Source organism: Tiliqua scincoides, chromosome 4 (assembly GCF_035046505.1).
Source record: "Tiliqua scincoides isolate rTilSci1 chromosome 4, rTilSci1.hap2, whole genome shotgun sequence".
Lineage (NCBI taxonomy): Eukaryota > Metazoa > Chordata > Lepidosauria > Squamata > Scincidae > Tiliqua > Tiliqua scincoides.
Genome location: NC_089824.1, coordinates 1,846,990 through 1,917,427, shown reverse-complemented (window position 1 = coordinate 1,917,427; position 70,438 = coordinate 1,846,990). Strand labels below are relative to the sequence as shown.

Sequence of the window (70,438 nt, the reverse complement as noted above, 5' to 3'; positions counted from 1 at the left end):
CTGGATTCCTTAGCAGTTCAAAGGAGATTCTGACCTCCTGTCCAAGAATGGGCTTGTGAGATCAGACCAAGAGCTGCCTGATCCTGCAATCGGCAGACCCCGGATGGCCCACAAACAACCCCTGCCCAACTTAGAGCCAGGGGAGAAGTCACTTCAGGCTCATTTAAAGAGGCAGTACAGGACCCATCATGCTATCAGTGGAGAGCGGGGCAACAACTGTGGCTGGTCCTGGCAAGCTGAGCAGCTGTGTTCATTCTTGGGGATGTAGACAGACAGTTGCAAAATACCCCTTGAGTAATGAACGCCAGGGAGGACTGCAGGGAAGGAATTCACCATTGCACAGGTGGGCTGTGGTAATGTAGGGCATGTTTGTGTCCATCCAGTGGCGTAACTAAGGGGGACAGGGGGGTACATTACCTGGGTACCAGGACATGAGGGGGTGTCAAAGGAGCTTGATACTAGTGGACAAAATTGTGGAAACTTTTATATTTATGAATAATACCATTATGATGCATTCATTTGATAGGTAATTTAATGCAGAATGAAACAAATCAAACAAACCACATTGACTTATTTGCGTTCTATCCAAAGGTATAGCTGAATAACCAGAAAAGGAAGGTACAACTGTCTTGTGTAATTAAAAGTGGATTTCCTCAATTCAAAACTGACCAATGAGACAGATTGTTCTGAGAGCCAATGAGGTGTTATTGTGATACAACATGAAACCAATAAAGTGTTAGTGTGAGTCAGCTCTCATGCCCATGTATAGTTACCCCTGCTAACTGCATAGAGGCATTAACCGTCCCTCTTCATCTCACACAGTGTCTTTTCTAGTGGCTCTTTGCTGGTAAGGGAAATTTTGTTCCCTTACTTTGGAGTAAACTTCAGTTTCCCCAACAGGTCTCCTTGGATCTATGTCAGTTATTTGCTGGTATAAGTCTGAGGAGAACAAGGGAGAGAGGATGGGTATAGGATCCTGGTGCTAGTCACTACTGCCCAGCCTCCCCTGATCCACCTCCCACCATCTCCCCCTCCCTGCCCTTTTCCTCCCACCCCAAATGCCACCCTGTCGTGAATATGTACATGTTAGGCCTTGGTTAGCATGTGGAGCCTGAACCAAACTAAGTCAGTAATGGAGAAGTGGCTCGCAGTTCCTAGCTGCAAGAATGTGAGTAAACAAACACAAAGATTGCTGTCTCTCCTCTGCTGGCCAGAAAGAACAGATAACAAGAATTACAACCCATTGGAATGTAGCACCTTTGCAGACAGACCTGCGCCTTATCAAGCTGATGAAATGCAGCTGTGGATCTCCAGTTGGGAGGGGTAAGAACTAGGAGGGCTGGCAACCAGGCCCACTCCGAGAAGGTTCTGTCCTCAGAAGTTTCTGATTGGACAGTCTAAATAAGCATGAAGTCACCTCAGTACTATTAGCATAAGAAGTATAATAATGAAGCCCAAAGGGTGGGTCCTGGTACTTCTTTGGACAGAGGTTTTGGGTGCAACATCTTGGTGAGCAACATTTTGGTGAGCTCCATTGTCCAACATGGGCATCTGGCCTCACAGGTAGCCTGGAGCTAAAAGATCTACAAGAAGCTGACCCAGGTGAGAGATAGGGATTAATAGAGATAGCCAGCTAGCTTTGTTATTTTATTGCTGATATGTTTCCTAGACGTTTATGCCTCTAGCATTTGCTGCCTTATGTACTTAATAAACTAAAATCTCTTTTACCAAGTTGTTTCCTTGTCTGTGGGGGACAAAGGTTCAGCATCCTGCCTAGCCATTCAGCAAGTGCTCATTGAGGTCTAGTAACTTGAGGACTGAAGCTTTAATTGGAGAAAGTGCTCAGTGCCTGCAAGGGATAGAATTAAGCCTAGAGGGTCTCAGTGTCCCTGGATTGAGACACTGGCACATACAGGGTGGTGGCAGTACTACTGAACAGGGGGCCTTGAGGGCTTTAGGGTTTGAGAACCAAGAACTCTGAGCACCCTGACACGCCCCCTTACCTGATGATGCTCCAGCCTCTGTCCCTCACATTCTCCATTGTTGCAGCCCAGCACTCTCCTTCCCTGCACATTTCCTTTTTCTCTCTACCCTCCCCTTCTTATTTTTCTAATTCAGAGAGTGGAAGAAGAAGAAAGAGCAGTGGAGACAAGCAGCAGACAGGCATCCTCGCCAATCTGCTGCCTGAGGCAAATGCTTCAGTTGACCTCATGAATGGGCCAGCCCTAGAGAGGGAAGAGTTCAATCTCTTATTCTGCATCTATGTTCTTTCTGAGCCTCACCCAGCAGAGATCACACAAGCCTCATTCAGAAGGGTTGGCATCTGCCCCAGCCATTGCAGTGTAAATACAGGAGAGAGAATTATTCTAGCAAGGGTCCAGGGAGCCCCTAATAGAGTGATTCTCAAACTTTTTTGACTGGCAGCTCCCTTGACCTACTGGGCCATTGGCCACAGCTCCCCATTAGTACTACAGTCCTATACATTGTATCGGGTAGTGTGTTTTTTTGTGAGGATTCCATGGCTCCCCTGGCTGGTTTCTGCAGCTGCTCAGGGAGCCATGGCTCATAGTTTGGGAACCACTGCCCTAATAGATATGACATCAGCCTCCAGAGCTGGGGATTATGTGTTCAGCCTGGTTCCTTGGCACTTTCCTTGCACAAGTTCTCCATAGAGGAGATCCTTTGGGATCCAGCCATCATCCATTCTCACGACATGACCAAGCCAACGCAGGCGTCTCTGTTTCAGCAGTGCATACATGCTAGGGATTCCAGCACGTTCCAGGACTGTGTTGTTAGGAACTTTGTCCTGCCAGGTGATGCCGAGAATGCGCCGGAAGCAGCACATGTGGAAAGCGTTCAGTTTCCTCTCCTGCGATACATCTGCAAGAGAGATCTGAAGGCCTTAGGGATGGACCTCAACAAGTGGGAAACCCTGGCCTCTGAGCGGTCCACTTGGAGGCAGGTTGTGCAGCATGGCCTTTCCCAGTTTGAAGAGACACTTTGCCAGCAGTCTGAGGCAAAGAGGCAAAGAAGGAAGGCCCATAGACAGGGAGACAGACCAGGGACAGACTGCACTTGCTCCCGGTGTGGAAGGGATTGTCACTCCTGGATTGGCCTTTTCAGCCACACTAGACGCTGTGCCAGAACCACCTTTCAGAGCACGATACCATAGTCTTTTGAGACTGAAGGTTGCCAATACAATACTGGTTCCTTGGGAGTCCTGTGTGCTTTGTTTGTTGACTCAGAGAAGTGTGAACTTGAAGCCACCAGATCAGCAAAGTGGATGTTCCCTACACTTAAGTGGCAGAGGCAGGCTTTTTGCCAAAGGTCAGTTTCACGCAAAAGAAGAATTCCACGGGGGGTGTGTGTGTGTGGTTTCCCCACACCCCCACAGTGCTTGATGGCAGAACCTGTGGTTGCAAGTGAGCCACGCAGCCATTTCTATGATCAACAGTGATCCTTGGGGCTACTGTTGTGATTGACTGGTTAGGACTTTTTTTTCTTTGCTTTTTCACATGCTTGTCCCTGGTCTTTTGACAGCCAAATCATCTCTTAACACTGGATCAGTCATTCTCAGCAGTTACACAACACTTGGCAAGTGTTCAGGGCACATCAAATATGTTGCCTGGGAGGGACGTGCCATGCTTAAAAGAGTTCAGGGCGCTTAAAGGCAAATACATTATGGGCAAGGACAAGGGTGGCTGGACCCTGGACAGCAAAGAGAGAAGGTGCAGCTGGCACAGCTGCAGGGAGGTCACTTCCTGCCAGAAAAGCACACTCTGCAACACCTGGCAGGTGGGTGAAACTGAGCCACCTTGTCCTCCAAGGAAAACCGTTCCCAGGTTGAAGCCAAGTCACCTTTCAGCAGAGCATGGCTGCCAGGTCTCCTGGTCCTTTGATGGGCTGGGGTGGGCTCCAGAGTTGAGGTCTATGAGACTTGTGCCAATTGGGGGGGGGGGGGCACACCCATGCCAGGCTGGCCCACCAAGAACTCACTCCTGCTGCTGCCCAATAAGCTGCAGGACACTAACCACACACACACAGAGAGAGAGAGAGAGAGAGAGAGAGAGAGAGAGAGAGAGAGAGCGCGCACATGGGACAATCCAGTTCAGAAGGAAGTCCCATTGGGTTCAGTGAGGCTTGTTCCCCCAGAAGTGAGTGTGAATACAGTGTAAAGAACTTGGGCTGCAATCCTAGTCACTTTCCTAGGAGTAAAATCCAATGAAGACAATGGGATTTACATCCAAGTAGACTGCATAGACTTGCCCTTTGAAGTCTTATAGAGAGACAGCATATAGTAGGTTCTCCAGAGGCAGCCAGTTAAGGTTATGGAACACCTCCCCAGGGCCAGCTGTGTTCTAGACAACAGCTTTTGTTAGCTGTGACTGGGCTGTGATCAGAATACTAGGTCAGACTAGGGCTAGATATGCTCAGGCTCAGCTTCCCATTCACCAGTGATGCTCACTGGATGCCTCTGGGACAGTAACCATCTCTCAGCTACACCGCATAGGGTCACTGGGAAACGAAGGGAAGAAACTGAGTGCCCCACCTGGATCACCTTGGAAGAAGTGTGGGATACTGGGATAACTGCAGAGAATCCATCATTTCTTTATTACAGAACAGGCTTTCTATCCTGATACTGTTCTGTTGAGAACATAAGAACAGCCCCACTAGATCAGGCCATCGACCCATCTAGTCCAGTTTCCTGTATCTCACAGTGTCCCACCAAATGCCCCACGGAGCACACCAGACAACAAGAGACCTGCATCCTGGTGCCTTCCCTTGCATCTGACATAGCCCATTTCTAAAATCAGGAGGTTGCACATACACAACATGGCTTGTAATCCATGATGGATTTTTCCTACAGAAATCTGTCCAATCCCCTTTTGAAAAGAGACAACCCTGTCTCTTTTTGACACCTCCCTGATTTGTTTTCTCATTTCAAGTTTCATTTGGGGTTTTGGTTTTGGACGATAGCATGCCCCCATTATAGCATTTGCTCCTTGGGCCTGATAATTCAACCAACAGTAATTCTGTGGTGGAGAACCGGACCTGCCCACAATCTCTGCTCTGCTGGATTCTACCTCTTCTTTGACATAGATGGCCCCCTTGCCGCCAACATGCCCCTCCCTCCTATGGAGTTTATAGCCTGGGACTGTGTTATCCCACTGGTTCTATACATTCCACCAGGTTTCCATTATGCCCACTATATCAATGTTTTCCCTAGTCACCAAACATCCAGTTCTCCCATCTTGGCTCTGAGACTTTGGGCACTTCCATAAAGCAGCTATATATGGGGTCTCCTGAGAAGGGCTGCCTATTTTCCCTTTATCCCCACAGCCTCTCTTTCTGCTGGACCAGCTGTCACATCCTATCATGCTTTCACTCCCAATTCCTACTCTGTCACTGCCTTGTTATCTTGTCTCTAACCTCTCCACCCTCATTCCATAAGAATGAAGTCCTGAACTGGATGCTCCTTGGCTCCTGTCCGTATTCCCCCAGGGGTCAGTTTAAAAATTGCTCTGCCACCTTTTTAATGTTATGCACCAGCAGTATGGTTCTATCTCACTTCAAGTGAACCAGTTGGTTGATTGGATTCTGCCATCACTTAGCACTGGAGCGGTGGCTACAAGCTACAGTGTAGGCCAGTGGTTCTCACACATTTAGCACTAGGACCCACTTTTTAGAATAAGAATCTGTCAGGACCCACCAGAAGTGACATCATCAAGCATGAAAATTTTTTAACAATTCTAGGCTGCAATCCTACTCACACTTACCCAGGAGTAAGTTCCATTTACTATCATTGTTAAAAGAATATACATAGTAGCTTGTTAAAAGTACAGGTCTGTAACATTACCCCAAATGCAGTCACATGCCATGGTAGCATCGTCTAATATATTAAAAATAAAACATTGAAAGGGGACCCACCTGAAATTGGCTTGCGACCCACCTAGTGGATCCCGACCCTCAGTTTGAGAAACACTGACATAGCCTATATGCCCACACTGCAACTCTCTGTGCAACAAGGAGGGAGGCTTCCAAGGATGGTCTCTCTCTGCCTGTCTTTGTCCTTCTGGTGGCAGCAGTCTACCATTTTTGGTGCTGTGGGGAAAGGGGTGGCAGTAGCACCACTTCCTCTCTGAATGCCACCCCTACTTATATTGGTTGTGCTAGACTTGAATACACAACTGCACCTTGTAGTGGGGCAGCAGTCACAGAGGCCTCCTTAAGGTATGGGAACATTTGTTCCCTTACCATGGGGCTGCATTGTAGTTGCACCAGGGCTGGAAAATTGGATAGGATTGGGTCCTCAGACCTTAAACAGATAGAGAGCAATCCGTGTCTTCACCACCCCCAGTGTTGTAGCCTGCCCCTTCCTGAATGCTAGGCCTGCAATGAGTCTGTCACTCCAAGGACTTCTGGTGGATCCTCTCATGTGCTGCATTAGCTGACCTGTCGCCCTTTGCCTGTGGGAGCCAGGGCAGCTTCCAAAATTACCAATAATAAATAAATAGAGTAGAGTAGTTGGCAACCTTCAGTCTCGAAAGACTATGGTATCGCGCTCTGAAAGGTGGTTCTGGAACAGCGTCTAGCGTGGCTGAAAAGGCCGATTCGGGAGTGACAATCCCTTCCGCACTGGGAGCAAGTGCAGTCTGTCCCTGGTCTGTCTCCCTGGCTATGGGCCTTCCTTCTTTGCTTCTTAGCCTCAGACTGTTGGTCAAGTGTCTCTTCAAACTGGGAAAGGCCATGCTGCACAGCCTGCCTCCAAGCGGGCCGCTCAGAGGCCAGGGTTTCCCACTTGTTGAGGTCCATCCCTAAGGCCTTCAGATCCTTCTTGCAGATGTCCTTGTATCGCAGCTGTGGTCTACCTGTAGGGCGCTTTCCTTGCACAAGTTCTCCATAGAGGAGATCCTTTGGGATCCGGCCATCATCCATTCTCACGACATGACCGAGCCAACGCAGGCGTCTCTGTTTCAGTAGTGCATACATGCTAGGGATTCCAGCACGTTCCAGGACTGTGTTGTTTGAAACTTTGTCCTGCCAGGTGATGCCGAGAATACGTCGGAGGCAGCGCATGTGGAAAGCATTCAGTTTCCTCTCCTGTTGTGAGTGAAGAGTCCATGACTCGCTGCAGTACAGAAGTGTACTCAGGACACAAGCTCTGTAGACCTGGATCTTGGTATGTTCTGTCAGCTTCTTGTTGGACCAGACTCTCTTTGTGAGTCTGGAAAACGTGGTAGCTGCTTTACCGATGCGTTTGTTTAGCTCGGTATCGAGAGAAAGAGTGTCGGAGATCGTTGAGCCAAGGTACACAAAGTCATGGACAACCTCCAGTTCATGCGCAGAGATTGTAATGCAGGGAGGTAAGTCCACATCCTGAACCATGACCTGTGTTTTCTTCAGGCTGATTGTCAGTCCAAAATCTTGGCAGGCCTTGCTAAAACGATCCATGAGCTGCTGGAGATCTTTGGCAGAGTGGGTAGTGATAGCTGCATCGTCGGCAAAGAGGAAGTCACGCAGACATTTCAGCTGGACTTTGGACTTTGCTCTCAGTCTGGAGAGGTTGAAGAGCTTTCCGTCTGATCTGGTCCGGAGATAGATGCCTTCTGTTGTAGTTCCAAAGGCCTGCTTCAGCAGGACAGCGAACAAGGTTGGTGCAAGAACACAGCCCTGCTTCACGCCGCTTCGGATGTCAAAGGGGTGTGATGTGGAGCCACCAAAGACAACAGTGCCCTTCATGTCCTTGTGGAAGGATCTGATGATGCTGAGGAGCCTGGGTGGACATCCAATCTTGGGGAGAATCTTGAAGAGGCCATCCCTGCTGACCAGGTCGAAAGCCTTCGTGAGATCTATGAAGGCTATAAAGAGTGGCTGTCGTTGTTCCCTGCATTTCTCCTGCAGTTGTCTAAGGGAGAATACCATATCAGTGGTGGACCTGTTGGCTCGGAATCCATAAATAAATAAATCATCATAAATAATCAGAACACTCAAGCAGCAACAAATAAAAAAAATTAAGTAGAACAAAATCAGATGGGAACATTGAGTCTGAGAGTCCCGTTGTCAGCCGGCAACAAAATGCTTCTCAAGGGACATTTTTAGCAAGTTGCTGAAAGGCTTACTGTGTTGGTGCCCAAGTGTTTGCAGAACAGTCCAAAGGATCAGCACCACCTAAAAGGCTCTCAAGCATCTAATAATATGGGAATGCAAAACGGGCCCAGACCATGATCCCCACACATGGGAAGGCTCATATGGGAGGTGGGCCTTCAAGGCGATTAGTGCTTTCAACAATAAAAGCAGCATCTTGAAGCAGAAGCCCAGAAGCAGACAAGGAGCTGGCACAACCTACCCAGTAGCTGTGTTACTTACTTCTGGTGATATGTCCCAGAAGGATACCATGATTGAAGGCAGCAAAGAGGTCCAGGAGGAACAACGGGGTCATACTTCCCCTCTCCTTCTCCTGGTTCAAGTCACCCACTAGGGCAACCAAAGAGGGTTCTGTCCCAAGACCAAGTTGGAAACCAAATGGGAAAAGATCCAGATAATCAGTCTCATCAAGGAACAACTGGAGCAGAGACACTTGAACAAATCAAGAATGATGGACTCTACTGGCAATAGAATTTGCACTGGTGGGGCTAAAACACCACCATGTTTCTTCCCAAACAAAACAAGTCCACAGTTAACAAGAGCAGAAATTCCTCTGTTTGCTAGCACTTTTTGATTCTTTGCAAACACATTGCTGCTGCCCAACCACAGCAATGCTAAAATCCTGGATTCCTTCATTCCTTTCTTTGAGTAGCTCTCCTGCCCAGGGAGATTTGAAAATCACTCCAGGGTCCAGTGTCAACACGGAAATTCCTTTTCCAGATAAGGAGGCCAGAGGGTCACTCTGTTATCTGGTGACCTCTCCCTGTACAAGCTTCACTGCACTTTCATGGAACCTAAATACACAGCCTTGAGAAAGGGGGTTTCAGTGAACCGGAACTCACTCTGAACCAAAAACTTCCTAGTTGCCTTGAACCAGAACTAAACTCCTAATCACACAGTGGCAATTGGTTCAAAATTAGTAGTTGAGTCATCACTAACCAAGTACTGTATTCAGTGTCCAAATGTAAGATTAATGGCTCATTTTCTCTTCCCTGTCCTGTAGGATGTATTTTGTTTACAACCCTTTTAAAATTTCAAAAATAAATGGCGTAAAAATAGGAGTTGTTTTAATTATTTCAGTTAAATAGCAAGCAAATGAATGTGACAATCACAGTCTTAACAGAATGTTCTGATGGCAGAGTGAAGGGGTGCGGAGGAGGAAAGATTTATTTCTTTTACAGAACAGCCAGGCTTTCAAATGATTCCAAAATGATTCCAAAAAGCTTACAGTGAGCTGAAAAACGAGAGAATAAGATATAAAACAATTTAAAATCATTTAAATTTAAAATAAATTAAGAATCAGCATGTGGATGCAGGAGAACCCATGGACATTATGTATCTGGACTTTCAGAAGATGTTTGACATGGTCCCTCACCAAAGACTTGACTTGACATAAGAGCATAAGAAGAGCCCCACAGGATCAGGTCATAGGCCCATCTAGTCCAGCTTCCTGTATCTCACAGTGGCCCACCAAATGCTTCAGGGAGCACACAGGACAACAGACACAACCTGCATCCTGGTGTCCTCCCCTGCATCTGGCAATCAGAGGCAGCCTGCCTCTAAAACTAAGAGCTTGCACATACCTACGATGACTTGTAACCCCTAATGAACTTTTCTAAAATCAGGAGGTTGCACATACACCTCATGGCTTGTAACCCATAATGGATTTTTCCTCCAGAAACTTGTCCAATCCCCTTTTAAAGGCGTCCAGGCCAGATGCCATCACCACATCCTGTGGCAAGGAGTTTCACAGACTGACCACACATCGAGTAAAGAAATATTTTCTTTTGTCTGTCCTAACCCGCCCAACACTCAATTTTAGTGGCTGTCCCCTGGTTCTGGTGTTATGTGAGAGTGTAAAGAGCATCTCTTATCCACTTTATCCTTCCTGTGCATGATTTTGTATGTCTCCATCAGGTCCCCCCTCAGGCGCCTCTTTTCTAGGCTGAGGGGCCCAAAGGCCAGTCATCTTGGGCCCAATCCTGTCCAGTTCCGCAGTGCTGGTGCAGCTGTGGCAGTGGGGCTGCGCTGCGTCCTGTGGAGGGAGGCAGTCCCCTGGAGGATTTGTTCCCTCATCCTGGGCCGCCTTGTGGCTGCAGCGGGGCCCTGAGCGCTCTCTGCTGCACCTTTTCTGCTCGCACTGTGCCCAGAACCGGCCTTCCGTCGCTCGGTGGTGCTGCTGGCTGAGCCCCCCGTTCCCTCCCCTGCGGAGGCTGTGAGGAGGCGAAGCGGGTGCTCCGGGGGGAAGAGGGCGCCCCCCTGCCCCTGCAGCGTGGGGGGCCGTGGGACAGAAGCCTTGTGACTCAGCAGCGTCCGTCTCCCGCTCGAGGCGGCAGGGAGAGCCTCTCCTCTCCTCTCCTCTCCACAGGCCCAGCAGTCCAAGAGCAGCAGCGGAGCCTCCGTGTGGCGCTGGGACGGTCTCGGCCTGCAGAGGGCGCAGCACTCAAGCGACCCAGAGGCCTCCACGTGCCAGCACACTCACGAGCCCCGCGGGGCCTAGCCCGGCCTCGCAGCCTCCACACCCCGCTTGGGCGCTCAACTGGACGAGCCACACGGTCAGCGCTGCGCAGGCGCCCTCTTAAGGCACTCTGTCTCCGCCAGGCGCTCAGCTCCGGGCTGGGCCGGGCAGCTCTTCCTGCGCATGCGCAAGCGGCACGGCTCCCTTGCGCCCCCGCCTGCCGGCAACCTGCGCTCCTCTCAACTGCCGCTCCCTGAAGAGTCTGCGCGAGAAAACTACCTCCCCCAGAATGCCCCGCGCGTCCCGTGTCAGGCAAGATGGCGGTGCCTGCCGGGAAGAAGGTGAGGCTGCAGGGGCCCGGCGGGGCAGGAGTTCGTCCCGGGGACCTGGCCGTGACACCTCCGAGTGCGCCCGGCCTGGAGGGAGGGAGGGAGGGAGACCGTGCGCGGAGGGTCCTGGCAGCAGCAGCAGCGCCGCATCTGGAGGGATTCTGCTGTGGAGGCCGCGGAGGCAGAGCCTCCCCTGGAGCGCTTCGAACAGCGTCACCGCCATGCGAGCTGAGGCGGGACCGGGCCTGGGGAGCTGGCGCCGGCTGAGGCAGAGCCCCCCCACCGGGGCCCCTCACGGTGGCGTAGCTGGAGGGGGGCGGAGCACTCAGCCTGCCGGGGAGCTGGGCGAGCGGCCCCTCCCTTCGGAGCCATTCAGAGCCGTACGGCTCGATTTTTCCTCCCCCCCCCGCCGGGAATGGCTCCGAAGGGAGGGGCCGGTCGCCCCCCTTCCAGCTACGCCACCTGCCCCTCAAGAAGCACCCTGTGGGGTGAGGCAGAGCCTCCCCTTCAGAGTCCTCTCAAGTGCCACCACTGCTGTGTGAGGCGCTCAGGCACACTCTGCCCTCCTGCAAGGCGTGTGGGTCGAGCAGTGCTGATTGAAGGACTCTGGTGGGGGCTCTGCTTCCCCCCACCGCACCTCCCTGGGCAGGCGTGTCCAGGGCAGGAGAGTGTTTGGGACTCTGTCAGGTGCTGAGAACAGCCTTCCTGTGTCCTGATTGGCACATGAGTGCGACTCGCCATGCAAGGGGGAGGGAGCCACATCTCCTGAGCTTCCCTCTTCTGCAGGCATGACAGGTGAAGGACTGCTCTCCATCTGCATCGCCCCATCACAAAGCTTTCCCAGAGAAGAGAAGCCAGGTGTTACCACACCCCTGCACGCAACTGTGACCTGATATTTTCACAACTGTCAGGCCTGTCCCCGCCTGCCTCTTCAGTCTGTGGAGGCCGCATACTCCTCCAGCTCAGCAAGTCACATTCACCACCCCCTTCACTTTTGATCATGCCTGGAGCTCCCGTTCAGAACTCCCCTTCCTCATCCCCATCCCTCCTAAACACCCACATTTCCGTAGCACCTTTGACCTCCCACCTGCTCAGACCCCAAACTGAAAATGTGTTCAGCTTCCACCTGCGCATAGTCTTCCTCCCTTGATTGTCTCCTCTGTCAGAATACAGCTGTGTGAGCTTCACAGAGCAGAGACCTGTCTTTGGTTTATGGCGCCCAGTACTTGCACATTAGTAGTGCTATTGAAATGAAAAGGTGCAACCGTTATCATGTGGGACAGGATACTGTGAAGTTAAGTACAGAGCTGAAATTGGCACCATTCTGAGAAGGAATCCTAGTACCTTCTGTATGAAAATGACATTCTGAGGGTTCTGTTGCATACAACCCATCCTTTCCCGTCCTCACAAACACTGATGTCGGGAAGCTGTTAAGCACTGTAGTATCAAGGTGTTGCTTTGTGCTGTAATGAACCATTCCAAAGGACTGGAGCCTCTGGAGCATTTGGTGCTTCTCCAGGCCAGTGTTATTGTTGATGGTCAAAGTTTGCCAGAAGTGTAGAAACAGTTCCTTGCTGTGAATAGACATTTTGTACACAAATGTTAACATAAAGTAGTCCCTGCATTCTTTTCTTCTTTCTAAAACAGTGTTTCTCAAACTGGGTCGGAACCCACTAGGTGGGTCACAAATCAATTTCAGGTGGGTCCCCATTCATTTCAATATTTTATTTTTAATATATTAGATTCGATGCTACCCTGGTAAATGACTGCATTTGGGAAATGTCACAGATCCGTACATCTAATGGGCTGCTATGAAGATGTTTTTAACAATGGTAGTCAATGGGACTTACTTCTGGGTAAGTGTGAGTAGGACCGCAGCCAAGGATTGTTAAAAATTTTCCTGCTTGATGATGTCACTTTCAGTCATGACATCACTCCTGGTGGGTCTCATTCTAAAAAGTGGGTTCCAGGGCTAAATGAGCGAGAACCACTGCTCTAAAATATTTACATTTGGCACTTGAATCTCAGTTGCCCTCATGGGCATTATGTACCTCAGCTTGAGGTCTGTAAAGTCACAGGTGTCTGATTGCTGGAGCCCTTCAGAATTTGATATGGATGCTTTGGCATTTGAAATTTTGAGTACTGAGTAGTGGAAACTTTTTAGAATAAAGTTTTTTCTGGCTGTGCCATGACTTGTCTCTCCCCCCCCCCCCACACACACACACACTGTCCAACCAGTACAACTTAAGTTGCAAAATGCTCTGAGGCTCGCAGAATGTTGGCACTATCATCACATGAAGGCAAATCAACAACTTTGTCGTATTTGGAGTTGGAGATTATTCCTGTTTGTAGGTCTCTGTTTTTGACAGCTAAATGCTATGTCTTCCCTTCTTGCTGAGGAATGACACTCTAAGAGTCAAGGCTGTTGTATCTGAGTCCAAAGCAATCTTGGGTGCTGTCAGAGTAGGTGGTTTTGTGTATTGACTTCCCAGCCGGTACACATGCATTTATAAAAACACATGATGATCCAAGACAGCAGGGCTGTGGGGTTAGAAGCAATGCTGGGTAGGGTCAGAAGTTTTGTGTCCTGAAATCACAGTTCTGGCGAGAGCTGGCATGTTGGAGCAAGATGGCTCTGTGTTTGTCGCATTGAAATCACCTTGAAGTGCAGAGGCTACATGCTTGCCAGGATCTGTGACCTCTCTGCAGTGTGCTTGTCAGAACTGCAGTGGGTGATGTTGCAGATGCTGCAACCTTTGCATGGCTTTGAGTGATGATTCTAGATAATGCAGCGAGACAAGCAGACTGTAGAATGACCACTTTTCTGACTTTAATGTTGGAAATTCGTCACAGAAGATCCGTTTTACCTTTGAAAAAGGCTGTGCGAGGCCTGAGGGCTGTGCACACATCTCCTTTAAAACATTGTGCTAAATCATAGTCAAAAATTGGCACTTCGGAACTTAACTTTGAAAAACTGTCCGCTGTTAATACTTTGTCCCTTTCCTGTGGATTTGCTCTGTAACAGCGGCCATTATGCATGCTGTAAAAAGTGGGTTCCAGTGCTGAAATGTTTGAGAACCACTGGCTATAGCCCAGTGGCGTAGCTAAAGGGGTGCAGGGAGTCACAAATGCACTGGGCTACAGGGTGGGGGAGCTACAATGCCTGAATGTGAATGTCAGGCTGCTGCAGGCGCACAGAGGAGAGGAGCTTCAGAGGGGGGCGACAGTTGACTCCTGCCCTCCTTGCTGCTGCACCTTACACATGCCGTCCCCAACTGCTGCTGCTGCTGCCACCTCAGCTGCCAGGCCATGTGCTGCTGCTGCTTGTTGCGGTTCCAGCGCTGTGTGTTGCTTTGCTAGTGCTGGGGCTGGTGACTGAGCTGCAGGCCCTGCGGAGCAGAGGAGCAACAAGAAGCAGTCGCCGTGTGTCTCTCTCTTACTGCAACCGAACCTGAGTCTCTCCTCTCTGCTATGTGCACGGCAAGGGGCTGCAGGAGAGAGAGGCACATGGCAACGGGACTGCTTCTTGTTGCTCCTCTGTTCTGTGAAAATTTTCACAATTTTGCCCACTATTGTCAAGTTTAACTTGTTGCCCTTCTAAAATTTGTTGCCTGGTGTAATTGCTACCTTCTGCACCCCCTTAGCTATGCCACTGGCTACAACGTTTGGGGCTTTTCAGGCTAGAACAGTGGTACCCAACCTTTAGGAGTCCGTGTGGACCACTGAGGCAAAAATTTGAATAGTCATGGACCACATGCAATGCCAGCTCCGCCCTCTCTAGTGCTCTGTGGGGAAATATCTCACAGTGAGCACTCCCCCTTGGATACAGAATGGATTGCTCACAGCCGCTGCCTTCAGTGTCTCCACCCTCTCTGTGGAGAAGCATCTCCCAAGTGAGCACTCCCCCACGCACTACCAAAGAGGGCAGAGAATGGATCACCTGTGGCACTTCAGTGCAGGCTACAAACAGTCTTTTCTCTGCCCTCTCTGGTGGTCCGTGAGGGAGCCCTTCCTTGGCAGGACACTAGAAGTGATAAGAGATTATTGTTTTTCTTGAGACATTGTGGATCGATTCTCAGTCTTGCGAATCATCTGTGGTCTGAGGACCACAGGTTGGCAACCAGTGGTCTAGAGCAGGGTGTGCAAACTTTTTGGGAGGAAGGCTACATCATCTCTCTGACACTGTGTCGGGGGCTGGGAAAAATTAATTGACATTTCAAATTTGAATAAATTTACATAAATTTACACAAATGAATATATTAGATATGGAACTTATATGAATGAAGGTCTTGCAATAGCTCAAGGCCTGTAAAAGACCTTGCACAAAGCAAGGCTGGCCTTTCCCGCTTCCTGTATCTCATCTAGTCCAGCTTCCTGTATCTCACAGTGGCCCACCAAATGCCCCAGGGAGCACACAAGACAACAGACACAACCTGTATCCCGGTGCCCTCTCCTGCATCTGGCAATCAGAGACAGCCTGCCTCTAAAACCAATAGTTTGCACATACCTACTATCACTTGTAACCCGTAATGAGGTTTTCCTCCAGCCTCTTCATGGATTCTTTCAGGCTTATCTCTGTAAGTGCTTGGCAGGAGCAGATCCCAGCTTTGCTGAGGGTTCACTGTGCCACCCTGGGTAATTTGCTGTTGAGATCAGTGCCCATTCTGTGAACAGGGCAATGCTGGTGCTGTAGTTCTGCAAGGGTGTTGTGAGGGTGAACATCATAGGATGCTAGAGCAATTTTAGAATAACAGTCTGAATGTAGGTAAGAGGGAAAGTACCTCAATAAGCAGCATTGAAATTGCTGAAGGAAAGAAGCAGGGAGCAAGGACAAAGGGATGGAGAAGGGCAGTTTAGAGAGCAGTGGCATTGCTTGCATTGGGCTTCCCTCTTTCAGTTTAACAGCAAGAGGGATGCATCAGCTGAGTCCTGGATCTCTGTCTTTAGGCAAGGAACTCCTTGAAGGTTCTGGTCCAGCTCATTTTGCTACATCATTTATTCTGGACACGATTTCCTGGGGCAATTGTATTAAAGCAGTGATTTTTCAACCAGTGTGCTATGGCACATTGACATGCTGCGAATGGTCTGTAGGTGTGCTGTGGAAGTTTGGGGGAGGGTTATTTATTAGTATGAACATTGGGGAATGTGAGCCACCCCCCAACAGCATGGTGTGCCTTGTCAATTGTAAAAAAACTGATGCTGTTCCCTGACAATTTTAGCACTTTGTCAGTGTGCTGTGAGATGAAAAAGGTTGAAAATTGCTGTATTAAACAATGCCATGCAAGTCTTGTGAGCAAGGACAGTGTGAGTGGACTAGGTAGCTCCACAGTATTGTCTTTTAATGGGATTTTCCTTTTTCTCCACAGAGAATGCGGTAAAAGTTCATCATCACACAGTGAAAAGTAGATGCCAAAGTACTGATTAACAATGCCTGGTAGTAAGTATGGCAGCATTTTTATAATGTGGTGGGAAATACAAGGAACTTGCATTATGAATTCAGGATGCAATCCTGGGAAAGAAATCCTCTTCCCCCAAACCCAAAGATAGTGTTGCAAGGGCTGTGCATCTTTGAAGGTGGAGCTTTAGCTTTGATTCTTTCCAGATTGTGACAGTCACACTCATTTTTATCCAGAAACATATCAGAAGTTGGACTTGGATGCTAGCTGCCGCTGCAGCAGTTGAGCCGTTTTTGCCTGGCCTACAAAATGGGTTTTGTGTACATGTGTACAAAATGGGACCAAAAAGTGTACATGTTTGGTCCCTGTTGGGTATGTGCAACATTGGGCAGAAATGGCTTTAAACTCTATGAAGTTTACTTCTAGTACATATGCATAGGATTGCATTGTTAGGCCATTCCACATGTGATACTGAAATCACTACAGGTAGACCACAGCTGCGATACAAGGACATCTGCAAGAGGGATCTGAAGGCCTTAGGAGTAGACCTCAACAAGTGGGAAACCCTGGCCTCTGAGCGGCCCGCTTGGAGGCAGGCTGTGCAGCATGGCCTTTCCCAGTTTGAAGAGACACTTGGCCAACAGTCTGAGGCAAAGAGGCAAAGAAGGAAGGCCCATAGCCAGGGAGACAGACCAGGGACAGACTGCACTTGCTCCTGGTGTGGAAGGGATTGTCACTCCCGAATCGGCCTTTTCAGCCACACTAGACGCTGTTTGAGAACGACCATCCAGAGCGCGATACCATAGTCTTTCGAGACTGAAGGTTGCCAACATCAACAACTGAAATCAGTAAATAATTACATTAGAGTGTGTTCTTCTGCCTCTTTTCTTATTTGCCCAAATAGATGTTCTGTTTTTTTGTTTTGTTTTTTTCCTGATTCAGTCTTATTTTCTTTCATTAACAATACTGTTGAATTTTGCCCCAGGACTGTCCAGAAGGTTTGGTGCAGAGAAAAGGTTGTCTTTAATAATATAATAATATATAATATACAGTATTTATATACCGCCTTTCTTGGTCTTTATTCAAGACTTTATTCAAGGCGGTTTACACAGGCAGGCTTATTAAATCCACGCAGGGATTTTTACAAATTGAAAGAAGGTTCTCTCTTTCAAGAACCACCACATTCAAGGTGTCACACTCCGATCTGGTTTAACATTCTGGCCTCCATCCTCCCACGCTCCGAGCAGATGGAACAGCTCAGCTGCAGCTTGCCAGCTGCTTCAAGGTCGCACGGTGCCGGTGGCCTTGAACTGGCGACCTTGTGGATGTTAATCTTCAGGCAAATGGAGGCTCTACCCTCTAGACCAGACCTCCTGCCCTCTTTAAAAAAGAGACAACGATTTGAAGTGGCCAGCAGCTCTTTTTTTTACTCCTTCTCTAAGTGCATGGAATGACTTTGAAACGCAAGTGCTTTTCTGTCTAGATCTTTCTGAGATGCTTTATCTGCAGGAAGCCTGAATCTTGCCTGAAACCTCACAGATACAATGGGATTCCCATCCAATATTAAGCACGCTTTTTTGGTGGTGGTTATTTTTTGTTCAAGTACCTGTAACTTTTCCAGTGTAGAAAACATGCATTTTGCCCATTCTTAACTATTGACCACAGAGAGGTCTCTTTTTAGAAGTACAACTTTCGCAAGTGAACAATTCATTCCTTTTATTGAGTGCAGAAGGTAATCAGTGCCACTCCTGCTTGAAGGTGAATGAAATCTTTCAGTGAAACAAATAACAATCTGAGACAGACTACATAGCAAGCATGTGAAAGGCAGGAGTGTTACAAAAGAGTAATGTTCAGTTATGGTTTGATGCCATTGGAAGTTGATTACTTGGATGCTATCAATTCTTTTTCATGATTGATGAATCTCCCCTTGCCATGGGAGTCAAGGGGCCCTTAGTTCTTTGGCTAATGACAGATGTTGGAATTATTAGTTATTGAAAGGCAAACATATTTGAGAGGTGAATTCAAAAGTTTATTTTACTCCACAGTGTCTGTATGAGTTCGCTTGCACAGCTCGAAGTCTCACACTTCACTCAGAGCTATCCCAACATGTTTTGGTGTCCAAGATGGAAAATGTAATTGGGATCCCCTACTCTCCACTAATTAATAGGAAAGACAATCCCCCAGGAAGTTGTTTAACACAAGGCTCATTAAAATGAATGGGAGCCTTGTGTGAACATGTTACAACTCCTTTTCATTTCTGTGGAGCTTGTGTAGGAGCGTGGCCCAGGGATCAGCTGTGCAGCTCCACTGCACTAAGTGGCTGCCTCAGTTTTTAGTTTCAGCAATCAGGAGCATCACTTATCCCTCAATAACTAATGATCCATTAAAGAATAAAATGCTTTGCTATGGGGAAATGGTCCCACTACCTGCACTGTATGGGGTAAAAAGAGTTCAGCTCTTCTTATGAGTAGGAATATTTGCTTGTCGTTGTGCGGGAAATTGAACTCCAAGAATTGGAAACTTCCCTTGGTGATTACAGATCCAGGGAGGTTATTGCTTTATAAATGCTGCTTTTTCTGCCCCCAGAGCCGCACTCTGAAGAAAAGCGAAGAAGTATAGAAGTGTATTTGGCATTTTTTTAAGCAACTTTGGGACAGTCTCATTGCCAACACTGCTCACACACCTACCACTGCACATGTAAACACACTGTCCAGATGCTTCAGCCACTGGGCAGTTAAGCTTATTATTCAGGCAGACATGTGCTTGCAAGTGAGCTTATGCCAAAGTGGGAAGCCTGAATTTGCAAGTCTCCACAATGTTGCAGCCATCTCTTCTGATCAATGGCCCTTGTTTACCATGATCTTGATTAGGAGGAACAGTGCCTCACCCTCTCCAGGATGAAGTCCTGGCTGAACTTCTGGAATCTCTGCTAAGGACCAAGATGAAGCTAGGAGGGACTGTGCTCTTTTGGAAAAGGAGGCCATTGGCCACAGTCTGCAGGCTTGTGCAAAGGTTAATGATGATGAATTTTTGTAATGGATAACATTTTGAGAATTGTTTTACCTCTTACTTGGCTGCATGTAAATTAACCAAAGTAAGCATAAACTGTAGGTTTTTCTTTGGAACAATACTGGTTGTCCAGTTAGTTGTATGTCTTACAACAGAGTGGCTGGACTAAGTTACATTGATGTCAGATGTAAGGACCCAGGCTGGATAGGGCTACACAGCCTCTGTTCTGTCCAGTACTTGGCATTGTTCATGGAACCTGATATGTGGCGTTTCATTTATCAAGTACTCCGACTTCAATGTCACGTAGCTGGATGTCTGTTGCCTGCACTTGAATTGGCATTGCAAAGCTTAGGCTGGAAGGAGGTGGCAAGTTGACCAGGGACAGCTAAAGCAACGCAGAGTTGAAGTCGTAGGGAAGGTGGAACAGAATGAAGGCATATATTGCAGTTCCAGTAGCTGAGCAAGATAAGTCCTATGACTACAATCCTGCTTGGGAGCCAGGCCCGTGTGTGTGTTGTGGTAGGTGAATTCTTCTGCTTTCTCCCTATCCTATTATTTTGCTGAAACGGAGGTTTTCTTGGTTTGATGAAAACAGAAAGCATGCATACATGCGAAAGCATAAAATACAACATAAAAATGCGGCAGTAACAAATAATAAAATATGGTACAGTATAGAACCTGCAGACTGGAGGCGTGTGTGAGAGAGTATGTGTGTGAGTGAGTGTGAGAGAGAGACAGAGAGACTTTAAACCAGAGGTGTCAAACATAAGGCCCGGGGGCCGGATGCAGCCCGAGGAAGCTTTTTATCTGGCCCTTAGGCTCTCAGCTGCTGAGCAGTGCCTAAGTGTTACTGCTGAAAGGGCAACCCCCATGAAAATTGGGCTCTCCTATATCTTGAAAGATTATCAAGATTTGTGTATTTTCTCTTCTGTCATTTGCAACTAATGAGTTCCTAAGTGAGAAAAAGTGGTGCATATTTTTGGTTATGACCAGTTTAATGACATAACTTCTTGCCTAATGACATCACTTCCAGCCCTCAGAAGGCATCATGAATGCTATTTGGCCCTCTGTATGAAACGAGTTTGACACCCCTTGACAATGGCAAAACCGATGCCATTGTGTAGCCTTTGGTCCATCCTCTGATCGTCTTTTTTTCTCTTTCACTTCTAGTGATACCAAAGTGTGTTCATGTGATGTGCTGATAGTTTTAGATCAGACATGCACATTTTGTTGCTCTTATCAATAGAAAGGCCTTCTACATGCTGTACAATCCGTTCAGTGGAGAGCGAAATAGAGTTTGACTCTACAGTCCAAATGTTTGCAAGACTTTGAATGTGGTTTCCAGGGGGGAAATACCTTACATTCCGGTTTTTTCTGCTAGTGGATAGGATATGCCTTGCATAGCTTCTGGCCTTTTCCAGGATGTCCAGTGTGAATATGCACTCTGGGAGCCTGTGAAACCCCTTCCTTTATTGCCATTGATATTTCTGCCTTCCTACATGTTGGCTTCAGGTAACTGTAGGTACCTGTGCAGTGGTTTGCATCTCTCTGCAGATCTAGATAACTGGTATGTAGATGTGCTGTGAAATAATATTGTTGTTTTTTTAAAGCAGTGACTAGATGCGCAAGCAGTACAAGAACACATGGGAGTCCTGTCCTCCAATGGGAATATGTCTCTAAATAATATGAGGTCCATTGTGAGACACGAATACATCTTGTGATCTGAAACTGGTTAAAGATGTACCATTGTGTCAAGACTTGGGAGAGATCCAGTTTCTACAGTTTCCTCTGGTTGCACCTGAGCTTGTGTATTCAGTTGTTGATTGCTGTCTCTCCTCCCCCCCCCCCATTAAAAATACTGATAATACTCTCAAGCTTGTTATGTACAGTATCTGGGAAACTTTCCCACAAAAGTGGATATGCAGTATTTGCATCGGAAAATGCAGATTGCTGGTATAGCTTCACTTTCATTACCATTGTTTTCACAGGAGTCTGCTGCTGCTGTGCTGCCCTGCGTCCTCGTTACAAGCGCCTCGTGGATAACATATTTCCTGAAGATCCCAAAGTAAGCAAGGACTTCCATTGTCAGCAACCTGTTAAATGCATCTTCTTGTGCATGGGAGGCCAGTCAGCTCCCCTGCCATTGTGAAGTTGTGGCTTGGCTTCCCAGGTTGTGTCACTGTTGCTGGGCAGGGATGCATTCACACACTTTGATAGAAGAGGTGCATATTTGCTTTGCTTCATTTAAATTCAATTTATTTAAAAATTTGTGCCCTGATTAAACAGGCTCCATTTGACTTTCAAATCAGCTTACAACAAATATAATATATAATAATAATATACAGTATTTATATACCGCCTTTCTTGGTCTTTATTCAAGACTTTATTCAAGGCGGTTTACACAGGCAGGCTTATTAAATCCACGCAGGGATTTTTACAAATTGAAAGAAGGTTCTCTCTTTCAAGAACCACCACATTCAAGGTGTTACACTCCGATCTGGTTTAACATTCTGGCCTCCATCCTCCCACGCTCCGAACAGATGGAACAGCTCAGCTGCAGCTTGCCAGCTGCTTCAAGGTCGCACGGTGCCGGTGGCCTCGAACTGGCGACCTTGTGGATGTTAATCTTCAGGCAAATGGAGGCTCTACCCTCTAGACCAGACCTCCTGCCCTAGTTTTGACCTAGAACAAAAATCACTAGTGTAATACAAACCATTTTAAAACAAATATATTAAGGCTTACATCGCTGGATGAGTTTAAAACATAATTCAGTATGTTGCTCAAGTCTTTAAGCCATGGATTAAAACACATTATAGGATCTAGTTCCAATGTTTCACTTTCAACAGTGGAAAGCATCTTCAGGGGTGGTGGAAGTTGAAAGTGAAACGTTAGGACTTGATCCTGTAATGTTTTAATCCATGGCTTAAAGACTTAAGCAACATATTAAAGTACAGGTCCAGCCTATTTATAAATGGATTTTTTATACACGGATTTGACTCAACACGAATGGCCCCTGCAAATGAGAAGGAATGTGCTGATCCCTGGAGAAGGGGAATGCATCTCTTTAAAATCAGTTTAAAAAACTGAACAAGTCTAAAAAGGTCCTTTAACAATTGTCTCCTTAATGAGAGAGAGGGAAGGCAGCTGGCTGACAATCCATCAATCCTTCTCTTCCCAGTGTACCCCTCCCTTCCACCTGAGCAAGTGAAAGAAAGGTGATCCCTTTGCATTGGTGAAGGGAGGGGCTGAGTGTAAGCTCTCAGCTCTTTGTAAGCTCTTGGAGGAGGACTGATTGATGGATTGTCTTATTAATGACTCTTATCTTACATCTCAAAGGTCAGCAAGGCTGTTTCTAAATTACCAGAGCAAAGAAACTTTAAATTGATTTGCTTTATGGAACTCAGTAATGGGAGGAATGCTTGGAAAGGAACTGAATAATTAGTCTCAACCTGTATGTTTTAAATACATATTTTAAAACTGTTTGAAAGCCCACCTGACACATAGAAACCCATTAAGTGAACAGCCCACCTACAAGCAGCACTACAGTCTAAAGCCATCTTGCCAACTTCCGGAATTCCTGAGGTGTTTCTGCACAGGAACATCCTCCCAAAGTTTTATGATGATTAGAAGGGAGTTGGCCAAGTTAGCAGGCCTGCTCGGGAGGGAATTCTGGAAACAGAGCCTCAACAGAGAAGGCTCTTGATCTTCTCTGTCAAGAGAGATCTGTCTTGACTATCAGCAGAACACAGCAGGGCCATTTGTTGGTGAGAAAGGTGGCTTTCTCTGAGGGGAATCCCTAGCATGTATGCACTGCTGAAACAGAGACGCCTGCGTTGGCTCAGTCATGTTGTGAGAATGGATGATGGCTGGATCCCAAAGGATCTCCTCTATGGAGAACTCGTGCAAGGAAAGCACCCTACAGATAGACCACAGCTGCGATACAAGGACATCTGCAAGAGGGATCTGAAGGCCTTAGGAGTGGACCTCAACAGGTGGGAAACCCTGGCCTCTGAGCGGCCCACTTGGAGGCAGCCTGTGCAGCATGGCCTTTCCCAGTTTGAAGAGACACTTGGCCAACAGTCTGAGGCAAAGAGGCAAAGAAGGAAGGCTCATAGCCAGAGAGACAGACCAGGGACAGACTGCACTTGCTCCCGTTGTGGAAGGGATTGTCACTCCCGAATCGGCCTTTTCAGCCACACTAGACGCTGTTCCAGAACCACCATTCAGAGCGCGATACCATAGTCTTTCGAGACTGAAGGTTGCCAACATACTAACCTTTCTGTTAAGGGCTAGTCAGCCAGCAGCACTTTGTCAGTGGAAAAATGCATTTTTCCTTCCTGCTTGTGTTTCAGTTGCAGCTGTTAACACTGGAATGTGGCTGCACAAGTGCCTTTGGCACCAGTAACAATGACCAACATGTCCTCCCTCAACCATGCCAGTCAGTTTTTCAAGAGTAAGTTTTATTTTGACAACTTAGAAACGGGGTGTTCGTTCTGCTCTACTACTTAAGTGCAGAAGCACCCTTGTTGCCTTTTCAAAAAACATGTGACAAGACTGCCTCCACCTGTTGCAACAATGACCTACCGTATTGTGAACTTCTCCCCCCCCCCTCATTTTAGAAATGGTTGTTTATGTGGAAAGGCCATGTCAGTGTTTGACTCCTGAAGACCGTTCCATTCCTTGCTGCTTCTTGGGTGCTTTTTTCTTCTCCTGTTCTGCTGGTTCTGCTTTTGGAACGGCAAAACCATGTTTATCAGTGACTGAAATAAAAGACTTGGATATCCGGCAGCTGGCCACACTGTTTGCCGTTCAGCCCTCTTTAGCTGAGGCAGCCCCTCGTATACCCAGAAACAGGAGAAGGATGTCAGAGTTGTGGAACCTGCAGGCAGCTTTACAAATAGTAATGGATGTCATTGCAGTTGAAAACTCCTTTCTGGCCCTCTGGTCTGTGCAGGATGGCCTCGTCAAAGCAGATATGGAGAAGCTGACGTTCTACGCTGTCTCTGCCCCCGAGAAGCTGGATCGAATTGGTGCCTACTTAGCAGAGAGACTAAGCAGGGATGTTGTCAGGCACCGCTATGGGTAAGAGCAGCATGCTTCTTGTGCCCACTTCCAGTGTCAGTTCTTATCTTTAGCAATGGAGCTGGCAGGGTTCATGTTTTCAGGGCTGATTTGCAGTGCAGTGTTCCTTGCCTGCTTTTGTGTGGCAAGTGTGAATTGTCCCAAGTAAAAGTGGGCAGGGAGACTTTCCTCAGTTGGCAGGAAGTGGATTCTTGTCTCTCTCAGGCTGTCTGAGTGCCACAGACAACTAACGCAGATATGTGTAGGCCAAATATTAAACACATTGGGGGAGGGGCCCGTAACTTTTGTGGATTTACTGCCAAGGCTGCTTTTATAAGAGCCTTACATTTCCTTCTGTCTGTTTTCCATTTGCTGTCAGGTATGTCTTCATTGCCATGGAAGCCCTGGATCAACTCCTGATGGCTTGCCATTCACAAAGCATCAAACCATTTGTGGAGAGTTTCCTCCACATGGTTGCCAAGCTGCTGGAATCTGGAGAGCCCAGGCTGCAAGTCTTAGGAACCAACTCAGTGAGTGAACCCTCCTTGCTCTCGCAGTTTTTTTTCAGTCAGGTTAGCACCCTGTCAAGGTCTTTGGAGGTAAGCAGATAAGAGCACCAGTCACCTACAGACCCCTGTGTGGAAGCTCCCTAATTTAATTATGTTAAGGGCCCAATCCTGTACCATAAGTGAGAATTATTATCCCCATGTTGCAGAAAGGGAAGACTAAGGCTAAGCGGGGATGGCTTCCTCGTGGCCACCTTGTGAGCTCATGGCAGAGATTAAATCTGAACCAGGGAAATCCTGATTTGCATTTCAGTCACTGTGCCACAGCAGCTCACAAGTACTTGCATATGGCATTGGGCAGTGGCTATTGCTCAGTGGTAGAACACATGGTTTGCATTCAGAAGATCCAACTCTTGGCATCTTCAGACATGACTGGGAAAGACCTCCTGAACTCTTGCAGAGCCACTGCCAGTCACTGTAAGAATACTGAGTGAATACTGAATACACACACAAAGAAAAAGTCAGTAGGTACATACACAAAACAGAAAAATACACATACGAAGAAAAAGTCAGTAGGTACATACACAAAACAGAAAAATACTATACAGTTCTCAGTAGAGAAAAAGACTAATTAACCATTAAGGAAATAAATGTATGCATATCTTTTAAACCCCTGTGAAGAGCCTGTGAGCATGGAACACATTGGAACCTTCAATGATTTCCAGTAATCTGCACCCCATGAGTCTTTTCCTATTTATTTTTAGATTGGCTTTTACATTTTGTGCCTAAGTGAAAATAAAATGGGGAGAAAGAGAGACCAGGGCGCCCCCCCCCCCCCAAAAAAAAAACCTCTGCATGTGGATTCAGGAAGGTCCTCTGGTCCTGCTCAGCAACTCCTGCAGGGCCTGGTTGCAGAGGATGAAGGTGAGGTATAAATTGGCAGCTGGCAAAATCTGCATGAGGGTTTCAGGGTCACAGGTCACTTTTATCCATCTAGGTACTCAGAAGTGTTTTCTGAATTGTGACTGGCCACCTTGGGAAACCTCAGAAGATTCTCTTCCTGTCTGTGGACTCTGTTCAAACTCAGTGCTTCCTGTACCATGTGGGCTAGGAACATGCTGTTTATATCTCCTCAGCAGCTTTGTGCCTATGGAAGATCAGTTTGCTTTAATGCTGAGTGAAAGATATTGTGTTCCCTCATCACTGCTGTATTAATGATGAGCTTTGAGAGCATCATGTTCTTGTGTAGAGGCTGGCTGTCATGAACCCACCAGTGATACAATTTCACAGTAACAGAACCTAGCTACTTTGTCTTCAGAGGGCTGCACTCTGCACCTTATTGTAGCAACACATTGCTAGTATCTTGTATCCAAGAATGTGACAGCTCCAATTGTTGGGCACATAGTACAAACACATGGGGCTGTTTGACCCGTACCCAAATCCATGCTTGCTTGCAATTTCAAGCAATTTCATAGAATACCATGAAGTCATCCTGGCTTTATGATTAGGAAGAGATATGCAAGAGTTATTGTATTGGTAGCCCTGGATGTTTCCGCATTGCAGAGATTGTCCAGGGCCTCAGAAGAGTAGGGGTTTATATCACAAGTGTGTCTTTTGTCCTCTAGTGAATTGGATTGAGCCAACCAGAAAGAAAAAAGGAGGAGGGAACTTCCAAATGGATATGGAGAAAAGGAGTGAAATATGTAGTGTGGAGGCAGGCTGTGCAGCATGGCCTTTCCCAGTTTGAATAGACACTTGGCCAACAGACTGAGGCAAAGAAGGAAGGCCCATAGCCAGGGAGACAGACCATAAGAACAGCCCCACTGGATCAGGCCATAGGCCCATCTAGTCCAGCTTCCTGTATCTCACAGCAGCCCACCAAATGCCCCAGGGAGCACATCAGATAACAAAAGATCTCATTCTGGTGCCCTCCCTTGCATCTGGCATTCTGACTTAACCCATTCCTAAAATCAGGAGGTTGCGCATACACATCACGGCTTGTAACCCATAATGGATGTTTCCTCCAGAAACTTGTCCAATCCCCTTTTGAAGGCGTCCAGGCCAGGCGCCATCACCACATCCTGTGGCAAGGAGTTCCACAGACCAACCACACGCTGAGTAAAGAAATATTTTCTTTTGTCTGTTCTAACTCTCCCAACACTCAATTTTAGTGGATGTCCCCTGGTTCTGGTGTTATGTGAGAGGGAAAAGAGAATCTCTCTATCCACTCTGTCCATCCCCTGCATAATTTTGTATGTCTCAATCATGTCCCTCCTCAGGCGCCTCTTTTTTAGGCTGAAGAGGCCCAAACGCCGTAGCCTTTCCTCATAAGGAAGGGACAGAAGGAAGGGACCAGGGACAGACTGCACTTGCTCCCAGCGTGGAAGGGATTGTCACTCCTGAATTGGCCTTTTCAGCCACACTAGACGCTGTTCCAGAACCACCATTCAGAGCGCAATACCAGAGTCTTTCGAGACTGAAGCTTGCCAACTTTGACTTTATTTGGCCCTATGCATTTTGGCTTTGCCTTTGGTTCCTTCTTCCTTTTTTTTCTGGGGTTGAGTGATGCCAGGAACCCAGATGGTTCATCTTTTTCTTTAGAGCTGTCCCTAATTCTGCTGCTTTTGCCATCCTCTTTCACAGTTTGTCAAATTTGCAAATATTGAGGAAGACACGCCTTCGTACCACCGTCGCTATGACTTTTTTGTGTCTCGCTTCAGTGCCATGTGTCACTCCTGCAATAATGATCTAGAAATACGGAATGAGTAAGTAGCAATGTGTGGGAGGTGAGCAGCAGGTGGGAGCTCCTTCTCTAAATTGTTCTCTAAATTGTCTGACTCTTGCAGCCATCTCTGATGACCAGGCCAAGTCTCTTCTGTTATAGGGATCCCTCTTTTTCTTTATTTTTCTTTCAATTCCTGGTTATGTTTTGTCCCCACACTATAACAAAGGGCAGTATGGACTCTGACACCAAGAAACATTACCACCAAATTCATATGCCAATTTCACTGGACACTAGTGTACAAGATGAACTGTTTTCCCAGAATCTCTCTGCACAAAATGGCAGGAAAGATGCTAACTCTGGCATGTAGGCCATGTTTCTGAAAGACTCTGGTCAAGCAAACTCTTTGCCTATGTGATTCCCCCTCTCCCATCACACATCCTGGGATGAAAGAGATATTCTCACTTTGTGTCTCCAGTTGGTTGCAACTTTGAAATCTTTTCTCTGTATTTACATTTTGTATCTGCCTTCCGTGAATGTAATTCCAGTAACCTTGTGCTTCGTATCAAAACATCTACATTTTATTGTACCCGCATTTTGCACTAACCTAGGTAAGGGCGCAATCCTAACTATCAGGCTGGCGCAAGTCCCTTGCGCCAGCCTAATAGGGTCACAAATGTGCCATAAAGCATGTTTGCACCTCCTCATGTGTTGGCTGGGCCAGTGCAGGGCTATATCCAGCCTCCGCACTAACATGGGGAGGGAAGGCTGTGCTGGCCGAACTTGGCTGATGCAGGGGTTTGGGGAAGGCAGAGAGGAGGCAGGAGGGAGGCATTCTGGGGCAGACAGAGGACATTCCAGGGGGTGGATGGGCAGGGAGTGGGAGTTGGGGCTGGGACCTTGCAGTTATGCCAGATCCAAACCCCATTCCCCAAGCAGCGCAGATTGGCTCCAAGCCACTGTGTTCTCCCCAGACTTGCGTCACCTCCTGAGATGTCACAGGTCTGAGGAAACCCACTGGGGCTGTGGTGGCTTACGCAGGGGTTAGGGGAGGAGTTTCCCCTTACCTCTGGCTGAAGTAACTTCTGGCCCCAATCGGGAGATTGCGTCTCCTGGCCTGTCTGTTCCAGAGCAAGATAGGATTGTGCTGCACGTCTCATTTCCAAGACTCCAGACATCCCCTTGGCACCATGGTAGGGATATGCATTGTAGTTGATCCTACTAACCCATTGAAGCAACACTGTTTATGCATATCTTAATTAGGAAGAATTCCCCTCCACTTTAAATCACAACACGAAACTCTCCTTATCACCCAGATTGATAATTAGCATATGCACATTGCAAAAATCCTCAAAAAGTAAGATTTTGACCAGCAAATTGTCACTACCAAGTCACAACACATCCATGTTGTGGCAGGACAGAGTTTCCACAGGCTGCTCCAAGGACCTCCAGATCCTGGTATGGCAGATGGGGAGAGAGGGAGAGCGCACACTTGAAAGGGATTTGCACCTTCCCTACATCTTCAGGAGAGAGATGTAAATTAATAATTTGCTTTGCTAGTTCTTTTGGTTACACTGATGCTCCACTGATGCTCTGGTTAACACTCCACTCAAGTTTTGCTTTCTTTATTTGTAAGGCCGTTTGTCTCCTGCCCTTCCACTTATCCAGAGTGTACAAAGTGAGAAGTGTAGTTCATGTGCCTTTTTGGGTCTTATGTTGAAGTCCTACAAGCTGATGTGTTCTTGTAGCTTAATCGGCCTTGCCAGAGAAACAAAAGTTTCTGAGCTATATGCCTGCACATAACCTATGCTAGTTATTTGTGATGCATTGAGAGCCTGAAAGGGAAAACAAGGGAAAATGGCTGGTGTCCAGGAATAGAAGTTTCCCTGCCTAGACACCTGACGTCATTTCTACTTGTCAGAGATACCAGGTCTATGGCTGTTTATGAGCTTAACTTGAACCACCTTTAAACACTCACTCCTGTTTCTGGGCTGCTTTGAAAAGATGCTTATTGCAAGCAACCCATTTAATGGGGTTAAATCAGAATACCAGGCATTGTAACCTCTGTGTGACTCCACTCGCTTACTAGCAGCTCCTGCATAGTGTTTTTGAATGCCTGGCATTTTGGGTGGAGGAATGAGAGGTTCTTTCTGCTGTATTTTAAAGCTGCAAGTCCACATTATCTCAACACTCAGGTTGGAAAACTGTCTTGTGAGTAGCAGTTTGGGGCTCGGGGCTCTTTCACAGCTGTGTTTGGTTTATCAGTGGATCTAATTACAGTGGAAGGGGGAAGGAATGGCCCGGATGTGCTGCCTCCCACTGAATGGTATAAACTGAGTGCTGTGGCTCCTGAATCTGTACCTAATGGATATGTGGGAGAGTGGAGTGCAGCTCCCTGAGACTGCTGTTTCTTCTTCTGCCAGGATCCGGATTGCTGGGATCAGGGGCATCCAGGGGGTGGTTCGCAAAACTGTGAATGATGAGCTCCGAGCCACTATCTGGGAGCCACAACATATGGACAAGATTGTTCCCTCGCTGCTCTATAACATGCAGAAGATAGAAGACATTGACAGGTACCTCTACTACTTAGTTTTTCCAGTAGCTTGTGGCCATTTTGCTTAGGAAAATGATGTTATGAATGATGGGTGAGAGAAGAGTGGGGAACAGTGGCTACGTCCTCCTTGCAGCCTTTCAAGCTTTCAACATGTGGTCCCAGGGTTAAAACTGGCAACTCTATCAAAGTTTGTCTTTATTGCAGTCGAATTGGGCTGCCCGCCTCTCCAACCGGAGGCGATAAAGAAGAGAACCCTGCTGTGTTGGCTGAGAACTGCTTTCGAGAATTGCTGGGCCGTGCTACCTATGGGAATATGAACAATGCTGTCAGACCAGTTTTTGCGTGAGTAGGAGCCCTTTGTAGAAATGATTATCCCTGGATGCTGTTCTTGGGATGGCAAGAGACTCCCAGATGGTTGGCAAAGCTACCTCAGGGTTGACTTTGCTCTGGCTTCTGAAATGTTTGAGAGACAGTGTTTCTCCCAAGTAGTTCTGGTTTTTCACATTGCTGTGTAATCATCACTGCTGATGTGCTAGAAGCCATTCCCATGAATTTTGTTACCCAAAAGAGCAGCAACCAGTGTGAGTTGCTTTGCAGTGAGCAAAGAGAAGAGGATGGGGAGGGGGGGTAAGGGTCATTGATGTAGTGGGAACGTAAGAAGAGCCCTTCTGGATCACCAAAAGCCCATCTAGTTCAACCTCCTGGATCCAACAGTGGTCCACAACTCCAGTTTGATGAACAGAAGCATGTCTCCCAAGTCAACACTTTGCCCCCAAGTCAGCAAGTCCCTGGGATGCAAGTAACAGTGTATTTTTTACCAGCTAGCAGTTGTTGTTTTGAAATCATTTAATGCTCATGTGGGTGGATTTGCAAAACCATTTTCTCTGCTGCAAGGTTATATTTTTATTATCTTGCGGCATATGTTCTCATGCATCCAAGATCTTCTCAGGAGCGGTTTGTTTTATTGCCAGTTCCAGCTTTTCAAGACTGCACAGCTCAGGCTGTCCCATGATCTGAGCACATCTTGAGTCACTTGCAAGGCTGCATTCAGGTAGTTAACAGAAAGTGCCTGAGAAAATGTCACTCTGTGGTGGGACTTAAGTTATAGGTTTGGCTGTGTGCCTTGCTTTGTTGTCCTTGGACAAAAAGGGCAGGCTGTTCTGGGTCTTGCAGACTGTCATGTTGGTGACCTGCAAGATTTCCCATTGTCCTTTTTTAAAGAAGTGGCAGTTTGTTAACAGTGTGTTTTGTGTACACACACAGATGCACCAGTGTGAAAGACACACATGTGAGTTGTGGCTTTCCTTCTCCTAAAATCCTTGCTTAGTTATTCCCTTTGCATATTTTTAGGGCAAAGTTGCAAATGTCACAATTGTGCACCTTTCATAACTGACCACATGTGGCTTGTTCTTGGGCCAACTGTACAAAAATATATACTGTAAGAGGTATTCTTAAGAGATCACACATTCCAGAATATCTCAGTCCTTTCAATTTCAGGGATGGCTTCTTATTTCAGAATTTTTGAGATTGAGAGCATAATAGTCTAGGCGTCGTTTGAAAATGAGCAGATGGACAATGTAGTGCCAGCATTTTTAGAGTTCCAGCACTCCTTGCTATGCACATAATCATAAGGGCCAATATGGTTGAGGGATAGATGCCTTCTGGGAGGGAAGTGGCCATGTTAATATAAATATATATTATTGTTTTCAAAAATGAAGGCAAAGCTCGGCCTATTAGCTTCCCTTGCTGTGTTTAATTAAGTACCCAGATTGCTACATATGCTTAATAATTAATAGTAGTTTGTTTTGACAGACATTTGGACCATCATAGACTGTGGGACCCCAATGAATTTGCTGTCCACTGCTTCAAAATCATTATGTACTCTATACAGGTAAATTTACTCCTGTTAAATAGTTAAACAAAAGTACATTCGCCCATTAGAATTAAGACTAGAAACATGTCCTCATTTGTGTTTGCAGTGTCTCAAAATTGGAGAAAAAGAAAAACTCTAGAATCATAAATCATATCTTATCAAAGGACTAACTCTCAGTTCTACTATAACTTACTAGTTGTTTGAACAGCTCGTCTTCTCTCAGTGTCTGAAAAAGTTCTTGTGCCCATATGATGTTATACAACAGAATATGTTTTGCATACCCATTTCACAAAACTGAGTTCACAATGCGTGCAATACAGTTCAAAAGCAGAACATATTTGGATGTCCTAAACATAGGACAAGTTCAGACAATCATCTGTCTAAACCAGGGTTTTCCAAACTCTGACCCACGGACCAGATCCGGAGTTTGGAAAAAGCCCGTCATTTGTGATTGTTGCTTACTGTTCCACTGTGTTGCAAACTGATCTGTGCACAGACACACTCTGGGCAGTCATGTCTGCCTGGACATCCTGCTGTACAGCCTACTGGGATGCTGAGAAATAGATGTGACTGCCCAGAGCGTCCCTGTGCACAGATTGGCTTGCAAGATAAGCAGTGATGTAGCAGAACGGTATGTGCCGCTCAGACTGGGAAGAGCTTTTTTGGACACAGTGGTCTCCAGTTTGGAGGCTGCTGGTCTAGACCATGGATCAGATTATCACGAATGTCTGTCCTCCTATCAGGTGTGTGCTTCTTCCTTTCCTCTTCTTCTCCTTTGCTTGCCAGAGGGGCAGATTCAAAGCTGTTGCTTTCACCTTTAACTACCATTTTCCATTTCATCCAAACTTGGAGAAATATGATTTGTTAAAACATTGTTAAAAATTGTAGATATCGTGGTTTGTAACAAACCATGTTTAAAAAATGTCACAGTTCCCAGAATTTGTTCATAATGGGACACTTAGTTCATTCATTCTTTGATGTGTGATGGAGGGGAAGATAACTGAGAGCATGTCTGCCTCATGGGTGACCTTGCAGAAGGACTGAGGGCAAAACAAGGGCAGTGCTGAGTGGTTAGCAATTGCACCCACCTCCCTGCTCTCCATTTCACCCTTATGTACTGGATAAACCAGAATTGAACGGGAGTAAGACTGTTTTTGCTGCCACCGCCCAAAGCTATAAATCCCAGATGGGAGGAGGCTGCCTTGGGAAAACCTTCTTCCCATGTTAACAGAGACCCCCAAAATCTGGGGGTGGGATGCCCCCTTAAAACCAACCAGTACTGGAAATGTGGTTGGTCTGGTCAGTGTGGCAATCTGCTTCCTCCTGATTCAACTGACGCCAGGTCAAAAAAAAAAAAAGTAAAAGGATATTAAAAGCCTGAAAAATGGGGAGGGGGGAAGATGCATGAGATGGAAACAAGGCACTGATCAACTAGCAAAAGGAATGGGTTAGCAGTGAAGGTTGGCAAGAACCTTCAAAGGCAAGCAGCAGGTAAAGCAAAAGCCCTGGCATGATGCAACTGGCACTTTGCCCACCCTTCTTGTTTATATTGTTCCAGTGTCCTGGTCCTGGCACCCACACTTATTCACAGTGAGCCTTCAAGATGCATTCAGTGCTTCTAACACTTAAGCTGGGCAAATATCCATAGGGATGTGTGCCTGACCCTGCTTTTTATAACCTGAGCGCATTAACCAGGTTTCAGTTATGGGGTTGGGTACTGGGTGGGATGGGGGAGGTCATTTGAATTCCCTTCTCATGGAAATCAAGTGCACTTCACTGTCTGAAGAGCTGGCCCATGGCCAAGTTTTTTTGCTTATTCGTCAGTTGGAGAAGAAGATACTGAACAGCAACACAGTAGGGGAAACATGGCTCTTTCCAGGATGCTGAAATGTCACAGAAACTTTTGGAGTGCTTGAAAAATCCCAAACAAGTGAAAAGTAGGAAAAAAACTAGGGAAAAATCCAGTGCTTTGAATGTTTTGACAGCTCTTTCACTGCCTTTCAACTCATGGTATAGAATATGATTATCCGAACTGGTCTCTAGTTAATTTCAGCAAAACTCCTTTTGATCACATGGCATTATCTGGTCTCTGATAGCTTGGAGAAAAGCAGAGTACTGTGTGTTGCTCAGCACAAAACATCCTGAGAGGAAAAGGGAGAAGAATTTCTCCCATTTGTCGTCGCTGCCCTCCTTTCCTTTAAACTGCTCTGTTAAACTTGTGTTATCTTTTCTGGGGTTTCTAGGAAACTTTCAACATCCATTCACTTACTGTTGGATTTAAATCCTTTTCCAGTATCTAGTCAAGATAAAAAATAAATTGTGTGTCTTGACTATTTTTTGTGTAAGGTCAAACTGTCATCAGATCTATTTGAAAGAATATGTGCTGGTGAGGGGGGAAAAAATCAGCAAACAACCTCCTGTTTGTTGTATCTTCCTCAGTATTAAATTCCAGTAAACTTGTATTCATGTCACAAGTCCGCCAAACGTAGTCTGCACTCACTGCCTGGCCCAACAGAGGGAACTGTCTGTATTAAGAACCCTTTTTCAGTGGGCAGGAGTTATGACCCCTGTGGGCATCTTTAGATGGGCTTCTTGCAAATTCAGGGAAATGGATGAGGATCTGATTCTTTGATGCAGAATGTTCCATTCCTGTTAATTAAGGTGTGGGGTTTCTTTCTGCTTCCCAGGCACAGTATTCTCATCACGTGATACAAGAAATCCTGGGGCACCTTGATTTTCACAAGCGGGACTCTCCACGGGTTCGAGCAGGTATCATTCAGGTCCTCTTGGAGGCAGTGGCCATTGCTGCTAAAGGATCCATTGGTAAGCTTGGTTGGATGTTACTGTGAGTTTTTGTGTAAAGTCATGTTGAGAGTGAATGTGGGTAACGGATAACAGTATGTTTAGTTGTGTTCCTCCCCCCCCCCCCCCCGGTACCTTGACTATTCCTCTAAAGAGAAATATCTGCTAAAAATCATGTGCTCGGTATCCCCTGTTGGCATTCATGGGATTTGTGTGCTCTTTATTAACTTACCCTTGTCACTGAATCATGACAGGAAGTAGTTCTCGTAAACAGAGGTGTGACTCAGTACTTTGTCAGAGGCCCATAGCCTTCTAAGGCTGGGGATTCTGAAGGAAGTCATCACAACATGGAGATATGATGATTGGCTAGAATTGAAAGTATCTGTTGGCTCAAGCCCTGAGAGAAAAGGAATGCAGACCTGGTAAGAAGTCAGGCTGAGCTGGTGGAGCTTTCAGTGTGCAAAGCTGGCACAAGCAGCAGGAGACATGATTAGACACTAAAGGCAACACCTGGAGAAGAGGGGAGAGTGCTTGCGTAGCTGCATTTTTTTGTGTAATGGAGTTTCAAGATGAGAGTCTTTGTGATGGAACATCGTGTCAAGAGGGAAGGCGCTGTATATTCAGATAGTAAGGATGACCACATTCCTTAGTGCAAACAGGTTGATAAACAGCACTGACCAGGAGGCAGAGGATGCATGTGATAGCCATGACCATTTTCTTCCTTATTTTCTATTAAAATTTTTCAAAGCAGCAACTTAATTATGGAAATTCTTTTAAACTTTCATCCGTAGCCTTCCTCCTCATAAAACTGACCAATTGCTGCTTTGAAAGTCTGCAGCTGATTGCTTTTGCCTGGGGTACCATCTTGTGCAACAGACGTCCTTTTTTGCCCCAGAGGTTGAACTTGGCATCCAGAGGGGAGACCATAGGATATCAGGAGAGCTGCTGTTGCCAATAACTACTGCCCTCAGCACACTCCCAGTATCCACCCCATTCTACTCACTGCCGCCCTCGTGCACCATCTTATCGGTGCTGGGGCTTCCATGGAAGCCGCTGCCACTCACCATTTGCAATGGCAGCCAGGTTGCACTCCCAGTGCGGCACACTTTGTGATGGCTGTAAACTGTAGTGTGCTGCTGGATAGAATTGGGCTATTATATATCTGGACTTTCAGAAGGTGTTCAACACGGTCCCTCACCAAAGGCTACTGAAAAAACTCCACAGTCAGGAAATTAGAGGGCAGGTCCTCTCCTGGATTGAGACCTGGCTGAAGACCAGGAAACAGAGTGGGTGTCAATGGGCAATTTTCATAATGGAGAGAGGTGAAAAGCGTTGTGCCCCAAGGATCTGTCCTGGGACCGGTTCTCTTCAACCTCTTCATAAATGACCTGGAGACAGGGTTGAGCAGTGAAGTGGCAAAGTTTGCAGACCAAACTTTTCCAAGTGGTGAAGACCAGAAGTGATTGTGAGGAGCTCCAGAAGGATCTCTCCAGACTGGCAGATTGGGCAGCAAAATGGCAGAAGCGTTTCAATGTAAGTAAGTCCTTACATGTAAAAATGTAAGTTTTACATAGGGGCAAAAAATCAAAACTTCGCATATAGGCTGATGGGTTCTGAGCTGTCTGTGACAGATCAGCAGAGAAATCTTGGGGGGGGGGGTGGACAGGTCGATGAAAGTGTCGACTCAATGTGCAGCGGCAGTGAAGAAGGCCAATTCTATGCTTGGGATCATTAGGAAAGGTATTGAGAACAAAATGGCAAAAATTATGCCGTTGTACAAATCAATGGTAAGGCCACACCTGGAGTATTGTGTCCAGTTCTGGTCGCTGCATCTCAAAAAGGACATAGTGGAGATGGAAAAAGCTGCAGAAGAGAGCAACCAAAATGATTACTGGGCTGGGGCACCTTCCTTATGAGGAAAGGCTATGGCGTTTGGGCCTCTTCAGCCTAGAAAAGAGGCGCCTGAGGGGGGATATGATTGAGACATACATACAAAATTATGCATGAGAAGGATAAAGTGGATAGAGAGATGCTCTTTACACTCTCACATAACACCAGAACCAGGGGACATCAACTAAAATTGAGTGTTGGGAGGATCAGGACAGACAAAAGAAAATATTTCCTTACTCAGCATGTGATCGGTCTGTGGAACTCCTTGCCGCAGGATGTGGTGATGGCATCCTGCCTGGATGCCTTTAAAAGGGTATTTGACAAGTTTCTGGAGGAAAAATCCATTACGGGTTACAAGCCATGATGTGTATGTGCAACCTCCCGATTTTAGTAATGGGCTATGTCAGAAAGCCAATGCAAGGGAGGGCATGAGGATGAGGTCTCTTGTTATCTGGTGTGCTCCCTAGGGCATTTGGTGGGCCGCTGTGAGATACAGGAAGCTGGACTAGATGGGCCTATGGCCTGATCCAGTGTGGCTGTTCTTATGTTCTTATTATTAGATTCAGTTCAAACATTGTGTCAAAGCATGATAAATAAAACTTGGAGTGGCTTTTGAATTGATAAACAGTGGTTTGTGTTTGGCTGGCTAACCAGAATTAGGATCTATGGTTTGCACTAGCTATGGTTATGGCCGCTGCTCCTTCTCCAAAAACCATTGTATCTCGAGATGTGGAGGTGCTGAGCAGAAGGAGAATGAATCTAGGCAAACTACTGTAGACTGTTGAGAAACGCAAACTAGTTTTTGAGTTCAGTGATGATTATCATAAACCATAATTTGAAATTACATTTGAATTGAACCTGAGGCTTGGTTGGGAAGCAAGACTTTATTTAGTAAACATCATATGGAATCAGAAACAATACAGAGCACAGAAACCCCAAACATCCATTTGCTGGGAAATCCTGTTTCGGAATACTGGAAGCAGTTCTGCTGTCAGCTTCTGATTGAATGGTATAATAAGCCTACCATTAGAATAATACTTGTCTCTATAAAGTAGCCTAATCTTAGAAGACTCTTTTCCTTATGAGGAAAGGCTACGGCGTTTGGGCCTCTTCAGCCTAGAAAAGAGGCGCCTGAGGGGGAACATGATTGAGACATACAAAATTATGCATGGGAAAGATAGAGTGGATAGAGAGATGCTCTTTTCCCTCTCATATAACACCAGAACCAGGAGATTACATACTAAAATTGCATGTTGGGAGAGTTAGGACAGACAAGAAAATATTTCTTTACTCACCATGTAGTTGGTCTGTGGAACTCCTCGCCACAGGATGTGGTGATGGCATCTGGCGTAGTTGCCTTTGAAATGGGATTGGACAAATTTATGGAGGAAAAAATCCATCATGGGTTACAAGCCATGATGCGTATGTGCAACCTCCTGATTTTAGAAATGGGCTATGTCAGATGCAAGGGAGGGCACCAGGATGCAGGTGTCTTGTTATCTGTTGTGCTCCCTGGGGCATTTATTTATTTATTTATTCACATTTTTATACCGCCCTTCCTCCAAAGAGGAACTTTTAGTTTTGTGAACTTTTAGTTGAAAAGCAGTATATAAATACTGTTAATAATAATAATAATAATAATAATAATAATAATAATAATAATAAGAGCTCAGGGTGGTTTACACAGCTGCTTCTCCCCTCTTTCTTGTCCTCACAACAACCCTGTGAGGTAGGTGAGGCTGAGAGAAAGTGACTGGCCCAAGGTTACCCAGGAAGTTTTGTGGCTGAGGGGGGATTTGAACCTGGATCATCCAGGTCTAAGTCCACCTCCCAAACCACTACACCACCCTGGCTCTCCACCAGCATTTGGTGGGCCACTGTGAGGTACAGGAAGCTGGAGTAGATGGGCCTATGGCCTGATCCAGCGAGGCTGTTCTTATATGATAGGTTCACCCCTTTGATGTCCTGAGGGATCTGGGGCTCTTGGGTAGCACCAAACATTGCTGTAGTTGTGTGTTGCCCAAGGAGCTGTTTGGATTGCTTGCACAGTACACTTGGTTCTGGTAACACCTGTTTGCAGTGTGTACAAATGGTCCCAAAAAGAATATGGAGTTGTCACTGTAGTGAAATTGTGTTTCCCCCTCTGTTCCTTTTATAGGAAGGTAGAAAAGGGAGGGGTTCATTTTAAATGAAGATCAAAGGAAGGAATTAGCACTATCCAATTAGCAAGTGGAGTAGGTTTCAGCTGGAAGATAAATACTAAGAATGTAGCACTCTTGCTGGTTGGGGTAGTGAGTGCAAAGGACTTCGAAAGAGTGGTAGGTTAAGGTATGAAAGAGCTTACCGGGTAGAGCAGAGGCTTTTAGTGGTGGCATAGTTTGACTTTTATCAGTCATTTTAGATTCTATGTGGTTACGTTGAATGGGGAGTTAAATCTGAGGGATTACATAACCAGTGCGGGTTGATTTGCAGGAGGGTAATCAGAGTTTTATTCTGTAATAGAAGTTTATCTTGTCAGTTTATTTGCAGTTTTTTGGGGCATTAAAGTTTTGTTTCTCTGCCTCCCTATTGTAATGTTAAATTCTTATTTACTCTTTCCTTGTCTGGATTACCAGGTGATAACCCTCTTAGTTTTTTTGAAGATTGAAGGGCTCTGCCCAAGGAGCCTTTGGGGGATATTTGGGAAGCCTGAGCTTGTAGCAGCGAAGAGAGAATTATGTTCCATCACTCTTTACCATAACAGACACACTGTATGGATCTATGCCACATGCAGACATGTGCCTCTGCTGTTTCTGTCATGTGTGAAATGGCTCCCTGATGCCTTTTGTTGTCACTGTAAGAAAGATTTTTTAAGGCGGCTTTTCCTTTTCCTTTCAGTGCAGTTAACATTTCCTGTCCCAGGAGAAAGGATGTAATTCTTCCTTCCCCCCTCCACTCCAAAAAGGTTACACCAGACGCCTCTGTTGGTTCAGGCAAAAACTTTTAAAATCTTCTACCCAGGCTGCTTGCAAGCTAAGGCACAAAAACTCAGATCCAAAGGTTAAGAACAAAGGCAGTTTACTTACAATCTGATGCAGAGTTATACAAACATTTCTCACATCAAGGTTCTTAAAACTAGAAGACCAGGAGCCCTAAAAAGCTGCCCCTGGATGCATGCAAGTATGCTAAAACAATAGTTAAAACAGAGATTAAAATACACTCTCCTGTTCTACTAAAGTCAGCAAACAAGAAGCTATATATACATAAGGAGGAATCAGCAAGGGGACACACCCTTTAAAAAGACCATTAAAGGAATCAAATAGAATTTCAACATTAAAGAACCAGATACTCAACTAATAACCACTACTCAGTGTTGTTATTCCCCAACACCCCTTTTCAACACTGAGTAAGTGAATCTAAAAGATTCATTTCTGCTCGTAATTTCTGAAACCTATCTCTTGGTAATGGTTTTGTCAATAAATCAGCTATCATCATTTGTGTAGGACAATAATTGATCTTAATAATACCCTGCATAACCAAATCACGTACATGATAATACTTTACATCTATATGCTTTGTTCTTGCATTATATCCTTCTGATTGCATCAGTTTTATACAGCCTTGATTATCTTCTTTAACTTGCACTGGAAGTATTTCTTGCATTCCCATATCATTCAGTAGTTTACAAAGCCATGTTGCCTCCCTACATGCCTCAGACGATGAAACCAATTCAGCTTCTGTAGTAGATAAGGCAAAAATAGTTTGTTTTTTACTTCCCCAACTCACTGCTCCATCACCATACATAAACAAGTGTCCACTAGTTGCGATCTGAAGGATCTTCTGCCCAATCAGAATCTGTATATACTACCAACTTTGGGCTATCTCTAGCTGGAAGCTTTAACTTAAAATCCAATGTTCCTTTCAAATATTTCACAACCCTTTGAATGCCAATCCAATCTAACTGTGTGGGAGAGTGCGTTATTCTACTCAAAATTCCCACTGCATTAGCAATGTCTGGTCTAGTTGTGGATAAATAAAGTAATTTTCCCACAGCTTCTCTATACTTATCATTACTAGACAAAGGTTCAGTCTTTCCTTGCTTAAAGAAATCACTTTCCATAGGTGTAACAACTGAATAAGCATCTTCAAGTCCCAAAGATTCTATTAAATCTAGAATCTTTGGTTTTTGACTAAGAAAGTAACTTCCCTCCTCATCCTTCTCAATCTGGATGCCTAGATAAAAGACTACATCCCCCAATTCTTTAATTTCCACTTCCCTATTCAGTTGAGATACAATATCTTTATAATCCTTTTCATCCTCATAAATCAATAGTAAATCATCAACATAGACCAAAAGATACATCCATTTACCATTGCTATATTTTGTATACAAAGATGGATCTGCCTGTCCCTGCTTAAAATCCTGTTGTGTCAGCATTTGATGAAGTTTTTCATACCAAGCTTTTGCAGCTTGTTTCAATCCATACAACCCTTTATGGAGCTTACACACTAAATCTGGTCTCTTTTGATCTATAAAACCGGGTGGCTGTTTCATAAATATTTGCTCTGTTATTTCTCCATGCAAAAAGGCAGTTTTTACATCCAAATGCCTAACACACAATTCTTTAGATGCAGCGACACTCAAAAGCATCTGTATAGTTGTATATTTCACAACAGGTGCAAAAGTTTGATCATAATCCTCACCATATTTCTGTGAGTAGCCTTTAGCAACTAACCTAGGCTTGTAGCGTTGCACCTCCCCTTTTACACCCTGTTTAAGCTTAAAAACCCATTTGCAACCTATTACCCTCTTGCCAGGAGGCAAGTGAGTTAAAGTCCATGTTCCATTCTTATGCAACGCCTCCATCTCTTCTTGAGCTACATCTTTCCACTTCTTTGCTTCATCCATAGGCATTCTTTCAACCTGTTCCCATGATTCTAGCTCACACTCTGACACCAATCTTGCAGAATAAGTTAACCGGACAGGTGGTACACCTTTATTATCTCAAAGTGGCCTTCTAGGTTGTTGCATGATGACTTGATCTTCCTCCAAGACATAATCTAATCCTGGCAATTCTTCTTCCTTTACTGATGTACTGGCTTCTGGATCTAATTCCTGTATAACTTCCCCTTCTGATTCTACATTAACCGTTGGGGTTAAATCCGAGGATCTAGATGTATTACTTTGATAAGCTGGAACAAGTATAAACTTCTCATCCGGTTCTGCCAGTTCATCAAAAAAGGTTTGACTTTTATCTACTTTCTCATCCTCAATAAAATGTAATACATGTCTTACTGTCACGTGACTTGTATTCAAATCCATGACACGATAACCTTTAGAGTTTTCAGAATAACCAACAAAAATACCTTCTTCAGTCTTAGGATCTAATTTAGAGTGCTTTTCCTTCGAAATATGCGAAAGAACCTTACACCCAAACACTCTAAGATGTTCTATACTTGGTGGTTTACCATACCACAACTCATATGGGGTTTTACCATCTGCTGCTCCCTTAGTGGGCAGATGATTCTGTATATATGTAGCTGTATTTACTGCTTCTCCCGAAAATTGATATGGTAATTTTGCATCTATAAGCATACATCTTACCATATCTAACAAAGATCTATTCTTACGTTCTGCAATTCCATTCTGTTCAGGTGTATAGGCCACTGTATATCTATGTATAATTCCCTGCTCTTCTAAATAATTCTGTGTAAGGTGTGAGGAATACTCACCACCTTGATCTGTCTGCAAACTCTGAGGTTTCCTTCCAAATCTATTACTCACAACTGCCACATATTTCTTAATTGCCTCATGTGTCTCACTTTTCTCTTTAAGTAAGTAAATCATATAATATCTAGAATAATCATCTATAAAGGTTAATAAGTACCTGTTTTTGCCTATAGATGGAACCTGAAATGGTCCACACAAATCACTATGTATTAGCTCTAATGGTCTTATAGTACGCTGCTCATGCCTTTGTGGGAAGGATGGTCGACTACCTTTCCCCTTTACACAATCTATACATCTCTCATTATGATTATCACAAGGCTTTATCTTTATACCTGTTGCCAGGTTCCTTCTTTGAAGATCCTGAATAGCATTTACATCTCGATATGCAAATCTTCTATGCCATAGGTGGAGGCATTCTTGATTACAACCTTCCTTTATATACATTACTTTCTCACAAGCCAAATCTAAAACATACACACCATCCTGCAAAAAGGCTTGCGCAATAAGCTTATCATCTTTAGTTATAGTGCATCTACCATTACGAAAATTGATGTCATGTCCTTTCTTATCCAGTTGAGATACCATCAAAGTATTTCCTTGCAAGCCTGGTATGTACAGCACATTATGTGCTACTGTATTGACAATTTTATCATCAGCTATACATCTTAATCTTCCTTGTCCTTCACCTGTAACATCTAAAATTTGTCCACTTGCTGTAACAACCTTTCCTGTGCTCATATTCAAATTATAGAAAAACTCTTTATCTGCTGTACTATAGCTTGTAGCCCCACTGTCCACTATCCAAATTTGTTTTACTGGGTTAGGCTGGGTTAAACTTAAAAATTTTCCTACAATTTTCTCTTCATCCTTCACTGATATTTCTGTCAACTGCATATTCCCCTCTACATTAAAATCTTTACACTGAGAAGAATTACTCTCTTCACTTAAGATTCTACTATTTACATTCCACTGGGGGTGAAAACTATCTCCTCTCCTATTATTCCTTCCTTTTATTCTAGGAGGACAAAAATTTGAGCTGGGGCATTGTCTTGCAAAATGGCCCTTACCCCCACAAGAAAAGCAAACAAATAAGTCTTTATCCTGAAATTTCCCTTGTAGTTTATAGTTAGAGCCAGTCTTCACTTTATACTTGTAAGAGGTACAATATGTTCGTAATTCAGCTAATACTTTGTTGAATTGATTGGTTTCATGTCCCAACACTATACTTGAGAAGGCACCAAACAAGTCTTCATCCAGTGATCCCAAGAAAATCCAAACACGCTGATCCTCATCCAGTTTAAAACCAATCAATTCCAAATCTCTCAAAATTTGTGTAAACTCATGAATATGCTTTTCACAATCTTGCTTAGATGTTAAATTCATACGTCCCAAAGCCTTCAACAAATAACCTTGATGTTTTCCACCTAGTTTAGCAAAAACATCAGTGAGATTTTTCATCATTTCCTTTGCTGTTTTTGCCTCCTCAATGTATGTCAGCTGTTCATCAGTAAGAGATCTCATTATAATTGATCTTGCCCTTATGTCTGCATTTTTCCATTCAACAACTGCTTCACCTCCACTACTTGGGCATTCATCATCTAAAGCGATTAAAGCTCCATGTAGTTCTAAGTCCATTCTGATTCTTGACTTCCACTCCTGGAAAGCATGAGGATTCAGTTTTTCCACTGCTTGATAGATTGTGCCTCCTTGTGCCATAATTACTCAAAAAATATAAGCAAAGCAGCCTTCAAAAATGGGTAGGGAAAAAAAAACTAATTCAAGGAGTATATATTAAAAAAACTCACTTATATAAAGCACTGACCTGGGCCCATAACCTGTTGGTTCAGGCAAAAACTCTTAAAATCTTCTACCCAGGCTGCTTGCAAGCTAAGGCACAAAAACTCAGATCCAAAGGTTAAGAACAAAGGCAGTTTACTTACAATCTGATGCAGTTATCAAACATTTCTCACATCAAGGTTCTTAAAACTAGAAGACCAGGAGCCCTAAAAAGCTGCCCCTGGATGCATGCAAATATGCTAAAACAATAGTTAAAACAGAGATTAAAATACACTCTCCTGTTCTACTAAAGTCAGCAAACAAGAAGCTATATATACATAAGGAGGAATCAGCAAGGGGACACACTCTTTAAGAAGACCATTAAAGGGATCACATAGAATTTCAACATTAAAGAACCAGATACTCAACTAATAACCACTACTCAGTGTTGTTATTCCCCAACACATTTGTCACCTTTTGTGCAGGCCCAACTGTTCTGGAAGTGTTTAACACACTGTTGAAGCACTTGAGCCTGAGTGTGGATTTCGAATTGGGTGACAGGCACAGCTCTGGTGGCAGTCCCCACATCAACACCCGTGCAAAGGAAGGCGATGAAAAGATTGTCCAGAATGCCATCATTCAAACCATTGGTGAGTTGGGCATGCTTTTGAAGTGACTGTACTGTAGCCATAAACCAGAATCTCACAAGGATTGCACTTATTTATTGTTGGTTTCATCCTGTCCTTCCAAGGAGCTCAGGGGCATTTGTTGTTCCACCACTCTGTTTTATGCTTGCAACAACCCTGTGAGGTAGGTTAGATTGTGAGATTGTGACTAGCCTGAGGTCACCCAGTGTGTTTCATGACTAAATAGGGATTTGGATTTAGGCCTCGCCAGTCCAAATCTTTATCATAAGAACAAATGTTTCAGTGTCACTTCAGTTGCCATGTGGTGAGGTGCAACAGTTAAAGGCTTTCTTCAAGGTGAGGGGATGTTGGAGTATCTCCTTGTGGACCAGTGTTTCAGTCCTGTTTTCAGAAACAGGGACAATACATCCTGGAAATGCTTAAAATTTGTTGTGTTCAGAATAAGCCCAACCTTTGGAAGACAACTCTTGTGAGAAAACCATGAATGGAACGGAAAAGATTACTGTGACTCTGATTTGGTGATATAAAGCACCCTTATCCCCGAAGGTATGGGAAGGAGACAAGTTAAATGAGATGGACTCCATTCCCTCCTTGAATTCTTAGATCTGCTCAGCATTATGTGAACTGATGGACCAAATTTGGTTTTCCTTCCTTCCTTCCTGTGGCCTTTCTGTTCCGTAGGTTTCTTTGGAAGCAACCTCCCTGATTACCAGCGCTCTGAGATTATGATGTTTGTTATGGGAAGAGTCCCTGTGTTTGGGACCATGTCTCATACTGTGGACACCAGCCAGCTTGGGTTTGTATTTTCCCTTTGCCCTGTTCTCTTTTTCAGCCCCCAGTTGCTGCTGTTAAAACTTCTTCTTGTTGTTATATTGGTAGTATTACAGATGGCTGTGATGCACTCTGAAAAGTGTCCGAATGCTTCAGCTGGTATAAACTGCTGCAACCGGAGTGCTGTCCCTTGCATATGTCTTGGAGCACATTGCTCTTGTTCCAGCTGCACTGCTTTCAGTTTGTTTCAGGGTTTGCTTATTACCTAGCAAAGCTTAAACAGCACATGCTCTGCTCCTGAGCTGCAGGCCCGCTCCCAGTATTTGACTGCTTGCCAGGACTGCAGTGCTTTGTTCATGACGGTGTAAGAGTGGCAGGAGCAAAAGTTCGAAGCAGTGTCAAATTCTTCCACAAACCAGTATTCCTGTTTACAGTATTGCCTTTCCCAGTGCGCATCTTGGGAGTTTTGCAGGAAGCCTGCCTGTCACTTGCTGTCTTCCTGTGCTGCTGTTGGCCATTTTTAATTCTTTCCCAATGCAAGTAGCAAGTGTGATGTCAGGCATGTGACATGCTAGATCCTGTCATGAGCCAGCCACATCTGTCTCGATGATAGTATGAGAGCAACAGCCATTCCAGTGCTTCCTAGCATCTTGTGAGCTGGAAATGGCTGGCAAGGCCTTAGGAATGAGATGCTGCCCCTCCCACAGTGCTCTTATCTGAAGTGCAAACACAGAGTCTGCCCTGTTGTCCTTTATAAGTACAGGGCATGTGCTGCTAACCATGTTCTTTCCCAGTCTGTGTTGTGAGTGGGAGGTGGCAGCTTGAGAGAGGGACCTTGAGAGAGCTGTGAGTGAGAGGTGGCCTTGAGAGAGCTGCTTTCCTTGGAGGGGGGCTATGTGACTAGCTGCAGCAGTTCTGCCATTGATTGTCAAAAGCGCTGCTTGTTCTCAAAGCATGCATAGTACATGCTAGTAAACAGAACAATTTTCTCTTGGTTTTTTCCCCTTAAACTGCATTTCTCTCCCTGCTTTTTCCAGAGATTTGGGAACCAGGAGGATTCAGGTCATGTTGCTGAGATCCTTGTTAATGGTAAGCCTGATCTTGCTTCCACAGCTGGGTTGAAGGTTTTGAGTGGGGTGGCATGGGATAAGGCGATGCCTACATTTTCAATGATACCAGCATCTTAGGTTTCTCTCAAAGGAGGGCAACAGTGATGTTGATGGGTCTGGAAACAAAGTCCTATGAGTGATGGTTAAAAGAGCTCAGTATGTTTAGCCTGGAGAAGAGAAACCCAAGGGGAGATATGGCAGTTGTCTTCAAGTAGCTGAAAGGCTGTCACACAGAAGGAGGACCTGCTCTCTGTGGTTCCCGAGGTCAGGGCTATAACCAGTGGCCTAAAACTACAGGGAATAGACTGGGTGTGAGGAAGTATTTCCCAACTGTAAGAGCTGTCCAGTACCGGAACCGTCTACTTTGTGCAATAGTGGGCTCCCCCATATTGGAGGCTTTCCAGCAGAGTTGGGTGGCTGTCTGTCAGGAATGATGTAGCAGATGTCTCCACTGTACAAGGGGTAGGACGAGATGACCTCTAGGGTACTTTCCAATTCTAAACAGTGATCCTATATGATACATGATTCATTCATGTTTTAAATTCTTCATTTCAGCTTGGAATGATGACTAAAGGGTTAGGCCACTCTTTGCGTCATAATTTGATCCTTCTTGCTGTGAGGCATGGAAAGTCTCAGATTTACATGCCATGCCTTCCACCATGTGCAGAATATCGCATGTGTGGAGATGGGCACACATGATTCTAATGTCAGGAATAACTAAGAACATAAGAATAGCTCCTCTGGGTCAGGCCATAGGCCCATCTAGTCCAGCTTCCTATATCTCACAGTGGCTCACCAAATGCTTCAGGGAGCACACAAGACGGCAAGATACAACCTGTGTTGTGTCCTGGTACCCTCCCCTGTATCGGGCCGTCTGAGGTAGTTCACCTCTAAAATCAGAATATTGCATATACCCATCATGACTTGTAACCTCTGATGGACTTTTCCTCCAGAAATTTTTCCGATCCCCTCTTAAAGGCATCTAGGCGAGATGTACCAACCTATTTGAGCATAACCCTGCATAACATTTTTCCTCATTCAGTCTGTTGCTGATCGAACTGTTGTGGATGAAATAGATTTGCATTAGTATTAATTAAATCATTTAACTCAACCTCATCGGCAGGTCACCTCAGGATACAATGCGAAGAGCATTATGACTGTCCTTTCAGCCCCATTTCTCGACCCTCTGCTATCATCTTCACTCATGGAGGACTCTGAGCTTCGGCAACTAGTTCTGGAAATCCTACACAATCTCATTGATCGGCATGACAACAGAGCAAAGCTCAGAGGGATCAGGTAGCACACCCCTGGCTGAAGGCAGCCCTGAGTCATGCATGGGTATTAGACAACCTCATCCAGCACTAAACCAAAATAGAAAAACGGAGGACAGCATCTTATTTTTTGTTTTTCAGGTTACAGTGGGCACTCAGTATCTATGGGGGATCGGTTCCATAATGCCTTGGGTCCCTTTGGGGAGAAAGGCTGGATATAAATGTAGTAAATAAGATAAATAAAACTACTAAAACCCCTGCAGATACTGAAATCTGTGGATGCTGAAATCTGTGGGGAGACCAGGGTTGGAGTGCTGCAGTAACTTACCTGGAAGCCAGAGGTCATACCAGTCTCCCAGCCTCCTCAGAAGGCCTCCTGGATGCAACCAGAAGCAACTTCTGGTTTGCGTTGTTGACTTCTGGTCGTATCTGGGAGGTGGTCTAAGGAGTGGGGAGACCTCTGAAAAACAAATTTTTTTGTGGCCAAACAAGTTGTGATGATGGAGATGCATAAACACATCTCCACTATTTTTCAATTTAATTATAGGTACAGACATGCCCAATCCATTTTACGGAGTACATTTTTTATGTAGTGTGCTTAAAAGTGGAAAACTGAATGCCTAGAAGAGAATGCTTAACAGCATTGTGTGTGGGGCTCAGCACACCTAAGATTATGAGTGCAGTTAAGAGTGACACACGTGTTCTGTTTCTAGAATAATACCAGATGTGTCTGACTTGAAGATAAAGCGAGACAAAATTTCACGGCAGGATGTGAGCTTCATGAAGAAGGTAATCATAAAAACAGGTTAACTTTTGCTGAAGAGGGCACATTGGGGTTGTAGTGTGTGGCTTCTCCTCTGCACCCTTTAAAACTTCCTTTGAATTGCAGTGTTTTCCTTTGCATATGAACATCAGCTGTGACATGCGTCAGCTGCCTTGCGCCGAGTCAGGCCGCAGGCCAGATGAACTCATTACTGTCTGTGCTGGCTGGCAGTCCTAATTAGAGGCACTTCACATTGAGCGTGAGGCCTTTTGCTTGCAAGGCGGAGCTCTCCTTAAGAGCAGGGACCTGTTAATGCACTCAGTGAAGCAGTGTGAAGCTGTCTGAAAAGGGAACAAAAGTGGTTGCTAGCTTGGGGAGATGGTAAAAAAGAGGAGCAAAAGTGGAAGGGCTGGAGAAGAACTGACAAAGTTACCTTATACAGAGCCAGAGCATCAATCCATCTAGTTCAGTATTACCTTCTTTGATTGGCAGGTGTATTCTGAAGCCAAGATTTTTCCTGCTATCTGAGATTTATTTCTTTAGAAATCTTGTATGCCACCCTCCTCCCATAGAACCCAGAACAGTTAACAACATAAAATAACACCATAAAGCCATCAAAACAGAATCAACAATAACAGGAAGTTAATTTCCAGCAATCCAAAATATAGCAGGTAACACAAAACCAACTTAAGAAGTTGTTGGTTGCGAAAGGTGTTCTTAAATGAGTAGGTTTTAACAGTGTGCATGAAGGCCTGCAATGTGGGCACCTACCTGGCCTCCATGGGAAGGGTATTCCAAAAGGCTGTGAAATCCGGAGCTATTTCCAGAGGAGCTGTAGTGTGGATGTGTTAGTCCCCCAAGAACAACAGCCTTACAGTCAGCACCATGCCTGAGACCACCTCCTGAGTCCACCAGGCACTTGGGCAAGGAGACTGTTGGGCATGGACGTCTGCTATCCAGAGAGGGCAGGATGTTGTCCAGAAGGGGTCAAGCTATGACCCAGTGACCTTTCTACCTGTTCTCTCTGTGATCCTTGTGGGATGGTGTGGATCAGGCTGCTCCCAGGTTGCAGAAGGTTTTTTTTTAACTTACCTCTGGCAGTGCCAACTTCTGGGGGTGCAGGGAGCCTCTCAGATGCCTCCACAGGGCTCCCCAAGCCTCAGAATGAGTAAAAATAGTTATCAGAACCCACTTCCGATTTTGTGTTTGAAAAGGCGTCCGTGGGGCTCTCTCCCCCCCCAGCCTGGAGGCCATCGCTGCCAGGGGTAAGTTCTTTTTTTAAAAAAAAAAACCTTTCTGTTCCTGGCAGCAACACAGTCTTGGGGATCATGTTGCTGCCATCCCCCCCACCCTGCCCATTAAGTGGGGCAGGGATGAGTGCTTCCCTGGCTGGTGGGTTGTGACCCACCAGTTTGGGAACCACTGCACTAGAGTAGTCCTTGGCTTAAAATGCGGGCACATGAGCCAGGAGAATGAGAGCAAGTGAAAGCTGTTCTTCCTAAAGGATTCCCTCCTTCTTCCCCAGAAAATCAAACCCATCTTGGAAGGAGAAAAGGAAAAGGGACTGGAGCTTTGCTCTTGTCACACTCCCAAGGTGCCACTGGGAGCTACCCACCTCCCACAGATAGAAGCAGTAGAGGAGGAAGGGGCTTCCCCACCGGCTTCCAACTCACCAGCTGATGTTCCTTTTCCACACCTTGTGCTCTCTCTGGCTGCTGGTGGCAGATCCTGTTGAACTGGGGTTGGCAGAGATTGGAGGAGGGAATTTCTGCAAGCAAAGCAGGTGTTGAACTGACTGAGGAGGGGAATGAGGGTTTGGTCTTGGGGGAGGCAGCAAGAGGGAGTTCGTAACCGTTCTCATCCAGGTCATAGGTGAGGATTCAGGAAACAGGTGCAAGAAAAGAAGCAAGATATTGTCGGGAATCCGCTCCTCAGATTCATCAGCCTTCGGCCTTCACGTTGTCTGATCCTTGCCTTGCCTTTGCAGCATGGCCAGCAGTTGTATAGGCATGTTTACTTGGGTTGCAAAGAAGAAGATAACGTCCATAAGAACTTTGAGCTGCTCTATACATCTCTTGCTCTGATAACCATTGAGCTGGCCAACGAAGAGGTGGTCACTGACCTCATCCGCCTGGCCATCGCCTTGCAGGTATGTTGGGGGGGAGAGCCCGACCTTCAGCTGGAAGGGTTGTGCAGCATACCTGTTTCGCTGACATGTCTGGCCAGCCTGAGTCGGGGTCAGAGCTCTCATCTCCATACTTTGGCTTTTCTTCTCTGACCCCTTGCCCAGGACACTGCTATTCTCAACGAGGACAACTTGCCTATGTTCAGCCGCTGCAGCATCATGGCACTGGTGGCTGCGTACCTCAACTTCCTGAGCCAGATGATTGCAGTGCCTGCCTTCTGTCAACACATCAGCAAGGTTTGTAGGTGGCAGTTGTCCTCTGCATTCCTGCTCTGTTCTTGGAGGTCACTGTGCGTTCCGCTTGGCAATCAGTGACTTAACAGCCCTGCAGTTTAATGGGACAGTTAAGGTGCCCTGTGCATAGTGAGCAGTGAACACATTCTACGATCTCACATGTCACAATTGCTCACAACGTGCCCTCTGTGCACATTCTCCTCTTGCCTCTGAGCCCAGTCCTCTTTCTCCGCAGCTTCCTCTGTTTAGCTGCCCTCATTGTAAATGCCCGTGTCCAGCTTGACAGAGTGGCTTGCCCCTTGGAATGCAGCCAGCTCTGGTTATAGAATGCTGGTGAATGCATTGAGAAAACACATGCTGAGATCCCTCAAGGAAGCGAATGGAACCTGCATGCTCTTTTTAGCCTAGTCTCATTTCAAGGAGTTTCTGTTTCAGTCTTGCCTTGGATGTCTCTTCTTTTCCAGACTTTGTAAAAGACGTGAGCTTTAGATTTTTGTGATGTGGAATTTTCAGTTTGTGTGTTTGCGTTCACATTAATGACCATTCTTCTCCACCTAGGATAACCACCCTACCCATACCATAACGGTAAATCTTAAATGGATGCTCTGTTTACATTCAGTAAGATCCACTTTTGAGTAAATGTTAGGGATCTCCATACAAATGGAGAATAATTACCTCTGCAAGTCTGACTTCATTTTGTTTGGTTAACAGGTAACTTTTTTCCATTTTTCAGGTCATTGAAACTAGAACTGTGGAAGCCCCATACTTTTTGCCAGAAACCATATTCCGAGAGAAGTGCAGGTATCTGTTGCATTTGTGATTGGATTTTTTGTTGTTGTTTTATAAACTAATGAACAGAAGTTATTGAACAGCACAGCACAGCCAGTTATTAATTCTGGCATAGAGATGGGGAGAGGGATTTAATGAACAAATCCTGAATCTCCATGTTGCTTTGGATTTGAGTGCCCTAAAAACATTTCTACTCTCTTGCTATATTGAATGAAACATTTCTCAAAGACAGAACAATCACTCCCAAGCAAAAAGTGCTTTCATTCCCCCCTGTCCACTCCAGCTGTGAAAGGCAGCTTACAAACATACTTTTGGTAATGTGAGTAGTATGAAAGAAGAGCTCCTCTTAAGTTTTGCACCTTTCAGCATGTGGGCGAATGTGCACAAAGCCTCAAATAGCATGTGCTCCTGCTGCTGGAAATCGGAAGGAGGGAGGCAGAGGTAGGCCTGACTTTCCAGGAACTGCCCAGAACAGCCACTTTCAACCTTTTTCAGCTCACGGCACACTGTCAAGGCACACTCCCAGTTTTTTTACTTACATTAAATTACTACATTACAATTAAATTTTAATTAATATAATTAATTCATTACATGACAAAGGGCACAATCCTAACCAGGTCTACTCAGGAGTAAGTCCTATTTTGTTCAGTGGGGCTTACTCTCAGGAAAGTGTGGTTAGGATTGCAGCCAAAGATTAGGGGGGACATTGGAAGGGAATGTGCCTGTGGATCTTACTTCTGAGTAGACATGCCTAGGATTGGGCTTTTGGTTGCACTCTTTTTTTCTCAAACACAGGAGCAGGCAATTGGCACTTCTCTCTCCTCCTCTCCCCCACCCCACCCCTCCCACAGGCCCCTTTCCCCCTCCTCTCCTAATTGCAGTTAGCACCTCTCCTACTGTCCCTCCCCTCACTCATCCCCACCTTCCCAAGGTCCAGAATCACTTGCCTCACATTCTCTCCCCCCCACTGCCAATTGCCTGCTCCTGTATTTCAGAAAAAAGTGTTTCCAAAAACCCAATCCCAAGTGTGTCTACTCAGAAGTCCCCTTATAGTAAAGGGGCTTACTCCCAGGGAAGTGGGGCTAGGAGCGGAGCCTGAGAGCCCAGCCCAGGCATGTCTACTCAGAAGTAAGCCCCATTATAGTCAGTGGGGCTTACTCCCAGGAAAGTGTGGACAGGATTGTGGCCCAGCGCCCTTCCTCTGAAAGGCAAAGGCAAGGCAGGGAGGGTCGCTTTGGGGAGCTGCAGGCAACTGTGGCAAGGAGAAGGGACTTCTCTGGACCCTGAGCCAAGCCAGCCCATTCTTAGGCTGGTGGCCTCAGCAAACTGGATGGCTTCCTACCTGCTTGCCTGCCCCTGCCTCCCTCCTCACTCACTCCACCCAGACCTCCTCCAGGCTGCCCAGTCAGCACGCGGGGCAGGCAACAAGGGGCTTCATACCCAATCCTAGGTGTGTCTACTCAGAAGTAAGCCCCATAATAGTCAACGGGACTTACTTCCAAGAAAATGAGGATCAGGTTGCAGCCTTCCTCTTGCTCACAGCAGGAGATGCAAAGCAGCCTGGCTGCTCCTTTTTTGCTGCTGCCGGGTCAAAGCAGCTGCTTCTCCCGCAGTTGACTGCTGCCTGCTCCTCTGGCCCTGTGGCACACCTGAGGCTGCAGTGTGCCGTGGCACAGCGGTGGAAAACTGCTGGCCTAGAATCATTTTCTCGGAAACCTCTTGCTGTTTCGTATGTGGGAAGCGTTTGTCTGCTAGTGTTGCTTTTTGCGTTCTTCACCTTTCTCTTGAGCCCTTCTATTTAAGAAAAAGAGATACTTTGTAGCATTTTAAATAAGGGTTTATGCTTCATGGTTTCATTCTAAGGATGGATCTGGGGAGTCCTATAAGTTACCAGCTATTGATAACCAGATTAAATTGATGTGACAGAGTACTGTGGATGCAGAACTCTGGCCGAGGAGTCCCCAGAATAACTCAAATTAGAAGAGGGGAAATAGGTATTTAAGGCTGCAGTCATATATACACTTTCCTGGGAGTAAGCCCCATTAAACACAGTGGAATTTACTTTTGGGTAGACAACTGTAGGATTGCACTGTAAAAATATTCAGGTACTCTTTTTAACAAAAAATGTTATCTGAGTGGTTTACACAGGTTATCTCAGATGGTTCTCTTCCTGTCCCAAAGAGGCTCACTCACATTCTGAAACAAAAAGGACCCCAGAGGGGCACCAGCAAAAAGTCACTGGGAAAGACATGTTGTGGGGTGAGGAGGAGCAGCTGCCCCCTCCCTGCTAAATATAAGAGAGCCACCACTTTCAAAGGCACCTTTTTTACCCAGGATGCAAATTGCCCAGTTAGTAGGAACTTGTTAACTGAATGATGCAACCCCAGGAGTGGCTGGAGGAGGAACAAAGAGAATTCAGGGGAAAACCAAGAGGCGTTGTCAGCACAAAGAGGCATGTAGTGAGTCGCTCAGATGGAGTATAATGTTAACTGTAGGCAGACTATGAATGGAGAACTGGCTGTGTTTGTAATGCCAGTATAGTAAGGTGCTTGATTCTCCATGTGCACTGTTCACAGCCTTCCCAAAACCTTAGACAAGGATGACAAGAGCCTGTTTTTCCTGACTCACAAGATTGCGGAATCCTTGGGTGGCAGCGGATACAGTGTGGAGAGGCTCTCTGTTCCTTATGTTCCCCAGGTGACAGGTAAACAGTTGCACGGTTCTGATTACGGCACAGCAAATGAATGTTTGTGGCTCATCTGTCTCCTGTCATGAGCATCCAGTAGGCAGACAGCAGAGTTCCCATTTCTGGAGCAGCAGGCAGTTTTTGTTCCTGGAAGATCCCCTCCCTCTCACCCACATTCTATCTCCTCTCACATAAGACAGGCCCGTCTGGGTCAGGCCCAAGGCAGCTCATCTAGTGCAGCATTCGGTTTCTCACAGTGGCCCAGCAGATGGTTCTGGGAAGACTGGAAGCAGGCATTGATGGCAGTTCCTTGCTAAGTCTACAGGCCTGCTGTGAAGGCAAACACAGAAGTGCTGCGAGAATCCACTGTCCATCGTCCCTCCCTCAGTGGCCTCAGTGAACCTTCAGAGTCCAGTGGCCTCTCCTCTCTTAAGAAAACAACACTTGACGTTAAAATGGGGGCTGTAAGTGCCAGGCTGTCACTTGGGTGCCCTGCTTGCAATGGAAGAGCAGGTCGGACCTCCACACAAGTGGCTGAAATGTTCCACACTCCCTCTTGCCGCAGCAGTGGGGAGAAGCATTGCCTGTGCGAAAAGAACATGTCAGGTGTCCTGCAGGTGGAAGCAGTGGCTGCTTGTCCCCTGAGACCAGCCTTCTTATCCCAGCACCCCAACCTTCCCAGCCATCTGTCATATCTGTGCTCTTGTCACTCACGTTCTGCATTCTTTGAAAGCAATCAGAACCAGAACAGCGCAGACAAACTTATACATACTTGTTTGATTTACATACCAATCCTATCCTGCGCTGAAACAGGCAAGCCAACAGGCCTGCACTATATCCAGAGCGGGGTAGCGGGTGGCTGCTGCACAATTCGGAGTAAGAGGATTTATTTCCGTAGCGCAGCCGCCACCCCTATGGGGTTACTCAGATCTGTGCCAGCTGGGCTGGCTGTGAAGGAGGTTAGGAAATAGCCTAGGTCACCCACGCTGATCCTACCCCCCTCCTAGGCCCAGTCCTCCCTCCCCCCACCCCAAAATGCTCCCATTCTGCCCTCCTGCCACCCTCCCCAACCCCCTGCACCAGCCTCCTTCAGCTAGGTTCGGGATGGGTCTGGTACTGGGAGACCAGCACGCATCCTTGCGCCAACCTTCCCAGCTCACAAGTCATTGCTTTCCAGCATGTTTGCAACACTCCTGGGTCGGTGCAAGAGACTTGTGCCAGCCCATCTGGCTGGATTGGATTGCGCCTTTAGTCAGAATGAACAATATAGGTTCCTTAGCAAGGGGACTAATAAACCCAGGTGTCTCAGACAAGGGTTTTCTATCCTCTGTTCTGCAAAATAGGATAAATATTGTTTGTTTGTGTTTTGGGGGCCTGTGTGCCCATGCAGATGAAGATAGGCTGTCCCGGAGGAAGAGTATCGTCGACACTGTCTCTATCCAGGTGGATATTCTTCCTGGCAATGGCACAGATGACAAGGTAAGGGGGACATTCTGTCAGAGCAGGCAGTGGGTATTGGAAGAAGCTGTTTGGCTTCCCATGTTGAGCATGGGAAGCATAATTTGGTGCTGGGTGGGATTTAGACAAGCTTAAAGATTTGTTTCTGAGACTGATGATCATGCAGATTGCGATAGGTGTCATTTATAAATGTTACCACTCTCAGGTTCAGATAGCAAAATGAAAATAATTACAGGGCTGGAACACCTTCCTTCGAGAGAAGGTGACAATGTTTGGGGCTTTTTAGCTTGGAAAAAGGCAATAAAGGGAGAACATGATGGAAACATCAAATTGTGCATGATGTAGAAGGAGAGACAGATTTTTTCTCCCCCTCTCTCAACACAAGAGCCAGGAATCATTCAATGACTAATTGCTGGGAGATTTAGGATGAACAAAAGGAGGTAGAACATCACAGAGAGCAAAATTAGTCTGTGGAGCTCATTGCCACAAGATGTGATTATGAGTGCTAGCCTGGACTGCTTTAAAGGGAGATTTGACAGCTTTATGGAAAAGGACAGTTTGATCAATGGCCACTTCTGGATTCAGCAGCAGGTTACCTCTGAATGCCAGTTTTTAGGAGAGCTCTGCAAAGACAGGAGTGTGCTTTGTGGACTTCCCAGCAGTGGTTAGAGCACTGTGGGGAACCGGATCCTGTACTAGGTGAGCCTCTGGTCTGATCCAGCAGGGCTACTCTTATAAGACATTAATGAGCCAACCCACAAAAGCTAAATGTCGTACTGTGAAAGTTGCACGTCAGTCATCTGTGCAGGTAACCGCATTTACCTGGCAGTCTTGCCATCTCCTTCTCGTTTCCTTTACTTTGTAAATGCACTGCCAGTAGATGGAGAAATAATCAGTCATAGGCTGCTTTTTCCTTATGATTCAGCTGTTTGCCTGATTTAAGCAAACACAAAACCTTGTTTTATATCCAGGTCCACAACACAGAGGAAATAACCTTTGAAGCACTGAAGAAGGCTATAGGTGAGGTTCACCATCCTTTCCTGTTAAGTTTGTCTCCCCCTGTTGCTGTGACTGTCCAAATCTAGCGATGGGGTCCCTACTCCCATTGCTGCCCTCGAGTTTTCCCTGAGCGGCTTCTGTGCCTGATGGTGTCACTGTTGCCAGGCTGGGTGCAACTGCACCTGTGTGGAGGCCAGCACAGTCAGGAGCACTCACAGGCAATTTTGATGCCAGTCTACCAGGTGTTCCAGACAACTGGGTCCCCAGCTATTGGAGTTTTAATGTAATATAAGGTACTTGAATGTGTTTAGTGTGATCACGGATCCATGTCTGTTATCATGCCAAGCAATCTAGAAGTGAGAAAATATAATCATATATTTGATATCATGTATAGGATGGCACAATTTCCTGTTTGCAAGACTGATATTGTAGAGTTTGTGTTTCATCCACTAAAAAGGCATTTAGCAAGGACTGAATTGTGTTTCCAGCCTGCTCTGTGGGATCTCAGATGGGATCTTTATTTCCCTCTCTCCCCCTCCCCCTTTTTTAATTTGACAAAGACAACACTGGTTTGGAAGAGCAGGAGAAGGAGAAGAGGCGTCTGGTGATCGAGAAGTTCCAGAAAGCCCCATTTGAGGAGATTGCAGCCCAGTGTGAGACCAAGGTGAGTCTGAGGGTCTGTTGAAGGCCTGCATAGTGAGCACTGTAAGATTGGGGTAAGGAAGATGCCAAGGGCACACACTTTTAGAGGGAGGAATTTCAGGCACTGCATTGGAGTTCTAGCAGCTTCCCACCTCAAGCCTGCTGGGTGATGTTGGTCGAGTCTTTGGCCTTTGCCTGGTCTCTCTGCTGTCCTCAGTTGTCACCTTTTTCTGCAGTTGTGTTTGACCAGGGAGAAAAAAGATTGAAGAGGCAGCTCTGGGCAAGACTCACTTTGAGCCTTCCAGAGCACAGTCAAGACAGGCCAATGGCCAAGTGCTCAGTACTTGGTCAAGGGAGCCATATGAGCCCCTTGACTGCCTACTGGTGCCTGCCACTTCCTTGGCCCGGGGCGACAGGCGGCCTCCGCGTGACGGGGCAGTGATCCAGGTTGCGGATCCAGCCAGATTGAAACCCAGCATCATCGGCACTGAAACAGGGCAGGCTATGCATGCCCCCAACCAACCTCAATGCTCAATGACTTCGTTACAAGGCAGGCCGGTCCCAGTTTAATACAGAAAACACTGGGATGTTATTTTTCCTGAGCTCAAAGGGGCCAAAAAAGACACAGTAATAGCCTTACTTCTCCCCCCCCCCCGAAAAGGCTGGGGAAGAACTTTCTTTCTGCTCAGACCTGAGCTCCCTGACCCCCCTGCAATGTGAGAGGCCCTCACTTGTGAAGCTGTCAGGAAAGCTGTTGTGAAGCTACCCCTGCTAATTGGGTAAGAGGCACTTTTTCAAGTGGGTGCTCCTTTTTTTAGCAGGGGGAGAGTAACTGGCCCACCTCACCCCAGCACTGTCTGTTCTAGTGGCTGTCTGCTGGTATTCCTTTGCATATTTTTTTTTTGATTGTGAGCCCTTTTGGGACAGGGAGCCATTTGGTTATTTGATTTTTCTCTGTAAACCGCTTTGTGAACTTTTAGTTGAAAAGCGGTATATAAATACTGTTAATATATAAATACTGTTAATAAAGGGAAGGCAAAGTGATATTCCTGGCCTGGCAGCTACCTTTGGAATGTGTTCAGGAGCTCAGTACCACTGTTTTCTACCTGCAGGCGCACCTCCTCCATGACCGGCTTGCTCAGATACTGGAACTCACTATTCGGTAAGAGACGGCGCCCTCAGGCTGGGGGTAGAGAGGGTGGGTTCCCCAGTGCTGTCCTGTACAGCAGCAGTTCTCACTACTGGCCTCCAGAGCTGCTGGATCTGGCGAGAGGGTTGTGATTTTGGCAAACCCACTCGGCATCACAGAAGTGTTCACCTCCTCTGAGAACTGATTCCTGTCAAGCAGTCAGTTACTTGAGTGTCCAGTTATTGCTGGTGGCTTATGGTTGCTGGCGATATTCTTAAAACTGGGGGGGGGGGGAGGGAAAGGAAAGAATAGAATTGCTATCAGAACCAGCGCTGCTGCTGCACCTCCCTGTCCCAGGTTGCCAGGATAATGTGGAAAGCAGAGGACCGCTTGGGAATGGGCCACACTGCAACTACTCCTTTTACAGCATCAACTCTCTGGAATGGGGACAACACTGGAGTGGGGGTCTGCAGGGTGAACTTCACCTGCACAGCTGGAGGCTTTTCTGAGGGAGGGACTGGTGCTCCAGCGGCTTCCATGTTGCCTGCACAGCTTAAGAACTGAGCCTCAAGGCCAGGCTGAACTCTTGACTTACCAGAGGAGCAGCCAGTGTGGTGGTGTGCTTATAGTACGTTGGACCACAACTGGGAGACCTCGGTTCAAGACCCCACTCAACCATGGGGCTCACTGGGTGACCTTGGGCCAATCATTCACCCTCTTAGCCTAATGTACCTCACAGGGTTGATGTGACAGTGTGGGGTGGAGACTGCATAGAAGGAACGGTGAGATACAATGTAATGACAAGGGCTGGTTAGGCAATAGTTTTCATTCCAAATGGTGGTTGGCATCCTTCAGTCTTGGAAGACTATGGTATCGCACTCCAAATTCATTCCAAATAGGCCTCACATATTTAAGCATGTATATGCCCACAGTGGACGCATGTTTTGGCCCTTCCTCTTGTATCTGGGTAAGCTTGTGTAATCACTTGGGAGGGCGATTCTCCCAAACTGTTCCTCTTCGTGTGCAGGGTGTGCTGCACAGGTTGAACCAGTGATTTTCAACCTTTTTCATCTAATGGCATACACTCAAGGTGCTAAAATTGTCAAGGCACACCATAAGTTTTTTGACAATTGACAAGGCACAGTGCATTGCTGGTGGGAGGCTCACACCCTCCCATGGACCTACCAAAATGACTGTCCCCCAAACTCTTGCGGCACACGTGCAGAACCTTTGTGGCACACCAGTGTGCCATGGTACACCAGTTTAAAACTGCTGGGTTAGACAAACCACCTCCAACATACTATTGATCAAACAAACTCCTTCAGAATGGGGGGGGGGCACCCAGATGTCTGCGCTGGTAGGCTGCACTTCCTTCAAGAGCTGATTCGGATTAAAAACCAAGAAGAAGGCAGTCATTCCCAGCGACACTTTCCCCTGTTCCTTTCTGTCATTCAGCTCTTGCCAGCATCTTGAGAAAACAGCTGAAGTTTTTTGTTTGTTTGTTTTCCAGACTTGAATAATGGTTTGGGCTCACTGGTAGCATATCTCATATGCTTGACATCAACTTGATGGCAAGGCGGTCTAGAGAATCTTCAAATAGATAACTGCACATGAGGCAAGGCGCGTGTCTCACAGGATCAGTTTCTGATCTGGTTTCATTATGAATGCAGGTCCAGAACTGGCTATGGCAGGTCCAATTCTGATGGGTTCTGGTAACAGCGCAAGGAAGAAATGTGCCACAAGATCTTAACCCGCTTCTGTTCCTCTCTTGCAGCCCCCCACCCAGCCCATCTGGGACACTGACTATCACTGCTGGACACACCCACTACCAATCCGTTCCAGTCTATGAGATGAAGTTTCCAGATCTTTGTGTGTATTAAGTGTCTTCTGACCTCTGCTGGGCATAGTTTACCATTAGAGCACATTGTGGTAAAGCCCGGACTGAGAGTTTGAGCTCAGTTTTCCATCTTTCCTTGCTCACATTTGATAGTTTTCAGGAATAGCCTTGAACAGTAGCCCAAGTGGGCTGAGATGGTGCCTGAATTTGTAGAGACCTTTTGCCCTGTTCATTTTTCTGTTGAAGATAGGCTTGTTTATCAAATTATTTTACTACTAAATTTTCTCACTTTCACATAAAGATAAATCCTAAGTGCAATATTGGTGGTGTTGTCAAATTACCTGATGTTTCTGCGAGGCAAAATGTTGAGACTGTCTAGAAGTGGTGGCCCCTTAAGCAATGCTGGTAGCAACTTAGCTACATTGATTCCATGATACCAAACCAGTCACAGGCAAGATAGCTCCTTCAGTCACAGTAGTAACCTGAAGATAGCGCTGTGCTTCCTGGAGTTTCTATACATGGGCTCTTTACCACACCATGTGTTTTGCTTTGACAAAGAAACGCCTCTTTTGAGCACCAAATGCAATATTTTTGGATGTCTTAAGGTATCTAGTTCACACCCTGTGCTTTTAGGAAACAAGATGTATTTTTGCAGTGCTGCTTTTAGGATAACTAAAGGAGAGAGATGCATATATTTCATATAGAAGGCGAGATTAGGGGCATTTTAAAATGATAGTTTTTTACTAATTTTCTGTGGAATTGTAAAAAGGAAACTGAATATTCTATGAAATATTTTTCCATGTAGTAGTGGTATAGTTTTTTGGTCATCTTTTTTTCAACCCTGGGGAGGGAACTGGTTGGAGTTTGCACAATGTGCATTCTTCCCCCTTCCACTTTGCTCCCCATGCCACAAGTGGCTGCATTTTAAAAATGCATTAACTTGCATCTGCTTTGACTCCATTGACAAAGCTGATGGAAAATGGACAAGCCAAGTGTCTGTATCAGTCAAGATGTTGTCTATCTGCAGAGATAGCATCTTTCTGATTAATTGGTCCTTAACTCCCATCACACAAGAAGCAAAGCACATGCCACTTTTTTGTGTCAATAAAACTGCAACCCCACCTACATAATAGCACAGTAGTATCTGGCAAGCTGTGGTAATTTAAAGGCTGATGGTGTGGTATGAAACAGCAGCTTCCTTTCTTGATTCCTGCATCCATTTCAGAAAGCGTGTGTCCATCACTAACTAGTCCAGACTGTAAATTGATTGGGGGGTACAGAACAGGTTGACTTGGCAGCTTACAAAATTCTAAAATTCTAGGTTTATTCAATGAGAAAAAGAGCAGGAGAGGACTAGTCTTTCCCCCAAGATCTTTTTATTTTCTAGCTATGTTTAGCTATGCACTGAGAGGTTGATGCTCTCAGGAAATGTGTCTGGCACTCGGGTTGGTAACCAAGCCCTTCTTTTCAGTTTGACAGCGCAATCACAGCTCTTAGTGGATGACGAAACAGCCTCTTTCTTACAGCAGTCCCCTGTGTTTGCAGCTGCTCCACAGTTCTACCCTGCCCAGAGCAGAAATAGCACCCCTTGTGGCACCCTTGGCTTTCACATTTGGGTTTAGAAGGTCAATTGTCTTGGTGTCCGTCATCCAGGTGGCGTTTTTCTTAAAAGATTGTGGTGAATCCAAGCCTGGCGCACATTCTAAGGAGATCATTCACACTGCTGTTTTGTTTTTTTTTCTAGCGGCTTTTGTACAAAATTTTAAAAATAATAAAAACAAAGAATGCTCTTTGATTTGCACTCATGTAGTCTGTGGGTGGTGCTGCTGTACCAGCTCTGCATGAAATAGATGCCTTGCATTTCGTGTTCTGTTTGCGTTGAGTTACTACTGGGGTTGTGTTCATCTTTGTTGTTTCGCACCGTGGACATGTACATTTCCAAGACGGAGGTTTCCAATGTTTGGCATTTAATGAGGGTGGGAGGGGGGAGCAAGCAAGAGTGATCATTCTTTTGGGGTTGGGTTAGAATGGCTGTCACTCCGGGTCCAAAATATTCATCCCCTTGTGAGTTGTACATTTGAGGTCAACGTACTGTATTGTGTGTTTTGCCCTGACAAAGGCAACGGAAACCAGACTGGGGGTCAAGGCATCTGTGTGGCTCACTTTGCCACAGTTTCTTTGAAGCAATAATCTCTGAAGAGCTTGGCAGTAGCAGGGCCCGACCCCTGTGCACTTGTGACACTTTTGACTGCTTGAACGTTTGTCACTTGGAGTCCTGCTGGTATTTGTCTGCATTCCAGCTTGTACCTCAGCATTTCAGCTGATAAATGTAAAAGAATGTATAACTTTTCACAGGAACGTTATCTTAAGGCATAAATGAAAACTGCTGTAACACAGAAAAGTCAGAGAATAACTTCTGCTGCCTGTTTTCATGATGCTTTGCTGTGTCTTCTGCACTTTCTGTAATGAGCCTTTCAACTGAACTGCAAGCCACGTGTAAGCAATAAAGTGAGCCAAATGGTGAGAAGTGACTCGTGCGAATGGGGCGTTTCTGTCTGGATCGTGGGGTCCACTTTGGGGCACACAGATCTGTTCTTTTGCAGAACTACAGAGTATGGTGATCTGTTTAGGAGGCGGTAAGTGTTGAAGCAACTGCCATAAGGCACAAGGGAAAAAATTCCTAGAAGTGTGAGGGTCTTGGCAGCCCCCCCCCCCAATAGCTCTTGGGCTCTGTGGTTCTCACCAGATCACCAGCTAAGAAAGGGCTGTCCACAAAGGCAAAACCGGGTCCTCGTCTGGGCTTTCACCATCTGGCTTCAGCAGAGGAGCGGGAAGCAGAAGGGAGTTCTGTGCCAATGGCAGGGCCTGTCCCTGTACAACCAATGCAATTTATGATGCCCAGCAAGGAAGCCCCCAGGTGTTCTGGGAGGTGGTCCAAGCAGAAGGGGCACTGGATGGAGCACAGGAGGCCTTCAGAGGCTGTGGGGTGCTGAGGGGTACAGGCAGGTGTGCAGCAAGAGAACTCAGGGGCTGTGGGGGGGGCATGGAGCCTGTTGGGCTTGTGAGCAGGGACAGTGGGGGGCCCTGGGGACAGCGTGACCAGTGGCGTAGCTAGTGGGGGGTGGAGGGGAGGTCCGCCACAGGTAGCGGCCTGCAGGGGGGTTGACACCACAAATGATCCAACATTGCTAACATCATGGTGGTTAAGAATAACCCCATCATGCTATATACTGTTGGATGCAGAATTTGCAGCAGTATGCAATGCAAAAAACCAGAGTGATACATCTCCTTTCCATGAAAAGTTATGGCCTAAAAACCAAAAAATGCTTGGAGCCCTATAGAAAGAAACTGAGCCATATTGCGCATTTACTTGTGAGTAGTGAACTTGCCTTAGTCCATTGGAAAGGGCAGGCTGAGAAGAATCCAACAACACCAGAATGGTCCTGATCCAATGAATGTAGCCCCCAAAAAACACCCAAGAAGGAAGTCCCTCCCTCTGAGCAGGTGCATGTATTGAGCCCTATGGAAAGCGAAAGTAAGCCACTTGGTCATGTTTACTCGTGAGTAAGCAAACATGCCTTGGCTGCTGGTCAAGTCAGGCAAAGGGGAATGCAAGGCTGGCTACCTGGTCCCAATCTGATGAAAGTGGAGCTCAACAACTGGTCCAGAAGGCAGCCCCCCCCCCCCCAAGAATAAAACAGGCTTGAGCTGGTAAGGTGGGCACTGGGGAGGGCTGAAAATCTCACTGATTTATTTGTGTGTGTGTTGGGGGGTGTTATTGCAGGCAGTCTACAGAGAAAATTCACTTGGTGAAACAGGGCTGGCTTCCCCTTATTTATCTGTTTTTCTTTATAATTTTATTTTGCTTGATGAAAAGCAAAATAAAATAATTATATAAAATATTTTATTTTTGCTTTATTTTATTCCAGCCATGACATCACTTCTGGTGGGTCCTGGAGAGATTGTCATTCTTAAAAGTGGCTCCCAGTGTTAAAAATTTGAGAACCACTGTCCTAACTCAAAACAGGCCCATGAGACATGGGGGGGGGGCACCCTAGTGATGAAAATTCTGGAAAACGTGACTTTTAGGAATAATATCATCATGTTCTATACCATTTGATGCAGAAATTCATCCATTGCTTGTGGGGAAATATCCACTGCATTTATTTTTCTGGTCATTATAGGTGCAACCTATTTATCCTTGAATTTTTTATCTTTATTATTTTTCTCAATCTGGTGGGGGGAACAGAGAGTCACACACCTTTGCCTCCTTTGCCCTGAGCTGGCCTCTCACTCTGTTTCAAGGCAGCCCAAAACACTGCAGAAGGCTCCGCCTGGGACAGGCAGGGAAATAGCCCTGGAAGAGGTTCCCCTTGTGAAGGAACAGTAACACTCTTGGAGCCCCTGAGCCAGCAAAGAGGCTGAAGGGGGGAAGGGGGGTGGAAAACCCTGTGTAACTAGAGCACGTGCAGCAAGGTGGAGCTCTCACGCACACAAACACAGGGACAGGTGCGATAGTAACGGGATTGCTTTAAAAAAACCCAGGGAGTGTTTGCCAAATTCCCCCCCCCCTTCAGACCAAGATAGTGCAGGCTCCCTGTGCTCCAGCCTACACAAACAAAACAGCCCAGCAAGCAAGTCTTCCCTGCAAGCCAAAGCATGAGATTTAGGCTACAATCCGATCCACACTTTCCTGGGAGTAAGAAAGGACTTTACTTTCTTACTTTACTTGTGACTAGAAACGCATAGGACTGGACTCTTAAAAGCTCAGCATCCCACCTGTGAAAGAAGCGGGGACAGCTGGCAAGGGGGAGGGATAAGTACGGAGGGGGAGGTGAAGGAGGGGAGGGGATTGATAACAGCTGCTTTAGTTTCCTTCCAGCACCAAGTGTCAGGCTGCAGTAACTCTTTGCAGAGTAATTTTTTCTTAGTCGAAATGGGTCATGGAACTCACGCATATAAATAGGCTCCACCTGTATTATTCATTCCATGTCATGACTATTATTATTTCTGTCTCACCTACCTCACAGGCTTGTTGTGAGGACAAAATAAGGGGAGGAACCATATACACCACCCTGAGCTGCTTAGAGGAAAGGTGCTATAAAAATGTGAATTAATTAATTAATATAATAATTGCTTAAAATAATAATTAACTAATTAATTATGTCATATGGGGTGACAAAAATTTATGGGCCCTGGGTGTCAAATGACCTAGCTAAGCCTCTGCCAAGGGTCCAGCCAAAGAGAAGGCATCTCCCACCACCATCTTCTGGAATCTTTCCTCCAGGAAGGACTGAAGTCCCTGCAAAATGGCACCCCTCATTCCCAACCCAGCCAGGTGCCAAAAGGTGAGTGTCTGTGGAGGGAAATCACCATGAAAAGGCTAAAGGAAGCCAGTGAATTGAAGAAGAGTAACACTCAGCAAGGCAAAGAGGAGGCAGGACTCCTTTTTCATGCTAGGTGTCTAGGAGGAAAAAACAGCACATTTTTAGAAAGTGGCAACTAGCACAATTCCGCTGTCTCCTGGTGGCTGTAGCAGTAGCAGCTGGAACAGCCTCTAGATTCTAGGTCAGCGGGCGCCAAACCCAGGACTGTGAGTTGGATCCGGACATGCCCCAGATGTCTTCCCCATGCAGCATAATGCTGATAGTTCCAAGTCACGGCTGTTTATTTTTTGCAGCTGATCACCCCAGAAAGTCATGTTGGGCAACTAGTTCCACCCGGAAATCCAGGTGCATAGCCTGCTGGGGCAGTGAGCAGTGGAAGCTGCTGCATGGTGCCACTTTCTGGCCTGATCAGTCACAAAGATAAGCACTGCACAGGGAAGACATTTTTTGGTCACAGCTGTCTTGCAGTTTGGAGACCACTGATCTAGATCATAGAGGGGCACAAGAAGAGACCAGGTGTGCACTTCTAGCACACCAGGCAGATTCAGGTGACTCACGTGAATGAGTCTTACAGCTTTGCCACCTGATCAATATGCAGCTGTTGTAGACATCAGATCCCAGTTCAGCATATTTAGTGACAGGGCTATTGGGTCCTGGACAACTGCTTCCCAGTATGGGACACTTGCGTCCCTTCTTTTTGCATCCCAGTCATTTGTGTCATAATATATTGATATTAGATGTACTTGTGTTTCTAAAATGCAGTGGTAGGGGTAGAACAAGAGACTCTGGATATATAACAAGGGGTTTATTGGCCAACTGTAGTTTGTTAGCCAGTTACACTGGGATGGATATGACCCAGGTGCCCCCCACCCAAAAAAACCCAGATTCCAATGTCCAGAGATGCCTTTGATCAGGGCGCAATAATCCAGGATGCAACAGTCTAGCACCAGTATATTTTCCTCTGACTCCCTCCCCAATTAGGCATTACTTTAAACTTTCAGTTCAGCAGCAGGAAAGTAGCAGAAATGTGGCCAAAAAGACAAAATGCAGTTGCATCACAATTAAGTCGTCCCCCCCCCCCCCGAAAAACACTTTATATTTTATTCTAGCAGAGTAGCCTTTTTATTTCAGTCTTAGGCCAAAAAATGTGGCTGACAGTTCATTTCTTTCTTAGCAAGATACCCCACACCCACGATCTGCAGAGATCAACAGAAAGTCTCCTGAAGTAAAAATATGTTGCCCTCCATCTACAGTAGTTTTACATGAGCTGCTCCTCTCCGGGACTGATAGAGTAACAAGCACCTTTCCTGCCGGTTCAGCAGACAAACAGGCATGTCTGCTGGAGATTGTCCAGGGGCAATTGAAAATATAAGATCCCAGGAAATTTCTGGGGACTCTCCTTTTTGACCTTGGGCCCAGGTGCAGATTACCCCCTCTCACGGGCCCTGCATGCAATCCCCACCACTTCATGCAAAAAAATACAATTAAATGTGTAATAAGTAGAGAAGATTTATTATTTATAAGATAGTCAAGATTTGTGGTTGATGCTGTTGTTGCTGGCTGTGGGAAGTCCATTCTTTGCCTTTTTGGTGGTCACGCTGGAAGTGATCAAAGGCAATCTTTTCTTTTGCTGAGACTTTGTGGACCACTTCTCAGGGTCTTGCGAACCACCTGTAATGCCTACCAAATCTAAAGTGGCAACACGCACTGTAAGTGCAATGGTAGTGTTGACGAGACAGACTCCATCTGGACCCCTAGATAAATTCGGTCTGGCAACATTCTCAGTTCTGCCTGGAACAAGCTCTGTTTGTGTGAAATATGCAAGCTGGCTGAAATCAGGGACTCAGAAACCAGTCAGAACTGGCGAAGCTGGGACAAGTGCCAGTCAGAGGGCACTCGCTGAAATTATGTTGCAAATAGGGTACCATGCTAACTGAACTATATAATGGAACTGCTCATGCTCTCTTCTGAGTTCCTCACCCTGCGGGGAGGGGGAACTACCTTTGATCAAAGAATGCAGCTTTCCTTGCCAAATCCACCTTCTTTATTTCTGCACATCACTTGTGAATGTAGGCTCAGAACTGGAGGGGGGGCTCCCCTCCTTCTGCTACATTTCTTGGCGTCCCTGTTTGGGCTGTGATGCAGGTGTTTTTCACCCTAGCGGACCCCCCAGAGGGTTACTGCTGGCCAACTGGGAACCAAGCTGATGAACTGACTCCGGGCACCACTCTGTAGATTACAGAGGGACTCAGGACAGCAGACGGCCAACCGGGACCCAGCCAACCCTTCTGAGATCATACATCGATCGATCCAAGGGAGGACAGGCTCAGGCAAGGAAGCTCTGGGAAGGGCACCTGTGAGTAGTTCCCTCTCTAAATGCCATAGAGCCAGCAGAAGTCCTCTAGCAGGGGACATTATTTTCACCCGGGAGTCCAGCAGAGTTTGTCTGTGGGGAGATGGAGGACGCTCCACGGGATATAAGTATATAAGTACCCGGAATGATGGAACAGGAACAGGGGAGGGAGATGCTCCCCGGGATATATATGTGCATGTCTATGTATGTACGTGTCCAAAACGAGAGGGTTAGACAAGGGCACAGAAATATGCAGCAGCACGTCACCCGGGAGTAAGAGAAACATTTAGATTAAGATGAGCTCTTAGCAAAGCACAAATGGGATCCTAGTGCCCCACTGGAGGGGAAGAAGAAGATTTTCGGAGTAATAACGTGGCTTTGTTTTTCATAATCATCAGCCCAGGAAAAGCAGTTTCTATGTATTCTGAGTGTGGCGCTAGGTGCAAGTGGTACGTGTATGTGAGTACGAAGTGGGCATGAGTCTTTACCGTGGAAGACCTGAGGTAGATTAAGCATTTCAGCAGCTGACTTCCTGTGCGTATATGTATGTATGTGTCTTGAAGTTTGTTTGAGCTGTGTAATAGGAAGGATTTGTGTGATGCTTGTGCTTTGGGGAGAGCAAAGTCCAGCTGAAATGTCTGCGTGACTTCCTCTTTGCCGACGATGCAGCTGTCACTACCCACTCTGCCAAAGATCTCCAGCAGCTCATGGATCGTTTTAGCAAGGCCTGCCAAGATTTTGGACTGACAATCAGCCTGAAGAAAACACAGGTCATGGTTCAGGATGTGGACTCACCTCCCTGCGTTACAATATCCTCGCATGAACTGGAGGTTGTCCATGACTTTGTGCACCTTGACTCAATGATCTCCAACACTCTTTCTCTCGATATCGAGCTAAACAAGCGCATCGGTAAAGCAGCTACCACGTTTTGCAGACTCACAAAGAGAGTCTGGTCCAACAAGAAGCTGACGGAACATACCAAGATCCAGGTCTACAGAGCTTGCGTCCTGAGTACACTTCTGTACTGCAGCGAGTCATGGACTCTTCGCTCACAACAGGAGAGGAAACTGAACGCTTTCCACATGTGCTGCCTCCGACGCATCCTCAGCATCACCTGGCAGGACAAAGTTCCAAACAACACAGTCCTGGAATGAGCTGGAATCCCTAGCATGTATGCAGTGCTGAAACAGAGATGCCTGCGCTGGCTCGGGGGATGGCCGGATCCCAAAGGATCTCCTCTATGGAGAACTCGTGCAAGGAAAGCGCCCTACAGGTAGACCACAGCTGCGCTACAAGGACATCTGCAAGAGGGATCTGAAGGCCTTAGGAGTGGACCTCAACAAGTGGGAAACCCTGGCCTCTGAGCGGCCCGCTTGAAGGCAGGCTGTGCAACATGGCCTTTCCCAGTTTGAAGAGACACTTGGCCAACAGACTGAGGCAAAGAGGCAAAGAAGGAAGGCCCACAGCCAGGGAGACAGGCCAGGGACAGACTGCACTTGCTCCCAGTGTGGAAGCTTCTTTGAGTCAAGGAGGAAAGCCGCTGATGATACACACCTGCACCCAAGGAAGCTGTCCCTGGGAGATACTTCCAGATCTGATGAGGAATCCCAAACTTGAAGCTGACAGAAAAAAAGCTAAAGAGATTCCACGAGCTACTGATTAGGGGCTTGAAAGATACAATGCAGAAGTATGATAACTGGGAGATTGTTCAAGAAAAGAGAGAGCCCCCCAGGATAGTTCCTGCAGAGCATCAGAGTCAATGCAGTTAACAGTCATACCAGTCAAAGTCCTGAAGCAGCTCAGGCATAAGTAATGGCCAAACAAGTCTTCATGGGCCGTGTCAGTTAAGATTTTCAAAATGTCAGAAGGGATGGGGAACTCTTTGCCAGCTTTATAAGGAGGATAAGGCAAATAAGGTCTATCGAGCAAGGCCAGTAGCAAGAGCAA

The 70,438-nt window shown here is 46.1% G+C and overlaps 1 protein-coding gene across 6 annotated transcripts; it reads left to right on the top strand.

Annotated features, from left to right (window-relative positions):
- Positions 1 to 10,856: 10,856 nt before the first annotated feature.
- Positions 10,857 to 63,282, top strand: LOC136648206 (protein EFR3 homolog A). Of its 6 annotated transcripts, XM_066624278.1 has the most exons (26): positions 10,857 to 10,944; positions 12,675 to 12,788; positions 16,299 to 16,369; positions 19,199 to 19,340; positions 21,326 to 21,402; positions 24,292 to 24,419; positions 24,778 to 24,928; positions 27,548 to 27,669; positions 30,050 to 30,199; positions 30,385 to 30,522; positions 31,993 to 32,071; positions 34,741 to 34,876; positions 44,717 to 44,881; positions 45,560 to 45,674; positions 46,687 to 46,738; positions 47,882 to 48,054; positions 48,743 to 48,818; positions 50,780 to 50,941; positions 51,083 to 51,214; positions 51,945 to 52,012; positions 54,577 to 54,704; positions 56,077 to 56,165; positions 57,116 to 57,164; positions 57,704 to 57,807; positions 58,898 to 58,947; positions 60,689 to 63,282. In XM_066624278.1, exons 6-26 carry the CDS (start codon positions 24,313 to 24,315, stop codon positions 60,792 to 60,794), a joined length of 2,352 nt encoding a protein of 783 aa, XP_066480375.1. In that variant the 5' UTR covers positions 10,857 to 10,944; positions 12,675 to 12,788; positions 16,299 to 16,369; positions 19,199 to 19,340; positions 21,326 to 21,402; positions 24,292 to 24,312; the 3' UTR covers positions 60,795 to 63,282. The 6 variants fall into 6 exon arrangements, with proteins under 6 accessions (XP_066480375.1, XP_066480371.1, XP_066480372.1 ...); XM_066624274.1 differs by lacking the exon at positions 19,199 to 19,340; XM_066624275.1 differs by lacking the exons at positions 12,675 to 12,788; positions 19,199 to 19,340 and having other exon boundaries at positions 10,915 to 10,944.
- Positions 63,283 to 70,438: the final 7,156 nt, after the last annotated feature.

Excerpts from the sequence above, each read along its gene's own strand:
- LOC136648206 (XM_066624273.1), top strand. The coding sequence starts at position 19,766 with ATGAAGGCATATATTGCAGTTCCAGTAGCTGAGCAAGATAAGTCCTAT. Across the intron at positions 48,055-48,742 it reads GCAAAGCTCAGAGGGATCAG|AATAATACCAGATGTGTCTG; the intron begins GTAGCACACCCC and ends TTCTGTTTCTAG. Across the intron at positions 57,808-58,897 it reads CAGCCCAGTGTGAGACCAAG|GCGCACCTCCTCCATGACCG; the intron begins GTGAGTCTGAGG and ends TTCTACCTGCAG.